The 72089-nt window shown below is 42.3% G+C and overlaps 1 protein-coding gene across 2 annotated transcripts; it reads left to right on the forward strand.

The window, feature by feature from the left end:
* The first annotated feature begins 5678 nt into the window (after positions 1 to 5678).
* Positions 5679 to 45268, forward strand: LOC125457048 (uncharacterized). 2 transcript variants are annotated; one of them, XM_059650287.1, is made up of 13 exons: positions 5679 to 5968; positions 8153 to 8529; positions 9315 to 9548; positions 14178 to 14249; positions 18580 to 18639; positions 23947 to 24213; positions 27485 to 27588; positions 33180 to 34161; positions 35830 to 36099; positions 38522 to 38899; positions 40980 to 41147; positions 43470 to 43717; positions 44754 to 45268. In XM_059650287.1, the coding sequence occupies exons 2-13, from the start codon at positions 8196 to 8198 to the stop codon at positions 44814 to 44816; spliced, it is 3180 nt and encodes a 1059-aa protein (XP_059506270.1). In that variant the 5' UTR covers positions 5679 to 5968; positions 8153 to 8195; the 3' UTR covers positions 44817 to 45268. The 2 variants fall into 2 exon arrangements, with proteins under 2 accessions (XP_059506270.1, XP_059506271.1); XM_059650288.1 differs by having other exon boundaries at positions 9318 to 9548.
* The last annotated feature ends 26821 nt before the right edge of the window (positions 45269 to 72089 follow it).

Here is a 72089-nt window from a genome sequence, read left to right on the forward strand (position 1 = left end):
GTTACATTCTAATTGCCTTGTTCTGTTTCCTCCCTTCACTGTCATTCAAATTCATCAGCTCCTTGGCCATAAAAGCACTATTCCAAAGCCATCACTTATTAACTCAGATGCTTGCTATGTCTGACGAACCAGGTGTCATATTGCCTGACATCTGCATTCAGATTTCCTCTCTGCAAAAGTTGCTACCATTTTTCAGATCACCTGACACTGAACTCAACAATTTTCAATCAGCACAGAGTACTCACTTCTTAATATTTGAAGTAACTACATCTGTCAGTAACGTTCTGTTCTTCGGTTCCTTTCTATAATTGAGCTTCTTCGAATAACAACAACTTACATTTGTATGACACCTTAAACAGATCAAAGGAAAACCAAGGCACGCCTCTGAAGCATTTTCAAGCAGACTTCTGACACTGAGACACTTATGGGGATATTAAATCAGATGACTACAAGCATGGTCGAAGGGGTAGGTTTGAAGGAGGATCTTAATGCTGGAGAAGCAAAGATTTAGGAAGGAAATTCCAGAATTTTGGGTGCAGAGATTTGAAGACACAGCTGCCTGTGGTAGAGTGACAAAGTGGGGCAAGAGGCCAGAATTTAAGGAGTTCAGACATCTCGGAGTGCTATTGGAATGTAGATGGGCATAGATGGCAGCAGGGCCTTGGAGGTATTTGAAAACAACAATTTTGTGGGCATGTGGAATGTGCTGCCGGCAGTGGTAGTGGAGTCAGATACATTAGAGACTCTTAAGCAACTCTTGGATAGGCACATGGAGGATAGTAAAACGTAGGGGATGCAGAGTATATTGACTTTAGTAGGATAATAGGTCGGCAAAACATCATGGGCTGAAGGGGCTGCACCGGGCTGTACTGTTCTATGTTCTATGTCTGTGAACAAGGCTTGGTTTGTGTTCTGATTTGAGCTAAAGCATTCTGGATGGGGGTCGGTAGGGCGGGGGTATTAAAGTTAAAAAATGTGGCTGAACTTCAGTTCCAGAGATTGGACACAAAACAAACTCCCCTCATTTGAGTCAAAACAACGAAAAGCCTGGACTGGCAAGGCTGGGAGAGATTTACAGAGTTTCATGTAAGATCCCAAGTCACAGACTGAGAACCAATGCAAACAAATCGGAAAGATGGTTTTGCAGCTCTAGGATTCCTTGTTGGTGAATTTCGTTTGGAAGTGTATGCGGGTATGAGGCCAACTTGTCATTTTTTAAGGAGAGTTACAGTTGGTCAGGTCGTCCCTGAAGGTAAGGTAGTAGAGCTGGAAAAGATATCATGAAAGTAATAACTGCCCGACATGGCAGCATGGTAATTGTCATAGATACATAGAAAGCTGAGAGGATGTGTGGAAGGACTAAAAGGACTTCAAATAAGAATTAAGGAGATCTCACTACCCCATTATTAATCATTGAAGAGATTCTGACTCAACATGGGAAAGCAAAAGTCTTTACTGCCTCAATACTAAGAAAGGATACTAGCAAGACTAGCTCAAAAATTTCTGACAGTATTACTGATAGGTGAGCATGCTAGAAGACATTTCTGCACTCAGGAAACGTGCCAATCCAGATAGCTAATGTTTTACCATGGGTGGAATTGATTGTGGATGATCTGCTAGTCAATGGATGCGGAGATGTGATAAAGCCATCACAAACCATAATCAGAGACCGGTGAACTTGACAAATGAGGCTGAAGATAGAAAAGAAAAGGCTGCAGCTGAGGATGACTGAAGTTCATAAGTCGGGTATGGACAGTGAGAGGACTTTGCCCTGATCCTGGTAAGGTGTGAGCTGTAGCAGACATGCAACAACCAACAGGCATGAAAGCAGCTCAATTTTTGTTGAACAATCTCGCCAAGTTCTTGCCCTATCTGTCGATGGAATGTGAATCTCTACTCAAGATCACTTGAAAGGATTTCAATGGAGTCGGGATACGGAACAAGAAGCAGCTTTCACTTGTATCATTGCACCTAATCAGGACAATATCAGTGTTGAGGGAATACCATGTCAACAATGAAGTAGCCCTGCCACATGAAGTGAGTGAAACAACACTTGAAGTAACTCCCAGGCACAATTGTTGGCATTGTAGGGGTGAGGAATGCAGTCACCACTTCTCAAACAGCTTGTTAAGGGATGTCTTCATTCAGCAGCTTGGTACTCAATGTTAAATGAAGAAATCCCAAATAGTCTTGTACACATCATTGCACAGCAGCTGGATTCAGCACTCGGCCCAAATTGTCTTCTTTGTAATTGATATTTCTTCAAATATCTAGGACCAACTAACCCAGCAAAATCAAAGTTGCTGGAAAAGCTCAGCAGGTCTGGCAGCATCCATGAAGGAGAAAACAGAGTTAACGTTTCGGGTCCGGTGACTGTTCCTCAGAACTGGTGGTGATTGGGAAAATGTCAGTTTATGTGCAGAAAATAGGGAGGTGGCTGGGGTAGGGAGTAGACAATAAGATAGAGCCCAAAGAGAGAGAAAGACAGTTGGACAGACAAAGGAGTTGCTAATGATCAGGCTGGGAGGTTGAATAGTTGTTAATGGGGACTGTTAGTGGCTAACAACAGGGGCTATGTAGTGGCAGGCTATGTGGTTTCAAGACCTGGGGTGTGGGGTGGGGGGGACTAGGACATGGGAGAGTTTAGGCCCTAAAATTATTGAACTCAATATTGAGTCCAGAGGGCTGTAGGGTCCCTAAGTGGAAAATGAGGTGTTGTTCCTCCAGCTTGCACCGGGCTTCACTGGAACACTGCAGCAAGCCAGAGACACAGATGTTGGCCAGAGAGCAGGCTGGAGTATTGAAATGGCAAGCAACAGGTAGTTCAGGGTCTTTTTTGCGAGTAGAACATAGATGTTCTGCAAAACGGTCACCAAGTCTACGTTTCATTTCCCCAGTGTAGAGGAGACCACATTGTGAGCAGCGAATGCAGTAGACCAGATTGTGGGAAGTACAGGTGAAGTGTTGCTTCACCTGGAAGGTATGTTTGTGCCCTTGGATACTGGGGAGGGAGGGGGTATTGTGGGCAGGTGTTGCACCTTCGCCGGTTACCAGGGAAGGTGCTGTAGAGTTTTTGGGGCATGTTGGGGGTGAAGGAAGTGTGGACCGTGTGTCCTAGAGGGAACGGTCCCTGCGGAAGACAGATAAGGGAGGGGAGGGGAATATGTGGCTGGTGGTGGCATCTTGCTGGAGGTGGCGAAAAAAGCATATGATGATCTTCGGGATGAAGATGCTGGTGGGATGGCAGGTGAGGATAAGGGTTGCGGGAGGGAAGAGAAAGGGTGAGGGCAGAAGTGCGGTAGATGGGTCGGAAACGATTGACGGCCCTGTTGACAATGGAGCTGGGAAAACCTTGGTTGAGGAAGAAGGTGGGCATTTCAGAAGCTCCCTTGTCGAAGATGGCATCATCTGAACATATGAGAGAATGGGACGGAATCTTTACAGGAAGTAGGGGGTTGTGAGGATGTATAACCTAGGGAGTCAGTGGGTTTGTAAAGGATATTAGTGGCCAGTCTATCTCCAGAAATGGAAACAGAAATGTCGAGGGAGGGAAGGGAGGAGTCAGAGATAGACCAGGTGAAAGTGAGGGCAGGGTGGAAATTGGAAGCAAAGTTGATGAAGTTTTCCAATTCAAGACGGGAGAGGGAAGCGGCACCAATATCATCGATGTGTTGGAGAAAGAGTTGTGTGTGTATGCTGGAACAGGACTGGACTCACACAGCTACCCAGACTATACATAGATAAGCTGCAGAGCTGGGCTGAGAGGTGGCAAATGGAGTTTAATGCAGACAAGTGTGAGGTGATGCACTTTGGTAGGAGTAACCAGAAGGCAAAGTACTGGGCTAATGGTAAGATTCTTAGTAGTGTAGATGAGCAGAGAGATCTCGGTGTCCATGTACACAGATCCTTGAAAGTTGCCACCCAGGTTGACAGGGCTGTTAAGAAGGCATACAGTGTTTTAGCTTTTATTAATAGAGGGATCGAGTTCCGGAACCAAGAGGTTATGGTGAAGTTGTACAAAACTCTGGTGCGGCTGCACTTGGAGTATTGCGTACAGTTCTGGTCACCGCATTATAAGAAGGATGTGGAAGCTTTGGAAAGGGTGCAGAGGAGACTTACTAGGATGTTGCCTGATATGGAGGGAAGGCCTTATGAGGAAAGGCTGAGGGACTTGAGGCTGTTTTCATTAGAGAGAAGGTTGAGAGGTGACTAAATTGAAACATATAAAATAATCAGAGGGTTAGATAGGGTGGATAGGGAGAGCCTTTTTCCTAGGACGGTGACGGCGAGCATGAGGGGGCATAGCTCTAAATTGAGGGGTGAAAGATATAGGACAGATGTCAGAGGTAGTTTCTTTACTCAGAGAGTAGTAAGGGAATGGAACGCTTTGCCTGTAGATTCGCCAACTTTAGGTACATTTAAGTCGTCATTGGATGACCATATGGACGTACATGGAATAGTGTAGGTTAGATGGGCTTCAGATTGGTATGACAGGTCAGCACAACATCAAGGGCCGAATGGCCTGTACTGTTTTGTAATGTTCGATGTTCTCTCCTCGGACCCACTTCCTGTAAAGACTCCATTCCATTCTCTTACTAAGTATGAGAAACAGTGCAGACAAAAAGATGGTAAAAAAAGAATTTTCGCATGGTATGTGGATGGATGGTACAGATTGAATATTTACATGAGATCCATGGAACTGAAACAAGGGGAGGTTCTCAAGAGAAAAAAAAATCGGGGCTGTGAAGTTTAAAGATGTGGCATCACCATTAAGATTAAAATTGAAGTCCTACTGAAGGCTTTGGTGAAGACTTGGGTCATTCTACAGATAAAGCCTTGGGACTGGGACAAGGAATAGGCTGAGGGAGGAAATTGGTCAATGAAGTGACTGTCAGAGTGGAAAAGAGACCGTGGTCTTCTTGCCTCAAACTCTGCCATTTTTGCAACAAAATTGCCGGACTATGGAGAGGATTGTGAAGGAAAATAAAGGAAGAAGTCCTATGTCTTCTTTTCCAAAAGAGGAAAATTTATTAATCTCCATATCTCTCGAGGTTTCCCTCCAAAAATGTACCTTTTTGAATTTCTTCCAGTCTATTCTTAAGCAAGAATTGGAACAGCATGCTGGAGCAGCCTGGCTCAGACTTCTCTACAAGGATGATCACTACTGGTCTAGACCATCACAACACCTTCGCCACTCAGCAGAATGCCCATAAGTACATCTGAACAAATATCACAGGCCGACAACCAGAATACTGGAAAGCATGAGAACCTGGGGGTGGAAGATGAGGTATATTTGAATTCCACTAGAGAGTGTTTCGATCACATCTATTGGGACTGGCTCTATTCCAGGAGGTCTAATCCCACGATTTGCTCCCAGAATTAGCGGCTAACACTCCCATCCCGGAGACACACAGCTCCCAGGGTGAAATGATTCCAAAATGGAATGGCGCTGGCCTGTCAGGTACTGCCCCTACAGCATTACCCTCCCTAGTTTCAGTACAGCTAGAACTGGTCAAAGAGATCGTGATAAAAAATCATCGACTCTTGTACACATCTTTGAGGCCCTTTTCCATGGCTGCACAGTGCAGTTGGTCCTGAAATGTGAGCTGCAGTTCCTGGATTTCCGGAATACAGAAGCACACCCTCAGGAAACAATGTTCTCAGGCGCTGAAAATTCCCAGATTGCGTCATATTCTGGATGACGGGTTTTCACAAATGACTTCAGAAGGCATTCCACGCCACCACCACCCCACCCCAACAAAAAAAACCTGAACCCTAACCATTAGCTGGATAAAAAAGAGAAACGAAAGTAAGGAAATGCAATACTTGTTTGAGGCTGGGACTGTATAAAATCGAGCAAGTTTTTCCTCTTTTTTGCCAGTAATCTCTGTGCAATACTCACTTCTCGGTTTGTGTGAGAAGCACCGTGGATTCTCGCTGAGTTGCAAGTTTCACTGTTGAATTCCCGGTAAGTGTCATTCACGATGGGAGTCTAAAGCGAAATGTTTTGCTCTGACCCGCGGTTCCTTCCACCGAAAGTCGGCAGTTTACAGCCGATTGTTCCTTTTGAAAAACTGAAACCTGTGTGTTACAGTGTAATTCGACACTAAGTTTAATGTGTGTGGGCCTCGAGGCATTGTACCGGGCAGAGTGAAAGGGTTAGACAACGGAATAAGGAAGGAACGGGGAACTGAAAACTTGAAATATATTCAAGTTGAATTGATCCACTGGAGATAGGATGGGAAAGTACATTGTTGGGGAACTACCGTTAACAGCGAACCGTTAGTGAAGAAAGTGAATCTTTAAACGTCCTGTAAGCGAAAAGGGGGACAGGATTTCAATAAATGATAACCAAAACAATTTAAAATTATGGTCAGAGGAGCGTGGAAACACAGGCCTTAGGAGCAGCAATTGACCTCGCGAACCGTGAAGCGTTTCTGCTATTTAAATATTCATGACAATTGCGTTCCCTATTCCCACTTTCTCCCCCGTACCCTTTGAACCTTTTATCCCTAAGTAATATATGCAACCCCTTCTTGAGAACGTTCAGTGTTTTAGCCTCAGGCACGTTCTGTGGCAGAGAATTCCAAGCTTTACTAGGTGAAGAAATTTCTTTTCATTTCAATCCTAAATAGCGTACCCTAATCCTGAGACTAGCCCTGTTTCTGGACTCCCTGGTCGTCAGGGACGTCCGACAGGCGCTCCCTGTGTCTGGTCGGATACTGCAGCAATCCTAACCGATTCTATCTGTTCTCATTACGTCAGTCCTCAATCCCAGGAAGCAGCCTGGTAAATCTTCGCTTCCTGTGTAGCCAAAACATCCTTCCTCTGATAAGGATTCCAAAAGTGCACACAGTACTCCAGATGTGGTCTCACTGGGGCCCTGTAAATTGCAGTAAGGCATCCCTGCTCCTTTACTCAAACCCTCTAACTATGAAAGCCAATATGCCATGTGCCTTGAGATAATGGGAACTGCAGATGCTGGAGAATCCAAGATAACAAAGTGTGTAGCTGGCTGAACACAGCAGACCAAGCAGCATCTCAGGAGCACAAAAGCTGACGTTTCGGGCCTAGACCCTTCATCAGAGAGGGTCTGATGAAGGGTCTAGGCCCGAAATGTCAGCTTTTGTGCTCCTGAGATGCTGCGAAGGGTCTAGGCCCGAAACGTCAGCTTTTGTGCTCCTGAGATGCTGCTTGGTCTGCTGTGTTCAGCCAGCTCCAAACTTTGATACCATGTGCCTTCTTCACCTGCCAGCTCAGATGAAATTTGTCGGGACTAGGGTCTATAGAATTTCCTTTGGGATAGTAGGAACTGCCGATGCTGGAGTCTAAGATAACAAGGTATGGAGCTGGATGGACACAGGAGGCCAGGCAGCATAACAGGAATAGGAAAGCTGACATTTCGGGTCTGGACCCTTCTTCAGAAATGGTGGAGGGAAAGGGGGCTCTGAAATAAATAGAGGGAGGCAGTGATAGAAGGTGGATTGTGGAGCAGATAGTTGGGAGAAAAGACAGACAGGTTAGGGAGGCAGGGGTGAAGCTAGTAAAAGTGAATAGGGTAGGAAGTTGGGATGGGGGTTGGTCAGTGGGGAGGGAGGAGTGGATAGGTGGGAGAGAAGACAGACGGGTCAAGCTTCTTTCCCTCCCTCTTTGACCTGTCCGTCTTCTCTCCCACCTACTTGCTCCTCCCTCCTCACTGACCAACCCCTATCCCAACTTCCTACCTACACTCACCTTTATTAGTTTCACCCCTGCATCCCTGACCTGTCCGTCTTGTCTTCCAACTATCTGCTCCACGATCCACCTTCTATCACGGCCCCTGCTATTTATTTCGGAGCCCCCTTTTCCTCCCCCATTTCTGAAGAAGGATCCAGACCCGAAATGTCAGCTTTCCTGCTCCTGTGATGCTGCCTTGCCTGCTGGGTTCATCCAGTTTCCCACCATAGAATTTCTTTTGGTGGGCCAACTTTCACTTAATGTTCACTTCTACATGCAGGAACTATCAAAAGTTCCATAATGTTTAGTTGGTTTGCTTACAACACTGAAAATCAATCACTATTGCTCACAGTTTACATGGAATTAATGATTTTCTTACCTTACGTATGTATATTTCTAATTTCCTTTCTGCTTATCCGCCCATTTAATAAAACAGAGATCATCTTGGTTTTGTGCTGTCACCAACTTCTTAAAACAAAATGGACAGATTTTTAAAACCTGCAGGGAAACAGTTGGAAAACTTGACGAAACAAAGCATGGAAAGGCTAATTCAAGATTTGCAGCATGCTGTACCATTGAAGAAATATGCATCAGAAAACAGCAAACTCAAAGTTGATGGTGATGACTTTCAATCAAAACCTCTAGGAAGGAAACTGGAAATAATTGGAAGAAAGCAACTGAAATTCTTGGCAAAACAATTTGTGGATGAATCAGATGTGACTGAACAGTTCAGTGGTGGGCATGGAAGTGATGATGACAGGTCAGACAATGCCATTGACAGTAGCTGCCAGGATGAACTTACTTCGACAGTTGGTAAGCATTTTGTATTCATGTCTCATTACACTTTAAAATTCCAATTCCAACATATAAAAATGCTGAGAGGGTCAGGAAAGAAACATTTTTGAAGTGCTTTCTAAAGTCGGTCCACTAGAGGAAGCGGTCTTTCAAGAAACTGAGAACACACAGATAAAAATTTCTCGAATTGAATCAATTTATTGAAGGTCCATGTGATAATTCAGGAGTCTAAGACAGGTCCTCTTGCAGCATTCCACAGGGCTTACTTTATTATTTACTTATTGAATGTTAGCATTGCTGACTGGACCAATATTTATTGTCCAACTCTAATTGTTGTTGAATGTGGTGCTGTGTATCTCTCAATATCTCATTCCACTGGTGAGCCATCCAATGTAAGGACTAAGGGAAACTCCTCTGCAGGCTACTGAAGTCTGCCGCAGACAACTATTTAGGGCTGACTGAGGTTCTCCCCAAAATATGGAAACGGCAGCACAGAATAAGACATTGACCAACTTTAGAAAACATTTCAAAAATGTTTCCATCCTAATGTACCTGGCCCAATTCATTACCCTTTATCTTTGCCTTGTTCCTCACAGTTATGTCAGAAATTTGTGGGTCAGTAAGCTCAAAATCTTTGACTTCTTCAAATATTTAAGCATAGTTCATATTGTGTACCATTGCCTCTTCAGGCCCAAATTGTAGCATTTGGTGAAACTTCCTGTTTTGCATATTAATTAGCGTTAACTTTATGAATAACTCATGTTTGTTGATTAATGAGTCTGATACATGTCTTTATCCCTTAGCAGATACTCAAAATGAAAATGTAACAGATGAACTCAAGAAAAAGCTCCAGAATGTATTTCAGCAAGGAAAAGTCCCATTTCATGTCAGAACATTGACTGTTTGTGGCTATAGGAGTGCTGGGAAAACAACTCTACTGCGTAAATTACTGAATGAATCCTTTCGGGAGGATGAGCCCATAACTGATGGAATACGGACTGGACAGATAGATATTAAAAACTGGGAGAAAAAGTTAGGTTAGTATTCAATTAGAGACTATGACAGGATTGAATTCCCTCAATAGTCAGACTGAACCAAAATGGAATGTAGGATATTGCAATGTAGTAATTTGATAAATAATCTCGTTATAGTGCTGTGCAGAAAAGGACTGGCTAGAAACTGATATGTTAAGAACAGTGTGTGAAATTTGCATGCTGTTTTCTTTTAGTGATGACTCAATGAAGTGTTATTCTCCATTTTGTGGTAACTCTTATGGACAAAATCTTCCTTTTGGGCAACAGTATCACTGTAAGCATAGGGAAACATGTCTTGCTCCAACTGTTTTTTTTTCCTTTATTCATTCACGGGATGAGGGTGTCACTGGCTAGGCAGAATTTATTGCCCATCCCTAATTGCCCGGAGGGCAGCTAAGAGTCAACCACATTGATGTGAGCACAAAGTCACATGTAAGCCAGACCATGTAAGGATGGCAGTTTCCTTCCCTAAAGGCTTGTTGTTCTGTTGACCAGGTGGTTCCTTGAGTCTGTTGTATCATTCAGTAAGATTGTAGCTGATCTGGCTGTGACCTCAACTCCACTTTCCCACTTGTTCCTCTGAACCATTGACTTCCCTATACTTTAATAATCTGTCTGATACAGTCTTCAAGATATTCAATGGTTCAACCTCCACTGCCCTTTGAGGGAATAAATTCCAAAGTCCTCGAAAGAAGAAATTCTTCCTCATCTCCACATTAACTTGGTGACTCCTTATCAAAAGCTATGGGCTAGATTTTACCAGCTGCTGAGGGACAGGCTGGAAGGAAGATGAGGTGTCTGTAAAATCACGAGGAGAGGTGGGAGGTAGAGTGCCTGTAGCATTCCCACTACCTCTAACATCTTATTAGCTATGGAAAGACCATCTGTGAACCCTGGTTTTATTTTCCACCAGAGTTGTTGACATGTCACCTCATCAAATGCTTTCTTGAAATCTAAGTACAGTACATCCACTGGTACCCCTTAATCCAGAGCACATGTTACTCCTTCAAAGAACTCTAATACATTGTTTAACCTTGATTTCCTTTTCACAAATCATGTTAATTGTGCCTGATTATTTTGAATGTTTTGAAGTGTTCTGCTATAACATCTTTAATCATAGCTTCTAATATTTTTTCCTGTGACCCATATAGTTTCCTGCTTTCCATCTCCTACTCATTTTGATTTAGTTTATTTGTAAGATTTATTTTATTTATTTGTTTTCATGTGCAGTGTTATAAAGCAGAGGTTGACCCCCCTCTGAGAACGAAAACCAAAATACCCAAAGAGGAGCACCTCGCCCTATAATCTATAAAAAGGACTGTGAAAAGTGGTGTAACCTCTAATAGGATGCAGTTCCAATAAAAAGAGGTCCCACTTATATAAAATAAAAATAAAATTTAGTCTTTTGAAATTACAGCCAAGTTACATGCCTGTTGGAATGCTGTGTGTCTTCTCTGTCAATTCCTTTGTCAGAAATGTTAACAAGTTGTGCCAGGGGTCCCATTGTTATTTAGATGATGCATTATCTAAGACACAGAGGAGTCAGCGAGAACCAGAGATATTGGGAACTACAGATGCTGGAGAATCCAAGATAACAAAGTGTGAAGCTGGATGAAGGGTCTAGGCCCGAAACATCAGCTTTTGTGCTCCTGAGATGCTGCTTGGCCTGCTGTGTTCATCCAGCTCCACACTTTGTTATCTTATAATAGTGTGAACCAGTGACTGTCTCTTGAGAACTGAGGGCTGCTAACTCTCGCAGTTGGCAGTTTGCTTTGTCTGATTTCCCCCTTCTTTTTATTCCATTGGTGACATATCAATGGGATTGGCCCTGTGTTGTCAAGATTTAAATTTAATTGGCTTTTGGTTTTTGATATCTAAGTACCTGGTTAAAATTGATTGGTGAAATTGAAAGCATGTTGTTTTGGTAAAAATTGTTACTTGGCCTGCCAACTGTATGGCCTTTCGATACAAATATTTCAATTCAGGCGCTGTCTGTGTACTTGCAAACTTTCATACTGCTACTCACAGACATCCATTTTAAGTTTCTAAGCATAAAAAAAATCATCTTTTAAAGGCGCCACGCAATGCTTTCCCGCAGCATTTTAAAAACACCAAATTCTAACTTCCTGCCTCCCAATCAATAAGTACTCTCCCTAATTTTGCAACACTGCCTTGCTCTGAAATAGAGAGAAGATTGTTGTGTCATGTCACCACTCTTCTGCACCATCTGAATCACGGAAAAATAAACCAAAACACAGAATATGAAGGCAGAAAAATGAAGAAATAAAGCAAGTGTCCAATTTTACAGTCCCTCTTGTAAAGTGTTCCATCGACGAGTCCTCTTCGATGCACTGTCGCCAGAAAGAAAGTCCCCACTCTTTGGCACCACCTCACCTCTACTGATGCCCTTTTGAGTAAGAGAGCTTTATTCACTTAATCATAGAATCTCTACAGTGTGGAAGTAGCCCTTTCGGCCCACTGAGTCCACACCGACCCTCCAAACAGCATCCTACCCAAACCTAGCCTGCACATCCCTGGATACTATGAACAATTTCATCATAGCCAATCCACCTAACCTGCACATATTTGGTTTATGCAAGGAAACCTGTACAGACATGGGGAGAACATGCAATCTCCACACAGTCACCCAGTGGTGGAATCAAACCAGGTCTGTAGCGCTGTGAGGCAGCAGTGCTAATCACTGAGCCACTTTGCTGTCCTACTTATATTTTGTATTTAATGTAACCTTCCCCAAACTTAAAGAATTCTGGAAAATTGGAAGTTACACATCAACTGTCTCACTAGCCACTTTTGTTGAGGCCCTCGGATGAAGTCCACCAAAATCCTTTTGACTTTTTTTAATAACCCTAGCTTTATCTGTTGATATTCTCTTAGATTTGTACTCTCTATCCCTTCCTGTCACAGTGGGTTTTTCATTACCTGTTTTAACACCTGTCTCTCTTGCATCGTCTCTACTTTTTGATTTACCACATCTGCTCAACTTTGATCACCTGCCTCAACTATTTGGTTTTCTACTTCCATAGTTATAAGACTCACTAGAACTGTGGCCCCAGCACAGTTTAGGTGTAGACCATCCCAATGGTACAGTCCCAACTTTCCCCTGTAATGGTGTCAGAACCCCACAGACTAGAAGCCACCCCTCCCACACCAGCCTTTGAGTCATTTCATTCATTTCTCTAATCTTATTTGCTCGGTGCCAATTTTCACATGGCTCATGTAATAATCCAAAAGTTATATTTGAGCTTCTGCTTTCTAGCTCCTCAGAGTGACTATGCACTCTTTCCTTCTTCTACCTATGTCATTGGTGCCAATATGGATTATAATGACTGGATCCTCTCCCGCTCTATCAGGGTTGTTCTTCAGGCCTGAGCATACATGATATGGCATGGAGCAAACAATGCACCTTCTGTATTTTCACTTTTTGTGAGAATAAAAGGCGCCAATTCCTTTCACCGTACCGTTCCCTACAACTGCTATGTTGCGTTTACTCTCTCTATCTTGCCACGGGTTAGTTAGCTAATCCATCCTGCAGCATCTACTCTCATTCAAATAAGCTGAAAGAACCTCAAACCTGTAGGTTCGTTGTAAGGATTGAGGCTCCCGCCCATTGGGTAGCCTTACCCGTCTCAGCTGCAGCTTCTCTACTCTGTCTGTGACCATGGATCAAATCAGAAGATCCCATCCTAAGGCTTGACAGCCTGCTGGTGCAAAATATCCAGGAAACTTTCCCCTTTCCTGATGTGTCGCAGCGTCCACAACTCAGGCTCCACCTTATAAAATCTAAGCCAAAATTACTGCATCCACAGATTGTTCTTACAGGTGTGTTTTCCCTGGATTACACCAGCATTCACAAGCTCCTACATCTCGCAGCCACTAAACATCATTCTCTGTAACCTCCTGCAATTTCCTATCCTCCCTCAAAGCAATGGGCAGCCTCTTACTCTCCACAGACACATCATGCAGTCTCCTCTCACCACAGCTCTCCTGCAGCTTGCTGACTTCACCCTACCCCACAGATACACCTGATCCTGGCCTCAGCTAAATGCAGCCCTTTGTGACCCTTCACTTTTTTTGTGTCCTCTACTAACTGACCACTACTCCTCCACTTACAGATTCTTGTCTCCTTCTTGTGAGCTTATGAGCAGCTAGTGTGGCGGAGAACTGACCACCAATCATCCATGTTTGACTAATAAGTCTACAAACTTTGAAGTAAAAAGGCAGATAATGCTGGAAAGCTGTCTTGTAAGGGCACCAAGGATGTTAATATTGGTGTGTAACCCCAGAAGGCTTTATATTTGAAACATAAGCACATGTTTTTTTCCTTCCTGATGTGATTGACCTGTTGAGCATTTTCTAACATATTCTGTTCCAAATTTAGATATCCAGCCTTTTCATTTTTTTTTCTCCTTTATTATGAATAGTTCTAATTTCTCGCAACTTTGTATGATCTCAGGCAATGTTTCTTCTTCTGTTGCTTCAGTCAGATGTAAATAATGCAGCCAATGTCTGAACCTACGGGTTATTTGAATGTGTATTCACTGAGCAAACTGATGTGATACTCTAAACATGTCATTAATCATTTTCAAAATATGTCTTTTCTTGCACATAAAGATAATCCAAGTGATGATCTAACGACTGCAATTGCATCCTGTGTTTTAAATTCTGACAAAAAAAACCCTGAAAGTAAGTAAACTTGTATAGATCGTCTTTTATTAAAACTGTAAAAAAAAATGTATTTAATGGGAAATAAATACATTCTAAAGTTTGAGAAGATTTGTAGCTTGGGTTGTGGATGAGCTTATACAAATGCTCGCCGAGCCAGTGAGTTTGGTTGCAAATGTTTCGTCATCCTGCTAGCTAACATCATCATTGTGCGTCCAGTAAAGCATTGCTGTTCTGTCCTGCTTGTTATTTATGTGCTTCAGTTTATTGGGGTGTTTGGTATCACTTCCAGTTCTGTTTCTCAGTGGTTTGTACACAGGGTCTAATTCAGTGCATTTGTTGGTGGAGTTCCAGTTGGAATACCAGGCCTCCAGGAATTCCCTGGTATGTCTCTGTTTGGCTTGTGCAATTATGCATGTGCTGTCTTATTCCAATTCGTGTCCCTCTTTGTCCATGTGTAGTGAGACAAGTGAGAATGGGTTGTTTCTCTTGGTGGCTAGTTGGTGTTCATGTATCTGTATTGTAAGTTTTCATGCAGTTTGGTTGATGGTGTGTTTCTCATGGTATTTTGTATATTACACTGGTTTTTCTGGTTTTGGGTATGGGATCATTGACATTTGTCAGTAGCTGTTGTAGGGTGGTTGTCGGTTTGTAGGCTACCCTGATACCTAGAGGTCTGAGTAGTCTTGTGGTCATCTCTGAAATGTCCTTGATGTACGGTAGGTTGATATGTGATTCTGGTCATGTTGTGGTCTGTCTTGGCAGTAACGGTAGTTAGTGCCTTTCTGGTATCTATTCATTTTGAAGACTCCATATCGGTGCTGCTGTTTGCTTTGTATAGTTCCAAGTTGCTGCAATGTGTTGTGGCTCATTTAAATAGTGTCCTGAAGCAGCTCCATTTGTGGACATTGGGGTGGTTGCTAGTCTAATTGAGTATCTGGTTTTTATGTGTGGTCTTTCTATATATGCCAACCTGGTGTTTCCCGTTGTTTTTACGTTCTGCCATTATGTCCAGGAAGGGTAATTGGCTGTTGTTGTTCTCTTCTTCTTTTGTGACATTTATCCCAGTGAGGATGTTGTTTATGTGTCGGTGGGTTTCTTCTAGTTCTGTGCATTTGATAATCATGAAGGGGTCATCTACATATTTAACCTAGAGTTTGGGTTGTACAGTGGGGAGCAGTGTCTGTTCTAACCTTTGCAGTACTGCTTCTGCAATCAGTCCTGATATTGGGAATCCCACTGGTGTTCCATTGATTTGTTTGTACATGCCATTGTTGAAGGTGAAGTGGGTTGTGAAGCACAGATCTAGTTGTTTCATCGTGGTGTCCATACTGATGCTGTTGGTGCCCTGGGTGCCTGCCTACGAAATTCATACAGTGGTGTGGCAATTGTCTCTTTGGCTGGATCGATGTTCATGGATGTAAATAGTGCTGTTACATCGAAGGATATCATCACCCCGTCCTCTTCTATCCTGGTGTCTTTGTTGGTGTTGAGGAATTCTTGGAAGGACTGAATGGAGTGGGTAGTGTTGTCAACTAAGTATTTCAATTTCTGTTGTCGTTCTTTGGCAAGGCTATATGTAGGTGTTTCTGAAGAAGGGTCTAGACCCGAAACGTCAGCTTTTCTGCTCTCCTGATGCTGCCTGGCTGCTGTGTTCATCCAATGCTACACCTTGTTATCTCAGATTCTCCAGCGTCGGCAGTTCCTACTATCTCCATGTATGTGTGTGTGCCTGGTCGTGAGACAATGGTTCTGAGGGGAACCCCAAGTTTGTTCACCTTGGGGAGCACATAAAAGCACTTCTGTGGACTCCCCAAGCTACACAAACTAGGGGTCCCCGTCTGACCCACTGTCTCACTACCAGCACACCTACATATAGACTTGCTAAAGAACTACAACAGAAATTGAAATACTTAGTTGACAACACTACCTTCTTCATCCAGTCCTCCCAAGAATTCCTCAAGATTATCAAGGACACCAGGATAGAAGAGGATGAGACAATGATATCCTTCGATGTAACAGCACTATTTACATGCATAAACATCGACCCAACCAAAAAAACAATCGTATATACAAACAAATCAATGGAGCACCAGTGAGATTCCCAATATCAGGACTGATTGCAGAAGCATTAATGCAAAGGTTAGAACAGACAGCGCTCCCCACTATACAACCCAAACTTCGGGTCTGATACGTAGATGACACCTTTGTGATTATCAAATGCACACAACCAGAAGGAACCCACCGATGCATGAACAACATCCTCACTGGGATAAAATCCACAAAAGAAGAAGAGAACACCAACCGAATACTCTTCCTGGATATAATGGCAGAACGCAAAAACAACGGGGAACTCCAGGCTGGCACATACAGAAAGACCACACATAAAGACCAGAAACTTTACACTGGCAACCACCCCAGCACCCGCAAATGGAGCTGTATCAGGATACTATTTAAATGAGCCACAACACATCACAGCAATCCAGAACTACGCAAATCAGAACAGGAGCACCTATACGGAGTCTTCAAAAAGGAATGGATACCCGAAAAGCACAATACACCGTTACCTTCGAGACAGACAATAACAGTAAGACACAACACGATCAGACTCACTAATCACACTACCATACATCAAGGATATTTCAGAGATGACCACAAGACCACTCAGACCTCTGGGTATCAGAGTAGCCCACAAACCAACAACCACCCTACGACAGCTACTGATGAAATTAAAGGATCCCATATCCAAAACCAGCAAAGCTAGTGTAATACACAAAATACTATGCAAGGACCGTGAGAAATACTACATAGGACAAACTGGATGAAAACTGACAATACAGATACACAAACACCAACCAACCACCAAGAGACATGACCAGTTCTCACTTGTCTCACTACACACAGACAAGGGGGGACGCGAACTCGACTGGGACAGCACATCCATAATCACACAAGACATGCCAGAGAATTCCTGGAGGCCTGGTATTCTAAGCAGAATCCCATTAACAAATACATTGAATTAGACCCTGTGAATGAACTATTGAGGAACAAAACCAGAAGTAATGCCAACCAGCTCAGCAAACCGAGGCACATAAATAACAAGAGAACACCGACGCTTCACCAGAAGCACACTGACGATGTTACCTAGCAGATTGGTGAAACTTTTGCAACCAAACCCACCAGCATGGCGAACATGTTTACAACCTCATAGCTACAATCTGTTACTGTTTATGTTGTTCAGGTTGTTCACTAAAGCAATTTGGGTCTGAAAAAGAAACGTGAGAAGAGAAGTTGTGTTCTACAGTTTTGTTATTGCACAAATTACACTGCTTAACGGTATAATGTGCATTGCACCTTCAGCACAAAATGCTCATACAGCAGAGAATTGACATTGGTCCATTGTCAGAGAAAAGACCCTCACCAGGATTTGCATGAGATTTGCTCTTTTGTCCATATGTCCTCATGTGTACAAAAGCCAGTATTTGTTCCTTAGAAGTGAACATCACCAGCAAGGCCAGCATTTATTGTTCATCTCGAATTGCCTTTGTGAAAGTGATGAACATAGAACATAGAACATAGAACATTACAGCACAGTACAGGCCCTTCAGCCTTTGATGTTGTGCCGACCTGTCATACCAATCTCAAGCCCATCTAACCTACACTATTCCATGTACGTCCATATGCTTATCCAATGACGACTTAAATGTACCTAAAGTTGGCGAATCTACTACCGTTGCAGGCAAAGCATTCCATTCCCTTACTACTCTCTGAGTAAAGAAACTACCTCTGACATCTGTCCTATATCTTTCACCCCTCAATTTAAAGCTATAACCACTGCAGTCTATTTTGTGTGGGCCCACCCACCGTGCCACAGGGAGTGAGCCCCAGGATTTTGACCCAGGGACAATAAAGGCACAGTGATAAATTTCTAGGTTAGGATGGTGAGTATCTTGAAGAGGAACTTGCAGGTGATGGTAAGACTGTATATCTGCTGGCCTTATCCTCATGGATGGTAATTGTCCAGGGTTTGGAAGATCCTGTCTAAGGAATCTTGATGAATTTTCCACAGCATTTTGTGGACTGCACATACTGCTACACTGCCACAGTGCAGTGATGTTAGGAAGGGAGTTTGAGCATTTGAATGCAGCACCATTGTAGGAACAATTATATCGATCCAACTCAGAATTGGGTGGTGGGGGATGGGTAACTTGGTGGGAAATTTGCAAGGGGTGATGTTCCTTTGAGTCTGCTGCCCTAGTTGTCTTTCCAGGTGAAAATGTTTCGGGTTATGTCATATGGAAACAAAAAGGTGGAATATGCTTTGAGTCACAAGCTATTTCTTCACCTCTAGGAACACAAACAGAGCACAGTGGCACTTGTACAGAAGAAGAACAACAATGTGTCATTGAAGGTATGTTTATGAGCATGATTCTGTAAATTACAAGAGTAAATTGCAAACCTTAAGTTGGAATACCTGAAATACACTTCTGAAATGCTTTACCCATCAAAAATAAAGGTGACATATCCTCAAAATTAGTTACACCACTTTATTTTAAATATTTGTGCACGCTGTGGTTTTCCTGCATCTGCATATTTCCCTATTCATACGTGTAAAATACACACATGTGGGTGTAGGCATATGCATCCTGTAACAAATACAATTCAGCCTGCACTCTTCACCAATAGACTGAGGACAAATATGTAAGGAAACAATCATGTTTGGTGCTCTCATCTCACTCTCTAATAACTTCACTGCATATTATTGCAATGCTTTTCATGATAAATTCACATTTAAACTCAGACACCAGTTGACATGGCAATAAGTGAGACTGAGAAAAGTGAGAGGGACAAGTCTCAGAACTCCCTGTTTTAGGCCACTAAGCCAGCCTGAAAGAAATCAAAAATGGATTGGACGTTTTCGTGGTGCTAAGTGCCACCAAGCTGTATAGAAATGTATATTCATAGTCTCCAGAGGATTCTTAAAATATGCTAGGACTGTTTGGAATCACAGCCATGGTAACCATGGAGGGGTGTGGTGTTGGAGGCAGAAGCATTGGTACACGATGGTATGCTTTGTCACCCATAAGCTGTGCATAAGTCTGGTCTGCTTCCCTAAAGAAGTTAGGAAGGGCTGAACATTGGAGGATGGATGCATCATGGTAGCTTTATACATCTCAGGTATTGATGTGCAAAGTGCTCAAATTGTTGGCAAGCCCTAACTGGGCATTGTGAGGATAGAATCCTGTCTTCCTGATGTTACTGTAAGCCAATGTACTGTCAGCCCTCAAAGCAATGACAGCTCCATGGATATTGGGGAAACCAGTAATCCCAAACACTTTGATCCAATCTCTTTGCTGGTTTCTGTGTTGGCAAAGGTGATGTTTCAACAATGCCCTGACCTCCTGGAATGACTCTTTGGCCTGGAAATTGAGGGCAGCTATGTTACTTCTGTAATCTTAAGTGGGGACGGGAAGAAGTGGTGCCACCTGGTGAGTGCATCCTCCTTGTAAGATACTTTACTTTTTACAAGCAACACGTTTCTTTCTCCCTGTTCACGCAATTCTCTTCAATTTCAAATCTGTTGTCATGAGCAATTTCCTCAAAAAAAAACAGCTCTTGACCTCCGTGGTCCTTGCAAATTGCATCCCATCTCAAAAGCTCTTCAACATGTTGCAGGTTTCCTAATGTCCTTTAGGGAGGGAAATCTACCATCCCAACTTGGCCTGGCCTACATGTGTTTGCAGACCCACAGCAAAGTGGCTGACTCTGAACTTGCCTAGAGCTCCAATCGTAATTACGGATGGGCAACAAATGCTGACCTTGTTTATAAATTTATATTGTGCATTTAAATATGATTACATTGAACCATAATAAGAAACAGAATTAAATTTTCTCTCAGGCAGTCCATCATCTAACTGAAACAGACACTTGACAAGCCTTTCCCCAGGATCAAGAATGTTAGTTGCAAAGGTCCTCACCACTGACAATCAGAAATCAGGCCTCTTTCTATACTCAGCAGCGCCAGTAAGCTAGCAGTGGCTGCAGCTGGTATGGCACCCACCCATGGCCTTGGAATTAGGGAGGGACCCTGGCTCAAATGGATGTGGTAGAACGGGGTCTGAAATAACTCCACAGAGACCAGTATCTCATCACCAAGTCACCCTATCTAACCCTCTGATTATTTTATATGTTTCAATTAAGTCACCTCTCAACCTTCTTCTCTCTAATGAAAACAGCCTCAAGTCCCTCAGCCTTTCCTCGTAAGACCCTCCCTCCATACCAGGCAACATCCTAGTAAATCTACTCTGCACCCTTTCCAAAGCTTCCACATCCTTCTTATAATGCGGTGACCAGAACTGTACGCAATACTCCAAGTGCGGCCGCACCAGAGTTTTGTACAGCTTCACCATAATCACTTGGTTCCGGAACTCGATCCCTCTATTAATAAAAGCTAAAACACTGTATGCCTTCTTAACAGCCCTGTCAACCTGGGTGCAACTTTCAAGGATCTGTGTACATGGACACTGAGATCTCTCTGCTCATCTACACTGCTAAGAATATTACCATTAGCCCAGTACTTTGCCTTCCGGTTACTCCTACCAAAGTGCATCACCTCACACTTGTCTGCATTAAACTCCATTTGCCATCTCTCAGCTCAGCTCTGCAGCTTATCTATGTCTCTCTGCAACCTACAGCATCCTTCGTCACTATCCACAACTCCACTGACCTTAGTGCCGTCTGCAAATTTACTAACCCATCCTTCTATGCCCTCATCCAGGTCACTTATAAAAATGACAAACAGCAGTGGACCCAACACCGACCCTTGTGGTACACCACTAGTAACTGCTCTCCAGGATGAACATTTCCCATCAGCTACCACCTTCTGTCTTCTTTCAGCAAGCCAATTTCCGATCCAAACTGCTCTATCTCCCACAATTCCATTCCTCCGCATTTTGTACAATAGCCTACTGTGGGGAACCTTATCGAACGCCTTGCTGAAATCCATATACACCACATCAACCGGTTTACTCTCATCTACCTGTCTGGTCTCCTTCTCAAAGAACTCAATAAGGTTTGTGAGGCACGACCTACCCTTCACAAAACCGTGCTGACTATCCCTAATCAATTTATTCTTTTCTAGATGATTATAAATCCTATCCCTTATAACCTTTTCCAACACTTTATCAACAACTGAGGTAAGACTCACTGGTCTATAATTACCGGAGTTGTCTCTACTCCCCTTCTTGAACAGGGGAACCACATTTGTTATCCTCCGGTTGTCTGGCACTATTCCTGTAGACAATGACAAGTTAAAGATCAATGCCAAAGGCTCGGCAATCTCCACCCTGGCTTCCCAGAGGATCCTAGGATAAATCCCATCCGACCCGGGGACTTATCTATCTTCACCCTCTGTAGGATTTCTAATACCTCTTCCTTGTGAACCTCAATCCCACCTAGTCTGGTAGCCTGTATCTCAGTATTCTCCTCGACAACATTGTCGTTTTCTAGAATGAATACTGTTGAAAAATATTCGTTTAGTTCTTCCCCTATCTCCTCTGACTCCACACACAGCTTACCACTACTATCCTTGATTGGCCCTAATCTTACTTTCGTCATTCTTTTATTCCTTAAATACCTATAGAAAGCCTTAGGGTAGCCTTAGGGTGGCATCTGAGATAATGGGAACTGCAGATGCTGGAGAATCCAAGACAACAAAATGTGAGGCTGGATGAACACAGCAGGCCAAGCAGCATCTCAGGAGCACAAAAGCTGACGTTTCGGGCCTAGACCCTTCATCAGAGAGGGGGATGGGGTGAGGGTTCTGGAATAAATAGGGAGAGAGGGGGAGGTGGACCGAAGATGGAGAGAAAAGAAGATAGGTGGAGAGAGTATAGGTGGGGAGGTAGGGAGGGGATAGGTCAGTCCAGGGAAGACGGACAGGTCAAGGAGGTGGGATGAGGTTAGTAGGTAGATGGGGGTGCGGCTTGGGGTGGGAGGAAGGGATGGGTGAGAGGAAGAACAGGTTAGGGGGGCGGAGACAGGTTGGACTGGTTTTAGGATGCAGTGGGTGGAGTGGAGGAGCTGGGCTGGTTGTGTGGTGCAGTGGGGGGAGGGGACGAACTGGGCTGGTTTAGGGATGCGGTTGGGGAAGGGGAGATTTTGAAACTGGTGAAGTCCACATTGATACCATTAGGCTGCAGGGTTCCCAGGCGGAATATGAGTTGCTGTTCCTGCAACCTTCGGGTGGCATCATTGTGGCACTGCAGGAGGCCCATGATGGACATGTCATCTAAAGAATGGGAGGGGGAGTGGAAATGGTTTGCGACTGGGAGGTGCAGTAGTTTGTTGCGAACTGAGCGGAGGTGTTCTGCAAAGCGGTCTCCAAGCCTCCGCTTGGTTTCCCCAATGTAGAGGAAGCCACACCGGGTACAGTGGATGCAGTATACCACATTGGCAGATGTGCAGGTGAACCTCTGCTTAATGTGGAATGTCATCTTGGGGCCTGGGATAGGGGTGAGGGGGGAGGTGTGGGGGCAAGTGTAGCATTTCCTGCGGTTGCAGGGGAAGGTGCCGGGTGTGGTGGGGTTGGAGGGCAGTGTGGAGCGAACAAGGGAGTCACGGAGAGAGTGGTCTCTCCGGAAAGCAGACAGGGGTGGGGATGGAAAAATGTCTTGGGTGGTGGGGTCGGATTGTAGATGGCGGAAGTGTCGGAGGATGATGCATTGTATCCGGAGGTTGGTGGGGTGGTGTGTGAGAACGAGGGGGATCCTCTTTGGGCGGTTGTGGCGTGGGCAGGGTGTGAGAGACGTGTTGCGGGAAATACGGGAGACGCGGTCGAGGGCGTTCTCGATCACTGTGGGGGGAATGTTGCGGTCCTTGAAGAATTTGGACATCTGGGATGTGCGGGAGTGGAATGTCTTGTCGTGGGAGCAGATGCGCTGGAGGCGGAGGAATTGGGAATAGGGGATGTAATTTTTGCAGGAGGGTGGGTGGGAGGAGGTGTATTCTAGGTAGCTGTGGGAGTCAGTCTGACTGCAGCATCTGCAGTTCTTACTATCTCACAAGATGCAGTGGGCCTTTTAGAAAAGGAACAACACAGTGCATGCAAGATGGTTCTAAGACATGTGGCCGTGACCCCTGTTATTTTCACAAGATACTGTTAAATGCCCACAGAGACTGCCTGCGTGCTGAATATTTGCAGCATCTTCTGGTTTTTTTTTATTTGGGTTTCCAGCATCTGCTGTATTTTGGTTTCTGACAGATTTTTATGCCTTATTTTGTTTTCAGTACAGCTGATTTTCAACATTTGGATGAGTTATTGTCTCCTTAAAATTTTCCTTTATTTCGAAGATTTTCAAGGGTCCAGTTTTTAATCTCAAAATTAACTCATTGATACGGACAGATGATTCAGCAAAGTTTTCAACCATAAGCAGACAGGAAATTTGGCTTATACAACCTGAATAAAGCCTAAGTTTTAACTGTAACAAAACTGCGCTATTACCCTTTAATAAAAACATGATATGCAGATATGTGAACAGTTGTCTGACTTGGTGAGTGTTTTCCAGTAGTTTATATTTAAGATTTGATTTGCAGCGTCTGCAGCATTTTGCCCACCAGCCCCCGCCCCACCCCCCGGCCCTGCAAAATAAATTCAGTGTCCAAGATCTCCAGCAGTCAAGACTGTAGAAAATAACCACAGATTCTTTTTTTGTGGTAGATGCTGTTGTGAATGAAAGCTTTGCTAAGGAGATACTGATGAAAGTGAAAGAATCCACACAAGCACCTGAAGAGTTCTCAATATTTAGATACTATGACTTTGGAGGACATGTGGAGTATCAGCAGATGCACATGCCCTTTTTACCTAACAATGCCATCTACCTGTTAGTTGTCAACCTAACTCTGGGATTAAATGACACACTACCAATGAAGGAAAGGCTGCTCAGAGGACAGAAAATAATTGATTCCTGTGGATTCACTGTGCAAGGTATGTTAAAGTGACATACGCCCTGTAATTGTTTTGAATGTCTGGTCTTAACCTGAATCGTAGTGAATGACAATGCATAATAGAACATAGAACATAGAACAGTACAGCACAAAACAGGCCCTTCAGCCCACAATGTTGTGCCGACCATTGATCCTCATGTATGCACCCTCAAATTTCTGTGACCATATGCATGTCCAGCAGTCTCTTAAATGACCCCAATGACCTTGCTTCCACAACTGCTGCTGGCAACGCATTCCAAGCTCTCACAACTCTCTGTGTTAAGAACCCGCCTCTGACATTCCCTCTATACTTTCCACCAACCAGCTTAAAACTATGACCCCTCGTGCTAGCCATTTCTGCCCTGGGAAATAGTCTCTGGCTATCAACTCTATCTATGCCTCTCATTATCTTGTATACCTCAATTAGGTCCCCTCTCCTCCTTCTTTTCTCCAATGAAAAAAGTCCGAGCTCAGTCAAGCTCTCTTCATAAGATAAGCCCTCCAGTCCAGGCAGCATCCTGGTAAACCTCCTCTGAACCCTCTCCAAAGCATCCACATCTTTCCTATAATACGGCGACCAGAACTGGACGCAGTATTCCAAGTGCGGTCTAACCAAAGTTTTATAGAGCTGCAACAAGATCTCACGACTCTTAAACTCAATCCCCCTGTTAATGAAAGCCAAAACACCATATGCTTTCTTAACAACCCTGTCCACTTGGGTGGCCATTTTAAGGGATCTATGTATCTGCACACCAAGATCCCTCTGTTCCTCCACGCTGCCAAGAATCCTATCCTTAATCCTGTACTCAGCTTTCAAATTCGACCTTCCAAAATGCATCACCTCGCATTTATCCAGGTTGAACTCCATCTGCCACCTCTCAGCCCATCTCTGCATCCTGTCAATGTCCCGCTGCAGCCTACAACAGCCGTCTATACTGTCAACGACACCTCCGACCTTTGTGTCGTCTGCAAACTTGCTGACCCATCCTTCAATCCCCTCATCCAAGTTCAACTTTTTGAATTCCACATTTTACAAAAATGCTATTGTGCTGAAGAACAGAAATTAACTATCTCTCGTCTTTGAATAATCTGTCATTTGCTTGTAAACATTGAGAGTTGAGTTTTTCCGGGAGTTGATTTATTCGGAATGAGAAATAGATTCTCATGGTTATAAAGCATTTCTGATTGAGGCAATCCTCCATTCCATTTGTAAATGGGGTTGACACCAAGCTGTCAGCAAAGTTAAAGTAGTGGATCAGGAGAAGCTCATGAGGAAAACCCTGGCCTGGGTGCTCTGTTAGGTGAATAATTGTCTCTATGTTGCAGAATCAAATCAGGTGAAAGCACAAGCAACACAATTTTCTCTCAGTCTGTGACTAAATGTCGACAATGAAAATTTTCATGTCCTTAATCCATTACAGTAAGTGAATAACTGCACAATAGTGAAGGCAATGTTTTCTCAGTTTCTCTAGAGGTGGTGCTACCATTTTACTTCAGCTCATTGCAAGAAACACAATTGAAAGATATAATACTTCCCACGTCTAACTGTTAGCAAGATCAGAGGGCTAACTTACATATAATTAATAACATTTGGTTTTATTTTGTTATGAATTTTAGGGGACGCAATGGCCCCATGTTAATATCGCTAAGCTATTAATCCAGAAACTCAGCTATGTTCTGGCGACCTGAGTTCGAATCTCGCCATAGCAGATGGAATTTGAGCTCAATAGTAATCTGGAATTACAAATCTACCATTGACCAAGAAACCATTGTTAATTATCGGAAAAACCCATCCGGTTCACTAATATTCTTCAAGGAAGGAAAATGCCATCCTCACCTGGTCTGGCCTACCTGTGTCTCCAGACCCACAGCAATATGGCTGACTCTCAACTGCTCTCTGAAATGGCCAAGCAAGCCACTTAGTTCAAAGGCACGTAGCCATCCAGCAATGCCAACACCTCACGAGTGAATTAAAAAAACAGAATTTAAACAAAGTAATAATACAACTCAGAGTTTCTGGGGCCTGAATCCTCAACGTGGTAGACATAATCTCATGCCTCAACAATTGGCTGAATTTTACATTCAAACATTTTTATAAGTTTGGAAGCCATGCAATTTTGCATTTATGTACATATCTAAATACAAATCTAGAAAAAAGCATCAACACCATTACAATTAACTTAGCACCTCACAGTTTGTCTCAAGTCTATCACTTGAATTTTTAAAAAATTCAGTCATGGGACAAGAGCATCGCTGGATAGGCCAGCAATTATTGCCCATCCCTAATTGCCTAGAGAGCAGTTAAGAGTCAAACATATTGCTGTGGGTCTGGAGTCACATGGCAGACAGACCAGGTAAGGATCAAAAACAAAGTTGCTGGAAAAGCTCAGCAGGTCTGGCAGCATCTCTGGAGGAGAAAACAGCGTTAACATTTCGGGCCCGGTGACAAAGGGTCACCGGAGCCGAAACGTTAACTCTGTTTTCTCCTCCAGAGATGCTGCCAGGCCTGCTGAGCTTTTCCAGCAACTTTGTTTTTGATCCTGATTTGCAGCATCCGCAGTTCATTTGGTGTTTAGACCAGGTAAGGATGGCAGTTTCATTTCATTGAGGACATTAGTGATCCAGATGGGTTTTTCCAACAATCGTGGTCATCATTAGACTGTGGATTCCAAATTTTTATTGAATTCAAATTCCACTGTCTGTCGTGGCAGGATTCGAACCCTGGGTCCCCAGAACACGTAACCAGTACCTATCCAACTTTCTTTTCAGTTTCCTGAGACAATGGTTCCTACTGCTGCCTTTGGCAGTTTACTCCAAATATTCAGTCTGGACAAAACATTTAAATCTAAACTGGCATTTTTCATCTATTCTCAGAGTTGAATGCGTGGTTTACTGAATTGATATGAAAATCCTTCACTATTTTATGAGGAAATTTAATGAAAAACATATGTTCCTTTTGTAAAACTAGCAAGAAAAGTATTTAATATCAGAATATTAATCCTTTCATTATTAATATAACATGGTGTGATTATAACCTAATCGTTCAAATCCAAAATTTTTCGTTAAGAAGAATAAATTTAAACCACATAACGGGTGTATTTGAAGGTAATATTAAAACTGAAAAAAGATTGTCAGATTTCAAGTACCAACTTATATCATCATCAGAAATTATGGGATGGCTTTTTAAAATTATTTACTCGCACATGTATAGATTCTTATTGCACTGAAAACGTTCTTTTATTAATTGAACTGCACAATACTTCCAATTTTAGAATACCTCGACTACTGGATCGGGTGTATTTCCTCTCTCTGCAGAGATAGTAAGGCTGCCCACCCTGTCATTCTAGTTGGGACGTTTGCCAATGCCTGCAAGAATGTAAGTGTTCATTTTTCTATTCCACGTTGAATTGAATCCCTCAGGCCTTACACTCACATTCTCCTGGATCTGCTGTGGCCACAGGAGTTTTGTCCATCAGATGGATCAGATGTTTTTCTCCAGGTGGCCCAACATCACCCAATTCCAATCACCTCTTTGCCTGAGCACTGTTGGGCCTCTCATCCAACTCTGTCCCTGGCAGGACAGAAATCCCACCCACAAAAGCTGCCAGTCAATTAGAATACAACACTGGTATCACCACCAGTTGCAGTGACCACTGACAGTATTGCAGTAGGGCCTTCACCAGGAATCACGTGTCAATCTCTGGAGAGAGTCGAGTGTAGGTGGGTGGCAGGTGAAAGCTCGGGCGTCGGAAGTGAGGGGATGGACAGCTTCTTATGAGTCACCCCTTCCCAACGTCAGATCAGTTGATTGGGCACTGAGTACACATGAACAAGGACTCCCTGCAACAATCCCTTCTAACAGGGCACTAGCAAACTCACCAGGGTTTTCTGGGCTACATCTCTGGGTGGTGAGCTGGTTGAATACCAGCAGCGGTGGCATGAGGTCCTTGAGTAATTACATCAGAATCTCAATTTCCCTTTGGAAAGGAAGGCTGCCCACAAGCCCTCCTGCCACATACTTAATAGGTGGGAGGCCAGGTATCCATTCCACAACTTTGTGCCCCTTCACACAGTTCCCAGCTCTAGATTGGCCTTGACAGTGCTGATGGAATGGTTGATGCAGCATTGGATTCTGCTCATAGTCTGTGCAAGGAATGAGCTTAAATACCCCTGCTTGTTGCATGCTTTTTTCTTTTGATATCAGTTCATGAGATTAAGGGGAAATTTGTGGATTGTGGAAGGAGAGACAGTGGGCAGTATTTAATACCCTAAGTCTGGTTGATTTGATGGCAAAGAAATTTAATTCAATGGTAGGTTGATAGACTGGGACCCAGGACCTTCTTACCTTGCCCCAGGCCCAACTAAATCCTTCCCACTAATGAATGCTCTTAAGTGAGCAACTTAAATAGCAAGCCTTCCCAAAATAAGGTAATTCTGTCTTCAATAGACTCTAGGCCCGTAGACTTGAATGTTCTTCTTTATTAACCTATTTTTCTGATCACCTTGTTCAGAGATACTAATACAACCTCTGGTGCAGGTGTGACTTGAACCTGGCTATTTCAGTCCAGGGACACGACCACTCCGCCATAAGAGGGCCTCCTTCCCTATTTACCATTTTTATTCCTGACTCTACTTTTTCTTGCAGCCTCCCTTTTATGTGTCCTCAGTCACCTGTGGTTTTTGTACTTAGTTTTTGTCTTTTTTGATATTTTTAAATGTAGTGAGACTGAAAAAGACACAGTTGTGAATAAACGTTGTATTTATCTGTTTTCCACCATTTGGAAATCATTTGTCTAATTGTGTATTAACAAGCAAAACCTCTTAAGGGCAATGCTGACATCAGTAAAGTGAGGGAGGAGGGTATGGAGAGAAGGAGCAGACTAAATCTAAATGGAGTTGGAGGTGGAAATAAAATGTCCATCCACTGTGGTGCCCAGCACTCTCTAAAGACTGCGAGAGCATTGGCAGACACCTTGTGCTCCCTCTTCAAGGACACCCAGGCTTGAGCAGAACCGTGGAAGAGGGCCAGGCAGTCAGCAGAGATGAAGCCCCTTTGCACCCTGCTGCCTGGACCTGTTCACAGCTATACTGGCCAAAACGCTGCATCGTAGAGTTATACAGCATGGAAACAGACCCTTTGGTCCAACTCATCCATACTGATCAGATGTCCTAAACTGATCTACTCCCTTTTGCCAGCATTTGGCCTATATCTCTCTAAACCATTTTGAGTCATGTACCCATCCAGATGTCTTGAAAATGTTGTGGTACCACCTCTTCTGGCAGTTCTATACACCCACCACCCTCTGTGGGAAAAGTTGCCCCTCATTGTCCCTTTTCAACCTTTCTCCTCTCACCTTAAACCTGTGCCCACTAGTTTTAGACTCCTCCACCCTAGAAAGACCTCAGCTATTCACCCTATCGATGCCCCTTATGATTTTATAAACCTCTATAGGGCCACCCCTGAGCCTCCAACACTCCAGGGAAAATAGCCCCAGCCTATTTGGCCAGTCCTTGTAGTTCAAATACTCCAATCCTCGCAGCATCCTCGTAAGTCCTTTCATCTCTGAACATCTGCACTTGTGAAATGAGGAAAGCTTCAGGCATTTTGTCCAGAAACGTTTTGACAGACTTCTGGAACAGGAGGGATTTGAATGCAGGTCTCCTGGTGCAGAGGCAGGGACATGATCATGACATCACAACAGCCTAGTGTTGAATGTTATGTTTTTAAGTGAAGTGGCTACAAAAGTGTCGATGCATTGGCTGTACAGTTTCAAAATTCCGGAAAGATTCCAGATTTTTAGAAAGCTGAGACTAAAAATGCAACACTTCTATTGAAGAACAAAGGGAGATAAAACAGGAACCTATAAGTCATTCGGCCTGAAATCTATCCTAGGGAAAATACTTCAATCCATAATTACAGAGGTTATGGTAGGATATTTAGAAAGTCTTAAACAAATTGTTTCCATCAGATTTCATTATATGAAAGGAAAATTGTACTTGTGCCTTTGATACAGGGTGGATGAAGGAGCACCTGTAAATGTGATATATTTGGATTTGCAAAAGTTGTTCATCAAATGGCTCGTGAAGTATTAATACACAAGAATAAAGCTGGTGACATTGGGATTGACATGCTAGCAAGGATAATGCTTTTGTTAGCTAACAGAATGCAGAGTTGGACTAATGAGTCATTTTTGGATTGCTAATATGTAACCAATTGAGTGCCACAGGGTGTAGTGCTCTATGCTCAACTGTTTGCAATCTACTGCAATGAGTTTGATGAAGGGCCAAATGTATTGTTACTAACTTTGCTCAAGACACAGAGATGGGTAGGAAAGTAAATCATGAAGAGGTCAGAAAGGCAAAAGCTTTGGCAGTTGGATTAGAATGTGGGAGAACCTGAACTTGTTCACGTTGGCAGAAAGATTGGAAACACAAGATATTACGAAATGGAGAAAAATTACTGAAGTCTGTGATACAAAGTGATCATGATATCCTATTACTTGAAACCTATTACTTAATATCCTATTACTGTAGGTACAGCAAGTGATAGGGGAGGGAAATGAAATGTTGGACTTTATTGAAAGAGAAGCAGAATGTAAAAATAGGGAAGCTTCAACATAGCTGTTCAGAGCTACTAAAATTATAATTGGAGTACTGTGTCCAATTTAAGTACCAATATACAAGCAGTTATGGCATGTTTCATAGATATCTGGGATGAAGTTGTTGTCTTATTAGTAAAGGTGAAGCACCTTTGCAGTTTGGAAGAATGAGGGAAAAAATATATAACGTTTTGATGGGACTTGACAGAATGCTGAGAGGATCTTTCCCCCTGTGAGGGAATCTAGAACTACTTTTAAAATATGGAGCCCCCCATTTAATTTGGAGGACTTCTGTCTCTGGGAATAATTAATATTTGGAGTTCTCTCCCCAGAATGTGGTGAAGGCATGGTTACTGAATGTCTTCAAGGCTGAATTCAACAGATTTTTGGTCAATAAAGGAGTTGAGTCTCAGAGGAAAGAAAGTAGAGTGAAACCACAATCAGATCAGCTATGGTACTATTGAACAGCAGAGCTGGTTGGAGGTGCTTATTGGTCTTCTTCTGCTCCTGTTTCCTATGATAGTAATTACAACCGAAGTCTAAAAGTTTATTTGGGGTAGCTGTTCGTTCGAACATTTTACTTGAATATAGCTTTGATAAAGGCTTGGTCATTCATAGAACCATGTAAAATACAGACTTGATTTGTACTAGCAATGTTAATTGCTTTTGCACAGATATAAAATTCTAACAGTTAACATCTGAAATATTGCTGGAAAAGGAACAATTGTAACACAAGGCAAATCAGATCTTTTAGTCTTTAAATATTCTAGCACTAATGGCAGAGCGTGTCCTGTGCCTATTCCACTCAGTTATGCAAGACATAGAGCAGTTGAACCAATATTCATTAAAGTAAGTGGTTCTTGTTTGATCAGAAACCTTTGTAGTCATTCCAAAAAAAATCCCCTTCTCAAATAAACCTAAAATCAACTTAAGCCAATGATTGTTAGATTCTGAACTGTTTCTGAGGCTCAATTACTGTACTAATTTGAAACGGGTATGTAAACCTCTATCGGCACATTGAATTGTTTTGTGAATTACCATATCACCCAAGTGCAACATTTGTTCTCTTTTCAGTTTCTGTTGTACCTCACTGTGGATTCCCCAATCTCAGATACCCAACTCTTTGTATCTGAGTACTTTGTGTACATTTTTAGACTCATTGTTAACTGAGGGAATGAAACCATTTTGCTGCTTCTTTTCCTGGGTAAGCAAGCTGTGTATTTCAACTGCAGTGGAGAGATGATTTATTCTTGGAGTTTCCATACTCCAAAATGCATTTTTTATTCTTCGTCACATGGGATGTGAGTATCATTGGCAAGAGCAGTTAAGAGTGAGTTACATGCTGCTGGTCTGGGTCACATGTAGGTCTGTTTACGTAATTTCTTTCCTAAAGACCATAGGAGAACTACACGGGTTTTCGGGCAATTGTTTCTCAGTCTTAGTTAATTACTGAGACAAATTTCAAATTCCAGATTGAATTTAAATTTGACCAGGTGCCATGATGAAACTAGACCCTGTGTACCCTTGTGCTGTAGCCTGGGCCTCAGGATTACTAAACCAATAACATTGTAATGTAATGGTAATTTTCATTTTTGATGTGCATTGTCTGCTGTCTAATTCCTCCAAAAGTATCTATACATTTACACTTTGGTGGAATCCAGTGTTCTTCAATATTTTCACTTGCCTTTGTGTTTTGAACTTTATTGGCAGAAAATGAGTTGAGAATGTAAAGGGTGGTATTATTGATCCATATTTCATTTCTTTGTCCCGGCAGTAATTTATTGTAAACAACCATTTGATTTGGATGGTTCTGGGTATCATGAGAAGTAGATGAGGCAAATAGAAGGGCTGGCTTTAAGGCCGTGCTCACCAAACCTTTTACCTTTGTGACCCAGTTTTGAGACTTATAAGTGAATGAGACTCCTCAAAGAGAACTGAGAATTGGAGGGTTAGTTAAATCAAGAACAGAACTGCCATAACAGGGTGGCTATTGGTGCATTATAGCTCACAACCCAAAATTTCAGTTTGCAGCCCCACTTGGTGTCACAACGACCAAACTCCCCCTACCCACCCCCATCTATGGGAAGCTCAGCTTTCAGGGGAAGCTAAATAAGCACATGGGGGAGAAAGAAAGAATATACTGATACATTAAATAAGTTAGGATGAGACACAAATGAAGAACTAAGACTGGCATTGAGTAAATTGGGCACATGGCCTGTTTGTGTGCTGCAAAGTTAAGCAAATCTAGTCCATTCTGATAAGATGGAATCTGACTGTAATTATGATTACATTGTTCTTCAGTCTTATGTTGTTTTTCATTTTATTTCACATAATTTAAATGTTCTTATTTCCTCACTTTTATCTTTAGGCTGAAGAGGCTATGAATACCATTTATAGTTACCTTCACAAACATTTCCCAGCTGGTGTACTTTATGATCAGAAATTTATTGTTGACAACTCTGTTGACCATGAGCAGGGAGAGGGATACACTAAGCTACGTTCAACCATAGACACACTTTCGAGACAAGTAGCATTTGAAGACAACATTGTTTTACATCATGCAAAATTGTACTACCATATTCTCCACTCTACTGAGAAATACCTGCTGTGTTCAGATCTGTATTTACCATGGTACAAGATAATGGGCTATCCCCAAGGAATCGAAGTGAACAATGCTGAGAAAATGCATCAAGTACAGGCAGCACTACAAGTCTTGAACAGCATGAAATTTGCTTACTATTCGGATCCGATCTTGGTCTTGGATCCTCAATGGCTTATTGATCTCATGGCAGCTATGATTCCAATCAACTGTCTGTCACCACCAACTATACAAACTGCACCACTCCAAATTCACCGTGAGTGGATGAAACTAGTCAACACTGGGAAATTTTCAGAAGATCTCCTGCAATATATTTGGCCGAAAGAAACACTTAAGCTTAAGGATGAGTTAATTGACATTATGAAATGCCTAAAACTGGTTGTACAGGCCAATCCAGAATCCAAGTGTTACCATCTTTGGTTTAAACGTAAGCAGAGAGAGATATTCCTGTGTTTTTATGAGAACCAAATAATGACATACTTCCGGAAAGATGTTTTTAATGAATTGATACCCATGTTTCAAAAGGAGTGGCCGTACATTGAATCCCTTGATGCTAATTTTGTTCAACTTGAAAAGAAAAAGCATGCAGAATACAAAATATATCTGGAACTGAAAAGTGACAGAGTATTACTGGTGAACAAGAATGAATTTGAACATGATGACTTTCTGTATAAAGCCGGCGCTATCGTGGAACATATGCAAAGGTCGTACCCTACACTGTGTCTGTTTGTGGATGGTAAACCGTACAAAGGTGAGAAGAGTCAATAAATGAACGCAATCTCTATCACATAATACATCTGTAATGATGACAGGGAAAATGTGAATTAAGTAATAGTCAAGTGCAATGGGTTGGTTCATAAGTTGTAGGCTCAAAATCAAACGCATTTGTCATTCTAATAAGTAAATTATATATACTTATTTTTATGTATCAAGATAGAGTCATAGAGTGAGTCACAGAATAATACAGCTTGGAAACAGGCCCTTTGGCCCAAACTGGTCCATGCTGACCATGGTGCCCACTCAGCCAGTTCCAATTGCCCACATTTGGTCCATCATTTACCTATCCAAATGTTTCTTAAGTGTAGCTATTGTACCTGCCTCAACCACTTTCTCTATCAACCTAATACATACATGCACCAATCTCTGCGTGAAGAAGTTGCTCCTCAGGCCCTTCTTAAATCTATCCCCCTCTCACCTTAAACCTATGCCCTCTAGTTTTCAAATTCCTGTCCCTGGACAAATGACTATATGCATTCATCCACTAAATGAGGGAAGATGAAGGAAGCCACTAGTGAAGAATAGAATCAGCTTTTTACTTTGGTATAATCCTCCACACACATCATGCAGCTAGAGACAGTTTTCACAGAATGATTGCACCCACTCTTCTACTTTTCAGAGACATCAGCCCTAGCTTACTCTCAGTTTCTTTGTCACACTACAGAGCAGTGTCTTCCCATTGTTTGCAATCTTACGCAGTGATGTCTCTGATAATTCCCGATGATTCGGCTTCAAACCATAGTTAATTGTGCTTTGGCTTTCTCTACTAATTAGCAGACTTCCAGCAATTCCCTGCCTTGTCTTTGTCACGTATCTGATGTACTCATGCTGACACATTCTCTGATAGTAGAATGAGATGAAGCTTTGAATGAGATGAGTCCCGAGGAAGGGTCACCAGACCCGAAACATTAACTCTGTTCTTTCCTTCACAGATGCTGCCAGACCTGCTGAGTTTTTCCAGCAACTTTGTTTTTGTTCCTGAGGCTTTTTGTTGTTTCAACATAATCTGATATGATACTGAAGCAGCAATATTTGATTTCGGATTTGTAGTGAGAAATCATCTCTGGCATGAAGATATGAGGCAGCACTGATTGGATAGAGAGAAGAAAAAGTAACCAAGCTTCCCTCATCTGATATAGTAAAACAAAGAACTACAGATGCTGACAATCTGAGATAAGAACAGAAATTGCTGGAGAAACTCAGTGGGTCTGGCAGCATCTGTTGAGAGTTATCGTTTCTCCAGCAATTTCTGTCATTCCCCTATGTGATCCTGTGCATTGACCCAGATCAAAACAGATTTTGACAGAAATGTAAAAATGAGGAAGGATGTAAATCAGACTGTTCAAACACCATCTACCTATTGTATAAGGGTGTGATCTACCCACCGCCCCTCCACACCACCATGTCCGAATGTTGGGTATGACAGAAAAGGCACAATTAGTTTTTAATTCTTACTGTCCAGCTTGGAGGTGTTTAGGAGAACAAGGCAGTTTAGAAATGTTGTTATTGTCAAATTTTAAAAATCTCTTTAATGAAATGAAACAGGATGAGGAAAACAAAAACAAAAGCCTACAAAATAAATTGCATGCTGCATGTGTATTTGTCTTATGATTGATTTTTATTTCTTTATTTCCATCTGCAGCAATTGAACTCTTTCTTCAGGTTAGGCACAGGATAAAAGAAAACGTGGAAGTGGTGAATGTCGTGAAGAGCTTCATGGAGGATCAACCAGGAAACCAAAAAGACATCTTTTTTAGAGAGCAGTTAATCGACATCAGATTTGATACAACACCAGAAGATATGGTGGATAGTATTGAAGAAAGAATGCTGATAAAATCTTTGGCAGAACTCAATCGACTCCATGCTGCTGACACAGAGGAAATATGCAGACAGAAGCTCAACCATGTACCAAGTAAATAGTTGGTATTTTGACGTGAAGATATTGCATTTTCCAATTATCCACCTTAGTAAAGAATCATCATCATTGGCACTGGAGAGAGGGGAGGGATTAAAACCTGGTTGTCTAATCGACTGATTCTATGTTCAGTAAGACGGAGATTCAAATCCCAATAGTCCATACTTGGGCTGGGTTTTTGACACCTACTGTCACTGATCATATATTCAGTTTGTGGGAAGGGGTTGTGTAAAGTATAGCAGGTGGCTCATCTATTGGCTTCCTACCCACCCCCTGACCATTCCTTATAAAACTGTAAGAAGGCTGGGGCTGACATAAGCTCCACCTTTTAAAAAAAATTAATCGAGCTTGTTAATGTAGTGGGGTGTGACGAGAGCAAACAGCCACCATAAAATTTAGCCTCCTTCCTCATTCTCCTTTCAATTGACACTTGTATTCTATCACTACAGAAAGCTCACAGGACTGTTACAGCACAGAAGAAGGTCATCCAGCCCATCGTGTCTGCCTGAAATAAGCAATTAACTTTGTCGCCCTGCCCTTACCTTGTAACCGTACGCATTCTTCCTTTCAAATAACAGTTTAATTTCCTATTGAATGCTTTGATTGAACCTACTTTCACCACACTGTCAGGAGACATGTTTCAAAATATGATCATTTGCTGTATAAAAATGTTTTTTTCCTCTTCTACTCCTTTTGCATCTTTTGGCATTTACTTTAAATCTGTGCTCTCTCCTCTCCCACAAGTGTCTACTCTGTGCTGATTCCACATAGTTTTAAAAGCTTCTACCAAAACTTTGAACACTCTAAAATTTAGTTAATCCAGAGTATTACATTAACTGTGGGACTAAAACAAGGGGACATGTGTTCAAACTGTCAGGATCTTAGGGCTGATAGCTGGTAATTCTTCCACATTTAGAGTACTGTCCATTTTTGGAATGAATTTCCAGGCAGAGAGGTGGAGCTATAAACCCAGGAATTACTTAAGGAACAATTACATGAACAACACAGTGCAACAAAAATGAGTGTAGGTATGTTTCAGATGCAAGTTTTAAAATAGGTTCAATTGTTGAAGAAACAGAATATATGGTAGTTGAATTTGCTGATACCATAAGACCATAAGACATAGGAGTGGAAGTGAGGCCATTCAGCCCATTGAGTCCACTCTGCCATTTAATCATGGCTGATGGGCATTTCAACTCCACTTCCCTGCACTCTCCCCGTAGCCCTTGATTCCTTGTGAGATCAAGAATTTATCAATCTCTGCCTTGAAGACATTTAGTGTCCCAGCCTCCACTGCGCTCCGTGGCAATGAATTCCACAAGCCCGCCACTCTCTGGCTGAAGACATGTCTCCTCATTTCCGTTTTAAATTTACCCCGTCTAATTCGAAGGCTGTGCCCGCGGGTCCTAGTCTCCCCGCCTAACAGAAACAACTTCCCAGTGTCCACCCTTTCTAAGCCATACCAAGCTAGCTAGGACAGTAGGTTGTTAAGAGGCAGTAGAGAGTCTACACAGAGATATACATAGGCTAAATGAGTGGCACAAGTTTGGCAGATGAAGTGTAATTTGGGAAAATGTTGGCAGGGAGAATAGAAGGCCATTGTGGTAATTGCATAGATCAAGACTGCAGAACTTGGTGGTACAATAGGATCTGGGTGTCCTAGTACATGAATCACTAAATGTTGGTGTACAAGTACACCAAGTGGCTGAGAAGACAAATGGCTTGTTCATATCCATGCAAAGGGAATGGAAGATAAAAGCAGAAAACTTCAGCCTTAACAATGAAGGCAGTTAGTGAGTAAGATCTCCTTATTTACAAATGGAAGTAATTGGATTACATGCAATTCCAAGAAGATTCCTCATTGTATTCCAAGAATAGAAAACATACAAAAAAAGGTTGTGCAGCTTGTGCCATACCCATTAATGTTTAGAAGAATGAGAGGTGATCTTATTAAAACATAAAAGACCCTGTGTCCTCGGTAGATTTTGTGGAAGAAACTAGAACAGTGGGACACAAGTTGAAAATAATGCATCTCCCTTTTAAGATAAAGATTTCTTTCTCTAAGAGGATTGTTATTCTGTGGAACTTTCTTCCAGAGAAAGTAAACAACACTGGATCATTCAGTTTATTTGAAGCAGGTTAGAATTTTGGCAGACATGGAAGTCAGGGGCGGTCAGACTGAGAATGGACCACAATCAGATCAGCTATGATTCTATTGATTGATAGGCTAGAAGTGAATGGCTACATGGCCAACTCTTTCTCCTGAGTCCTATGTTCCTTTGTAAGTACCCTTCCTGATCCATCATTAACTTAAAAAAAAAGACTGATCATTGTAATGAACTACCATTGAAAATAGGTTTGAAATAATTGGGTAGCCTGTCTCGGCAGCTGACTATATTTGTATTCTGTCCTATTATAGCGTCTCACTTCTTTTCCAAAGGAAGAGAGTTGGTAACCAACTTGTGTGACTTGCTGAGAAAATTACACAGTTCCACGGAGAGTAGAAGGTATATCCTTGATAACGTAGGGCATATCTTTCAGTGCTGTGTTATCCAGTGCATGCTGGACTCAGAAAATCAACCCATGGATTATAATGAAATCGCAAAGCTGGATGCTTGTGAAATGTTTGAAAAAACTCAATATGGAATTCCAGAAAGTGCTGTAAGAGATATCCAGCATCTTCCAGATTTGGCTACAGTGGATGACACCACCACGCCTGAGGATTTTACAGAGAAGCTCACAATAAGCATGCATCATCTGTTTTGGATTGTGAAACTGATCTTTGTGAAATGCATGGGTAGGTCTTTTATGTATGTGACTCACCATGATTTATGAAATGTGAAAGATACAGTTTCAGGGAGATTTTTTCTAATGTGTTAATGACAATAGAATATATCAACTTGTTACACCTTACGTTGACAATTGCACAATTAACTAAAAGTATGTGTCAGCTGGAGACAATAGCAGAAAGGAATGCAATGGAAAAACATTATAAGCATCAGTTGGAAGAGGTGCTGAATAATATGGGAATCAACTTGATTACTTTCATTTATTCATGCACGAGCAGTGGGTGCCACTGGCTAGGCCAGCACTTATTGCCCATCCTGGCGAAGGTGCTGGTGTGCTGACGTTTGAAGTGCTGCAGTCCTTGGGGTGTTAAGGAGGGAGCTGAGGACTTTCACCCAGCAAAAGTGAAGGAATGTTAGGTTGAAGTCAGGATGGTGAGTGGCTTACAGTGGAACTTGCGGGTTGTTATATTCCCATATATCTGCTGCCCTGGTCCTTCTAACTATAAGAGGTTGCAAGTTTGCAGTGCTGCAATGCATCTTGTACATGGTACACTCTGCTGATACTGTGCTTTGGTGGTGGAGGGAGTGAATGTTTTAAGTTGGTGGATGAGGTGACACAGAGATAGGCTGCTTTGTCCTGGATGATTTTAAGCTGTTTGATGGATGGAACCTACCCAGGCATGTGGAGAGCAAACCACCACATTCCTGACTTGTGCCTTGTAGACAGCAGACAGGATTTGAAGAGCCATTGAATGTAAAGGAGCAATGTTTAGATTCTGTCTTCTTGGAGATTTACTTCAGTATGCATAGGGGAATCCATCAGTGACAGGAAGGGTACTGCTAAAGTCTGTTCAGTGGAGAAGGAGACACCAATAAAGATATTGGACCCAACTGCAACTTGAACAGGGTCTGTGACCTGCCTGTTGCCTGCTGAGCAGAAAGAGGAGCCAAAATGGATTGGTCTTTCTCATGTTCCTTTTTACTTTTCTTTTGCGACAGCAAGAAGAGTGCTCCACCATTCGCCCATCTCTGTCCTCCAATTAGGTCCTGCCATATTTCATCTTTGAGTACCAACATTGTGCTTCCACTTACTGGGCAGGAAATAGGCATGAGACTGACCATTACCCATAATGCTTGGGGGAAATATTCCTGGGCTTTATTTGCTGATGCCAGCAAGGTTTTTCTTGAACCCACTGTAATTTTGTCCTGGGTAAAATCCAGGTTTAACAATCAATGAACTCATGAAATACTTGGCCAGGAAAACATAAAGAAAGGAGAAATCTTCAGGTGAGACCACCGAGAGGTAACCTCTGGCAGAGGAACTGAGGACGAGGCTCCAGGCAGTGAATTGGTGCTGCATGCAGGCTCCGTGTAAGTACGGCTTGGTTGGGTTCAGGTGCAGGTGTTGGGAAACCCCGTGGAAGACAAAATAGAAGCACAAGGAGCCAGCAAGTTTTCAAGCACTCTGACATGAAGTGACAATGGAGGGAGTTTAGAAGTAGAGTCTTTGAGAGTGAAAAGTTCCCTTTAGAGGAAGTTCCAAGACTCTAGTGACTCATGGTAACTACAGATCCCCTGGTGAATTGCTATCGTTGGTCATATTTATCATTTAATGTGTAGGGTTTAGTGCTTACCACAGTTAGCTGGCGAATTTGAGTTTGTCTCATGTCGATCTGAAATATTAAGGTATGAGATTAATATTATCATGCTATGTTACTTTGCATGACTTGGTTAGGTATAGTTTATGATTGAGTCTGGAGGCTTTATTCTATTAGGAAGAAGTAGGAACTTCCAAACTACATCTACTTAAAAAAAAGTCACTGTATCCCAGCCTGACCATAATCATACTGGGTACTCTGCTCTGGGATCATAAAAGATATGAAAGCAGCAAATTTCAATTGTTATTTTTCAGTGTACCCCATGAATGCAATACCTGATACCCAGGATTAGCATTACTATAATGTCAAGTTGTAATCCCCTGCCATATTCCATCAACCTTGCATAATGTTTTCAAACCATTTCCATTTCATACTAATAACACCTTTTTAAGAGTTTGTTCCAAATTCAGCTGGTATTTTTGTTTCACAGATTGTAAAAGTTCAAAAGAGCTAAGTTTGGAGGAATCCATTAGCACGCTTTACTTTAAAAACTACCAACACTACATGGACTATGAAAAGGAACTTGACATATTAAGAAGTGAACAACATAAATTAGTCGAAGAAAAAGTTTCACATCAAAAAAGCCAAGACTGCAGAGGTAAGAAAGACCTGTTTCCTGATTTAAGTTTGATCTGATGATTTGACTTTGATTGCCCATCCATGAGCCTTCCTGCCTCAGACTTAATCTTGGTAGTAATAGGAAGTCAACAGGACTTCAGTCAGGTAAAGTCAATCTGCCTTCAGATCAGAATCCGAACAACTCTCTGAGTAAAGAAGTTTGTCCTCATCTCACTCCTGGCTCTTTTGCTGACAGTATTGGAATTGTGACCCCTAGTCATTGACTTACCAACTTTTAGAAACAGAATATCGCCCTTTACCCTATCAAAATTGTTCGTAATTTTGAATACCTCTTATCCACTCTGCTCTAAGGAGAATAAGTCCAATCTCTCTCATCCTTTCTTGTATCCTAAATTCCTGGTATCATTCTAGTAAATCTCCTCTGAGGTATATCCAAGCTGTAACATACTTCCTTAAATAAGCTGCCCAGAACTGAGCACAATATTCCCAATGTGTTCTGACCAATGATTGGTCGAGGTGTAGCATCACTTCCTTTTGTTTATACTCTATTCCTCTATTTATAAACTCAAGAATCCTATAAGCCATCTTAAAAAATGTTTTAACTTGCTTAGCCATTTCAAAGAATCGTGCATGTGAACCTAAGGATCCTTTGCTCTCGTATTCCCCTCAAAGTTGTAAATTATAAAATGTTGATGCAGGAACATGCAAAAATGTGATAAAAGAAGAAAAGCTTCTTTGGACAGGATCTGTTGTGTAGAGCTAAAACTGTTCAATGATATATGGGGAAATGTTGCACATTTTTTAAAAAATGAAGCAGTATCTTTGTGGAGCAATTTGGGACGGCACAGTGGCTCAGTGGTTAGCACTACAGCCTCACAGCACCAGGGACCCAGGTTCAATTCCACCCTCAGGCATCTGTATGGAGTTTGCACATTCTCCCTGTGTCTGCGTAGGTTTCCTCCATGTGCTCTGGTTTCGTCCCACAGTCCAAAGATGTGCAGGCTAGGTGGATTGGCCATGCTAAATCACGCAAACTGTTCAGGGATGTGTAGCTTAGGTGGATTATAAGGGGATGAATCTCGATGGGATGCTTCAAAGGTTGATTTGGGCTGAAGGGCCTGTTCCCACACTGTAGGTATTCTAAGTAGAGTATTTCAGTTTTGTTAAGAAAGGGGACTAGTTGCAGCATGAATACTTTTCCTTGCATTGACTTCTTAATTTAAAGCTTTCCCTGCATTTTTGGACAAAGCCTTTGTGATAAATCTTCACAGATTGGAACTTATTCCATTCATTCTTTACACCAAACTAACAGCAGTAAATCCAGCTCATTTACAAACAACATTTCAAGTGTTCACAGAAAAATCAAATGACAGCCTATTTTACTGGAAATCTAAGTATCATTTTGGTGAGTTTGCTAGGGGAAGGGGGATGGTTCTCTCTATGAGCGTGAGCAGGTTTTCTCATGTTAACTTTCCATATTCACTTCATTACCCATGCACCATGTCTCTATTTTGCCTCCCCATCCCAGCTCAGTGTATTGTCTGGATGCTGCCAGGAGTGGAAGTACTTTTCCCAGGACCTTCTAGAATTCATGGCACTGGCAGCATCTTTGAAGTCTGACCACAGTTACCTTGCACAGTTCCTGTTCATTATTTTGATCATGTCAGGCAGAGAGAAATTTGCAACCTGTTTTGCCGACAGTGACCTGGAGTCTTGTTGGCTGGTGGAGTGTGTGCAGTTGCTGCCCAGGAAGCATAACCTGTGATGCTGGTGATTGATGGAGAGTCTGGAGGAGCAAGTGGTGAGCTGAAGTCACCAGTCTACCACTCTGACTTTCACGTCTGGAATTGTCATTATCTAATTTCTATCCGGAGGGCTGGAGATTGGGAAACTGCATATCGATGAGGAGATTAACATATGTTAATATTTGCAAATAGGCCTCTCACTAGTGAGAATGGGACTCTGCTCTCGACACTGGGGATTTTCTTGTCGTTCATCTCACCTGATTTGCCCCCTTTGCCCATGTAGTTCTGGGGCTGGGAAGATTCTACTCTAAATTCCATGTTGCTTTGAGTGTTTTTTTCTTGAAACAGACATGCAGCAAAATTTATCAGTTACACACTCTCTTTAGCTGCTTACACCAACTAAATGGATGTTATATTGAGTGGCATATTTATCATGTTGAAAGTAAACCTAAATGTTGATCTAACCAATGTCTTCTTCTAAAGGATCAGAGACCAAAGAGCTGAGCATAGAGCTCAGCAATCTCCACATAAGCCTTCTTGTTTTCAGTTTGAATTGGATAGTCTTTTGTCATATATTCTCATTTGTTTCTTATCAGAATGGATACATAAGAACTTCAGCAAATTTGTACAGAAAATGGGAGAAGGTGTTCACAAACCTGTGGTAGATGAGCTCTTTGAGAAGTGTCTAAATAAAGAGGAAGTAGATAACATTTCATCAAAAATAACTTACCAAGAAAGAAACAGGGAATTGCTGAGAATACTCCTTAACAAAGGTGAAGTCACCTGCAGAATGTTCCTTACCATTTTCTGCAACAAAGATCCTTCCAATGAAATGACTAGAAAGGTAAGTCAAGTAATAGAAGTTAACTTTATTGAGCAGTTTTCTAACTGTGGTTATTTACTGCAATGCTGTCTCAAATCCTTTCAAAGACGAGTACTGGGTATTGTATTGACCCATGGCAAGTGTATAATGCGGAATTGGGATTTCAGTGAGTCACGTCCAAAGCAGATAAATTTTTAGATAGTCAACACCTTGTTTAAGAAAAGTACAGATCAACAAATCAGGTGCAGCAGTACATTGACTTAAGTTAATACGAATTTTCTATATCAATTTCTATTTCCATTTCTTTATATTGCTGCTTCAAAGCAGAGCCAGGCAGTATGGAGTGATGCTTCATAACAGTGGCCACAATTATTTAATCTCTGCGGATAACAAATCTCAGTATAGACATTTTGCATTTGAGAAGTCTTAGAATTTGCTGTTCTGCTCTAGCGGTAATATAATGTTGACATGAATCTTTTACTTAAACTCAGTTTGTGTGCTAAGTTTAAATTGGCTGCTCAGTTACTAAAGATTTCCTCGCTATTACATAAAATCACAATCTAAAGCTGAAGTGACAATTCTCACAGAATATATTCTCTTCACACAACTAACAGTGAAAAAAATAATTATTTCATGATCAGGAACATTATTGTGCGCATGCGCAACGGATCAGATTCAGTTACATGAACATCATAAGTTGCACTTGAAACCTCTTGTTGTCACATCTGTCACAAGTAATTATAGTAAAAAAATAATGCATTGTTTAATTGAGCTAAGAGAAGGCTAAGTGTAATTAACTGAAATGTTCTAAGAACAAAAGTAACCAATGAGATTTGGTTAGAGTAATCCGATAGTGCTGATAAAACCTTGCAGTTGATTGTGTTCTAACTGATAGTGATTTTACCTTAAAGTCTTTCAGTAGAAATGTACAGCTAAATGATCAAATTCAGTGTCTGTGTTCTGTTGTTAAAACCATTGATGCCCTTGCATCTCATCATAGAACACAGACACTCGTCCACACAGCAGGTTATCAAATAATGTTTTCTCTCTATCGCAGACTCAAGCTGAATTAAATCTCACAATTCCCACAGAAGAAATGGATTCTCCTTCAAGATCGTAGCCCCCTGGATTTTCTGTTGATTTGTGTATCATAAGTTCAATTGTTGTGCTACAAACTAAGCAGCATTTTGAATATATTGCACTCATTTATACGTTAAATCTTTTTATAAACAAATGGGAAAGTAATAATTTTGCTCCCAACTGAATTATTCTGGTGGCCTTAAACATTGTTTTTATGAAATATATTTCCATAATGATGTACAAGACTGTGAAAAAAGCAGGAAGATGCACAGATTTAACATTGTAAATGTGCACCTATTAAGTGGAGATTTTGTTCTTCTGCTAAAATGATCTCAGGCAAGCAGCCATATTGTGAACTCCAGTAATACCAACACTTTATGTATTTCATGATATTCCTGTATCCTTTCATGCTTTTTAACTTAATTTTGTGATTATTTTGACAATTCTTTTCATGTCTTAATTTTTATATTTACAATGAAGGCTAATAATCAATGGTATGCTTCATTATTGTTTGATGTATTACTTATGTTCAGCATGCAAAATTGATTGACAGGAAATAAGCTTATCCGAACTAAATAATTAACAAATACTGATATTCAACCAAGCCTGTCAGCTAGTGCAACATGACATATAGCAATCATTTTAAATATTTTATGATTGTTATAAGATTTATTATGATGGATTCATGCTACAGTAAGCTAACATACTGCAGCAATTATTAATTTTGACAAAATTGGGAACTGAGAGCAGTAGCTTGCCTGCCTGTTATATACCCTGCAATTGTTGAGCATTATTCCTGTTGGGGAACGTGAATAAAAAGATGTGCAATGCAGAGATGAAGGGTTACATCATTGCCAGAACAGACCTCAGAGGAATCACCATGACATCTTCTGAGCAACTCTTCTCTTGCTCAGATACAATCACTTGTGCACATGGATTGGTTGGCATTGAGTGCTGAGCACCTCATGGGTGTGCAGGGGCATGTGCACAGGCAGTTGTGAGAGATTCCCTTTCACACTAGGGAGGACAGATACTACCCTTCTCAACTGGGCACAGATATAATCTCAGGAGTCACAAATCAAGGCAGCTCTATGCAGATTGGCAGCAATGGATGTGCTCCCACGTGTCTGGATCCCTTGAGCTTTCGTGAACTGAGCACAGAGGAATTTAGACAATCCATGTACACTGCCATGACTCAGGGTGTTGAGGACATCTCTTCCATAAAAACCCACCTGTAGCAGTATTGGGCCGAGAATTGGGCCCTGATAGGAAGAGGATAAATACCAGCATGAACCAGTCAGTGCTACTGATGGAGGTGGGGCGGGGCACTGTTGTGACCCAGCTGATGCCCATCTCCAGTCAGTCAAACTAACAGCCAAAAACGGAGGTAAGCATTGAGGAGGATAGGGTTGTTAATGCTTATCAGATGCCCGATAATGATGATAATAACCTTAACATCCCTTTTCATCTACTGCAGTCTTCTCGTTTCCCTTCTCTCTCCTTTTTCCTCTTGTTTTGACTGATGGAATATCCAGACAGCCCAGACCAGTAATAAGAACAGCCTCTACAATGAACCCAGGCCGACAGCCTCTTCGGCAGCTCCACAAAAAGCAAGAGGAGACAAGCGAGGAGATGGACTCTACCTTATCCAAGACCACAAGGAGAGAATGATGTAGAAGCGATTGACAGTACCAGGGAACTGTGTTAGGCAAAACTGAGGTCACTGAACTCTATCTCACTTGGAAACTTGCTCTTATGTTTTTTTTTAACACTATATGAATTTAGACACATAAAAGTGAATGTGTACCCTTTATTAATTACAGGACAGGAAATGAGGGGTGAAGTTGTGAAGGGAAGTAGGTTTCCGTTCATGTGTTGGTGAAACCTCTAGGAAGATATTCAGTTTGGCAGTTACAGTGGATCAATTCCCAATCATGTCTTCAATGGAAATCTTCTCCCAGCAGCTTAAGGTGGTTACCAAGCGTGAAGCTGGATGAACACAGCAAGCCAAGCAGCATCTCAGGGGCACAAAAGCTGACGTTTTGGGCCTAGACCCTTCATCAGAGAGCCTCTCTGATGAAGGGTCTAGGCCCGAAACGTCAGCTTTTGTGCTCCTGAGATGCTGCTTGGCCTGCTGTGTTCATCCAGCTTCACACTTGGTTATCTTGGATTCTCCAGCATCTGCAGTTCCCATTATATCTGAGCATAGGGTGATTGCTGATTTGCCATCGTCCAGTGTTAGAAAGACTCACAAAAAGTGTCCTGACCAGGTGGTTTCTAATATTAAAAGCAACCTGCCAAAACCATCAAGTCCCTCAGTGATAATGGGAACTGCAGATGCTGGAGAATTCCAAGATAATAAAATGTGAGGCTGGATGAACACAGCAGGCCAAGCAGCATCTCAGGAGCACAGAGTCAAGTCCCTCAGTGACCCTGGTTAGCTCCCTCTCCAACCAGGTCACCTCAATGTTCTGTATCTTCCTCCTCCTCTCCTTATATCTTGTGTTGTCAGTTCCTCTCTTTTAGATTGTTCCAGAATCTCTCACTCTTCAAGGTTCTCACCTCAAAGGAGGATAATGTGTATGGAAAGTGCAACAGACAGCCATAGTGAATATGACCTTGTAGGGATGCACTGCAGGGCATCACCCAACCAGTTCAGGTACTGGGGTCACATTCTCAGGAGCCTGATCATCTAATAGATTACAAGGTGATCCTTGGAAGCTTTTGTTGCACTACCTCTGTGACCTTCTCTTGTGATCTTGTAGAAGGATAAGTTGCCATCTCTTCAAAGACATCACTTTTTCCCTGGAATACAAACACCAAGTCTGGGATTAGAGGAGGGAGAAGGAAGAGCACAGTAACTTGGACTAGTGGAGAATGAAGAAGTTGATGTGACAATGAAGATGTGGCAATGATGAAAGTGCATGGAGGAAGTTCCTGAAGGAAGTTCCTGACATGATCACAAACCAACTGAATATTGAAGGAGTAGAAAGCCTCCCAGGTGATGACTGGTACTGGCTGGTTAGGACGCCTTCATGATAGGTGGATATGGTAGGTACCCAGTATGTTGGGGACATCAAATGATGGAGGTGAATCCCTGATACCCTTTTGCCCGAGAGTTTCCATTTGTCTGGAATGTACTATTCAGTTCTCATAAATAGGACATCAGTAAGCTGTAACACGCAGTTAAGTGAGATATTTCTGAAGTGTCACCAAGGCTCCCAGATGATTCTAGACCCAAAGGCAGAGAACTTTAAGGCTGCTGTGACATTCAAAGTTATTGGCAGGACGTGGCAAGGAGCCCTGCGAGATGTGATGTCTTCACTGATAAGGATACACATCTCCGTGACAATCTCCTTTGGTGCTGGTTCTGAATCCTCTCAGGACAGATCCTTCTTCAATGGTCAATTCTGTGGCATTCTAAGACCTCTGTAGCCTTGCTGTTCCCTCTCTCTTACTATTCCATTCCTCATGACCAGTGTTCTCCCATTCCTATGAAGAATATTATTCCTCACTGCCCCGTGGGGTGATGGTGTAGGGGAAAGGGCTTACGTTCAACTCCAGAATTAGGCTGGTGTCTCAGTGAATGGGTGTAGGCATTTTCGCTTGGCTGCTTTCAGTAGCAAGCCTCTCTCCAGCAGGCCCAATCTCCCAGATATGAAAACAGCCACAGGCAGGCAGCACAAGTCTGGGAGTAGAATTGCCAATGTTGAGAAATTTCAGGAGACCCTGTCTCCCAGATGGAAGTCCCTGCTGCAGTTTTTTCTGGGTTTTTTTTCTGTATACAATTGGACATAGTTTTCAGAGCAATAGAAAAAGAATCTGTGGTGTGGGATTACACACTCCTAACTTGTGTGTTGTAGATAGCGGACAGGCTTTGAGGAGTCAGGAGGTAAGTTACTCACCACAGTATTCCCAGCTTCTGGCCTGCTCTTGTAGCCTCTGTGTTAATGTGGTGAGTCCAGTTCAGTTTCTGGTCAATGGTAACCCCCAGGATGTTGATATTGGGGGATTCAGAGATGGTAACACCATTGAAAGTCAAGGGGCAGTGGTTAGATTGTCCCTTTTTGGTGATAGTCATGGTGTGACATTTGTGTGGCGTGAATGTCACCTGCCACTTGTCTGCCCAAGCCTGGATGTTGTCCAGATCTTGTTGTATTTCAACATGGACTGCTTCAGTATCTGAAGAGTCAAAAATAGTGCTGAACATTGTGCAACCATCGGCAAACATCCCCACTTCTGACCTTGTGATGGAGGGAAGGTCATTGATGAAGCAGCTGAAGATGGTTGGGCCTAGGACACTACCCAGATGAACTCATGCAGAATGAGATGATTGACCTTCAACAACCACGACCATCTTCCTATGCGCCACCGGCGAGTTTGCCCCCTGATACCCATTGATTCCAGTTTTGCTAGGGCTCCGTGATGCCACACTCGGTCGAATACAGCCTTGATGTCAAGGGCTGTCACTCTCAGCTCACTTCTGGAATTCAGCTCTTTTGTCCATGTTTGAACCAAAGCTGTAATGATGTCAGGAGCTGTGTGGCCCTGGTGGGACCCAAACTGGGTGTCACTAAGCAGGTTATTTCAGAGCAGGTGCTGCTTGATAGCACTGTTAATGACACCTTCCACCACTTTACTGATGATTGGGAATAGGCTGATGGGGCAGCATTTGACCAGGTTGGATTTGTCCTGCTGTTTATGTACAGGACACACTTGGGCAATTTTCCATATTGTTAGGTAGATACCAATTTTGTCACTGTAATGGAACAGCTCAGCTAGGGGAGCAGCAAGTTCTGGAGTGCAAGTCTTCAGTACTCTTGCCGGAAGGTTATCAAGGCCCATAGCCTTTGCACTGTCCAGTGTCTTCAACCATTTCTTGATATCACATGGAGTGAATCACTTTGGCTGAAGACTGCGAACTGTAATGCTGGGGACCACTGGAGGAGGCCGAGATGGATTATCTACTCGGCACTTCTGGCTGAAGATTGCTGCGAGAGCTTCGGCCTTATCTCTTGCACTGATGCGCTGGGCTCTTACATCATTGAGAATGGGGATATTTGTGGAACCTCGTCCTCTAGTGAGTTGCTTAATCGGCCACCGCCATTCACAACTGGATGTGGCAGGACTGCAGAGCTTAAATCTGATCCGTTGGTTGTGGGATCACTTAGCTCTGTGTATCATTTGCTGCTTTGGCTGTTTGGCAGCTTCACCAGGTTGATGCCTCATCTTCAGGTATACCTGGTGCTGCTCCTGGCATGCCATCCCGCACTCTTCATTGAACCAGGGTTGATCCCCTGGCTTGATGGTAATGGTTGAGTGGGGGATATGCCGAGCCATGAGGTTACAGATTGTGCTGGAGTACTATTCTGCTGTTGTTGAAGGCCCACAGCGCCTCATGGATGCCCAGTCTGGAGCTGCTAGATCTGTGCGAAGTCTGTCCCATTTAACATGGTGATAGTGCCACACAAAACGATGGAGGTTGTCCTCAATGTGGAAGTGGGACTTCGTCTCCACAAGGACCATGCGAAGGTCACCCTTACCCATACTGCCATGGGCAGATGCAACTGCAGCTGGTGGATTAGTAAGGATGAGGTCAAGTATGTTTTTCCCTCTTGTTGGTTCCCTCACCACCTATCGCAGACCCAGTCTAACAGCTATATCCTGTAGGACTCGACCAGCTCGATCAGTACTACTGTTGCTGAGCCACTCTAGGTGGTGGACATTGAAATCCCCCACCCAGAGTACATTTTGTGGCCTTGCCATCCTCAGTGCTTCCTCTAAGTGTTGTTTAACATTGAGGAATACTGACTCATCAGCTGAGGGAGGATCGTATGTGGTAATCACCAGGAGGTGTCCTTGCCCATGTTTAACCCGAAGCCATGAGACTTCATGGGGTCTGGAGTCAATGTTGAGGACCTCTATGGCAACATCCTCTTGACTGTATACCACAGTGCCATCCCCTCTGCTGATGGGACAGGGCATATCCAAGGGTGTTGATGGTGGTGTCTGGGACATTGTCTGTAAGGTATGATTCTATGAGTATGACTATGTCAGGCTGTTGCTTAACTAGCCTGTGAAACAGCTCTCCTAGTTTTGACACTAACCCCCAGATATTAGTGAGGATGACTTTGCATAGTTGACAGCCTAGGTCGATGCCAGGTGATCTGTCCAGTTTCATTTCTATGAGACTTTGTAGCGATTGGTACAACTGAATGGCATTTCAGAGGGCAACTGAAAGTCAACCACATTGCTGTGGGTCTGGAGTCACATGCAGGCCAGACTGGGTGAGGATGGCAGATTTCCTTCCCTGAAGGACATTAGTGAACCAAATGGGCTTTTCTGATAATGAACAAGTCTGGTGATAATACCACTAGGCCTTCGCCTGCCCCTGACCTGGGTGGTATCAAACTTCTAGACTGTTGTTGGAGCTGCACCCATCCAGACAGGTGGGGAGAATTCCGTCACACTCCTGACTTGTACCTTGTAGACGGTGGACAGACTCTGAAGTTAGAAGCTAAATTATTTCCTGCAGAATTCCTGGCCTCTGTCCTGCTCTTGTAGCTACTTTATTTATATGGCATATTAAGCTGGGCTTTTGCTCAATGGTAGCCCCCTCAATGTTGAAAATGGGGAATTCAGTGATGGTAACACCATTAATTGTCAAGGGATGGTGCTTATATGTTCTCTTATAGATGGTTATTGCCTGGCATTTGTGTGCCATGAATGTTTCCTGCCACTTTTCATTCCAAGCCTAGATATTGTCCAGATCATAATATGCTTGAACATGGACTGCTTCAGTATTTCAGGAGTTGCAAATGGTACTGAGGAATCATCGGTGAATATCCCCGCTTCTGACCTCATGATGGAGAAAAGGTCAGTGATGAAGCAGCTGTAGATGATTGAGCCTAGGATACTACCTTGAGGAACTCCTGAAGAGATGTCCTGGAACTGAGTTCACTGACCTCCAGCAACCACAACTATCTTCCCATGCGTTTGGTATGACACAAACCAGCGGAGAGCTTGCCTCCTGATTTTCCACTCATTTTGTTTTTTCTCGGGCTTCTTGGCGCCAGACTCAGTCAAGTGGGACCATGATGTCAAGCGCTGTCACTGTCACCTCACCTCTGGAATTTAGCTCTTTGGCCAATGCTGAAACTAATGAGGTCAGGAGCTGCATGGCTCTGGAGGAACCCAAACTGAGCATCACTGAGCAGGTTATTGCTGAACACGTGCTGCTTGATAGTGCTGTTGATGACACCTTCCATCATATTGCTGATGGCCGAGTGCAGAGTGATGGGCCGGTAAGTGGCCAAGTTGCTTTTTATGTGCAGCACTTATTTAGGCAGTTTTTCACATGGGCTAGAATCCATCGACTCCCTCCAGTACAGAAACAGGCCATTCGGCCCACACAGACTCTCTGAACAGCGTCCCACTCAGATTCATCTTCTACCCCATCACTGTAACCACACATTCCCCACGGCTAATCCCCCTATCCTACTTATCCCTTGACACTACGGGCAATTTATCTTTGCTCAATCCACCTAACCTGCACATCTTTGGACTGTGGGAGGAAACCGGAACACCTGGAAGAAACCCACGCAGACACAGGGAAAATGTGCAACCTCCACAACAGACAGTCGCCCAAAGCTGGAATTGAACCCAGGTCCCTGGTGCTCTGAGGCAGCAGTGCTAACCACTCAGCTAGACGCCAATGTTGCTGGAACTGGACTGTACTGGAACAACTTGGCTAGGGAAGCAGCAAGTTCTGGAGCACAAGTCTTCAGTGCTATTGCTGGAATGTCGTCATGACCCATAGCCTTTGCAGTATCCAGTGTCTCCAACCGTTTCTTGACATCACGTGAAAGTGAGTCAAATTGGCTGAAGACTAGTATCTATGATACTGGAGACAACTGGAGGAGGCCGAGATGGATCATCCATTTGGCACTTCTGGCTGAAGATTGCTGCAAATGCTTCAGCCTTATCTTTTGTACTGATATTTTGGGCTCTTCCATCATTGAGAATGGGGATATTTGTGCAGTGTCTTCCTGCAGTTAGTTGTTAAATGTCAACCACTATTCACGAGTGGATGTGACAGGACCACAGAAGTGACACCTAATACATTGGTAGTGACATTCTCAGTTCTGCCTATCACTTGCTGCTTATATTGCTTTGCATGGACCTAATCCTGTTTGGTAGCTTTACCAGGTTGATACCTCATGTTTGGGTATGCCTGGCGCTGCTCCGGACATGGCCTCCTGCACTTTCCATTGAACAGGGATTGATCCTCCGGCTTGAAGATAATGTTTGAGTGAGGGATATACCAGGCTACAAGTTTGCAGATTGTGCTGGAGTACAATTCTGCTATTGATGGGCCACAGTCTTACATTGCTAGATCTGTTTGAAGTCTGTCCCATTTAGCATGGCGAAAGTGCCACACAACACAATGGAAGATATTCTCAATGTAAAAGTGGGACTTTGGGTGCACACTTTGCGTGCCAGTCGCTCTTACGAATGCTGCCTTGGACAGATGCACCTGCAGCCAGCAATTCGTAAAGATGAGGTTAAGTATGAATTTCCACTACAGACCTGTTCCAGCAGTTGTGTCCTTTAGGACCTGACCAGCTTGATCAATTCTGCTGCTGCCAAGCCACTTTCACCAGTGGACACTGAAATCCTCCATCCAGAGTACATTTTGCACCTTTGCCACCATCAGAGCTTGTTCCAAGTATCGTTCAACAAGGAGCAGCACTGATTCATCTGCCGAGGGAGGACAATATGTGGCAATCAACAACAGCTTTCCTTGCCTGTGTTTAACCTGAAGCCATGAGAATTCTTGAGGTCCAGAGTCAATGTTGACTCTGACAGCAACTCCCTGCTGCCTGTACATCACTGTGCTGCCACCTCTGCAGTGTTTGTCCTGTTGATGGTATAGGTCATATCCAGGTGATGGTGGTGTGCCTGGGACGCTGCCTGTAAGGAATGATTACATGAGTATGACTATGTCAGACTGTTGTCTGACTAGTCTATGAGTCAGCTCTCCCAATTTTAGCACTGGTCCCTGTATGTTAGTAAGGAGGACTTTGCAGGGTTGACAGGGCTGTTTCTGCTGTTGTCTGTTCCTGGTGGATTGATAGCAATTGATACAAGTGAATAGCTTGCTAGGCCATTTTTCAGGGCAGTTCAGAGTCAACCACATTGCTGTGGATTTGGAGTGATATGTACACAGTCTGCATTAAAATGGCAGTTTTTTTGTTTCCATGAAGGACATTAGCAAACTAGGTAGGTTTTTCTGACAATGGTTACATGGTTATTAGTAGGTTTGTACTTCCATTTTTGTCCATTGGTGAGATTTGAACCATCATCCTCAGAACATTGGCTCAATTTTTGCATTAATAGGTCTAGCGATAATACCACTAGGCCATCACTTCCCCATCTGTGTTAGATGTATTGGCGAGGACAAATGCAAATGGGATTTCCTTTGTGCTGATTCTCTGACAAGATGTTGGAGGCTCAGTCTGCCAGATTTATCCTTCATGATCAGAGAGTTCCATCAGTCATTCTGCTACTGAACCACATTTAGTGATGGACATTGAAGTTCCTACCAAAAGTAGATTCTGTGTCCCTGTCGTCTTCAATGATTCTTCCAAGTGATATCCTATATGGAAAATTATTGATTCATCAGCTCAGGGAGGGTGGTAAGTGGCAAGAACAAGATGTTTCCTTACTCAAATTTGAAACAATGTCCTGAGGCTTCCTGGGGTCTGGCACCGATGTTGCAAACACTCAGGGCCAACACCTCCAATTGACTGGTCCTGCTGGTGGAACAGAACATACTCAGGAATGGTGATGGAGGTGTCTGAAGCATTGTCTGTACGGTATAATTTTGTAATGGTGCTGCTTGGCTTGTCTTTGAGATTGCTCCTCCAATTTTGGCACAAGTGCTCAGATATTAGTGAGGTGGATTTTGCAGATTCATCTGAGCAGAGTATGCTCTTGTCATTTCTGGTGCCTGTGTGAGTGCTGGATGGCCTGCCCAGTTTTATCGTGGCTCAACTTTTCTATAGCTGTTCAATAAAACTGAAAGGCCTGCAAGCCATTTCAGCGGGCATTAAGAGGCAGTAACATAACCTCAGATTTAGAATCACATGTAGGATATTCTGAAAGACTGATTTTATGAAGAGTCATACCAAAATAGTAACTCTGTTTCTTTCTCCACAGCTGCTGCCGAGTTTCTCCTCTGTTTTCTGTTTTTGTTTCAATCACTCACACCTTGCTTTTTCATAAGCTCAAAATTTCCTTCCCTATTGACCAACAAAGAACCAAATAAAACTCCAGCAGTTTTAAGCTTGACAAGGACTTATTGTAATATTTACCCCTTAGTTTTATGTATGATAATTCAATTAATTTTAATTCCCCAATGCTCTGTTGGAATTTAAACTGACAGTTGTGTAAGCATTAAATCAATTTTCTGGATTTAGACCAGTAACATAAACAGTAAGCTGCTTGCAGTCAGTAGGTGACAATGTTGAAGATTCTCCCTGAACTGAAGAGAACATGTTTGTCTGAACAGTGCAAAAATTAGAATCATTGCCTCAGCAATGGTCTGGGGTATGGATGATGTCATGTATATCCCAGAACCTATGTTCTGCTGTAAGGGGTATTGAACTGAAATCATCAGCTGTGGTTCCACAAAAGCTGGCTGTTCATTCTCTTGTGACTGCAAATTAATGCAGGCACGAGCAACTAATTTGACATTCTCCCTGTGTCTGCGTGGGTTTCCTCTGGCTGCTCCAAATTCCTTCCACAGTCCAAAGACGTGCAGGTTAGGTGGATTGGCCATGCTAAATTGCTCCAGGTTGTTAAGGGATGTGCAGGCTCGGTGTGTTAGCCATGGGAAATGAGGAGTTAGAGATAGATGGTGGGATGCTCTTTGGAGTGTAGGTGTGGACTTGATGGGCCAAAGTGCCTGCATCCACGCTGTAGGGATTTTGTGATTCCATGTATGTTAGCTTGAGGATAGATACAAATAAGGCTGATGGGCTGCAGCCACAAGCTGCCCCGTGGGGTGATGATGTGGGGGAAAGGGTTCAACTCCAGAATTAGGCCGATGTCTCAGTGAATGGGCATTTTTGCTTGGTTGCTTTCAGTAGCAATCCTGTCTCCAGCAGGCCAAGTCTCCCAGATATGAAAACAGCACAGGCAGGCAGTACACGTCTGGAGGTGGAATTGCCAATGTTGAGAAATTTCAGGTGTCCCTGCCTCCCAGATGGAAATCCCTGCTCCTGTTTTTTTTTTCTGTATGCAATTGGACATAGTTTTCAGAGCAATGGAAAAAGAATCTGTGGTGTGGGATTACATTCGAAAGTTCCTCTAAAATGTGCTGGGTCAGATGCTATCTGACTGCTCTGAAGTATAGCTTTAATAGGGCTCTTCAAATCCTCTCTCCTGGCCAGCAGCACTGCCGATGGTACTTTCATGGCAGGAAGTCAATGGGAGTCCGGTCCACCACAGTGAAAGACACTGTTCTACTTCCTGAAGCATATTTGACAAACTGCTCACCCAGTACCCACTGTATATAGAATTCATGTCCTGATTAATTACTAGAGAAGCTCTTTGAGAAGCTCACATATCTGTGAAAATAAGGGACAATCTAACACCTTGCCCCTTGACATTCAATGGTGTTAACATCTCTGGATCCCCCACTATCAACATCCTGGGAGTTACCATTGACCAGAAACTCAACTGGACTGACCACATTAACAAAGGGACTACAAGAGCAGGCCAGAAGCTGGGAATACTGTGGCGAGTAATTCACCTCCTAACTCCTCAAAGCCTGTCCACCAGCTACAACACACAAGTCAGGAGTGTGATGGTATACTCCCCACTTGCCTGCATGAGTGCAGCTCCACCAATATTCAAGAAGCTTGACACCATCCAAGACAAAGCAGTTTGCTTGATTGGCACTACATCCACACGCATCCACTCCCTCCACCACTGATGCTCAGTAGCAGCAATGTGTAACGTCCACAAACTGCACAAGATGCAGAAATTCACCAAAGATCCACAGACAGTACCTTTCAAATCCACAACCACTTCCATCTAGAAGGACAAGGGCAGAAGTCACATGGGAACACCATCACCTCCAAGTTCCTCTCCAAGCCACTCATCATCCTGACTTGGAAATATCACAGTTCCTTCACTGTCACTGGCTCAAAATCCTGGAATTCCCTCCCTAATAGCACTGTGGGTCAACCTACAGCAGGTAGACTCCAGTGGTTCAAGAAGAGAGCTCACCACCACCTTCTTAAGGACAACTAGGGATGGGCAAGAAATGCTGGCCAACCAGCGATACCCACATCCCACAAATGAATAAAAAAAGAAACAAAGCAGCCCACTTAATTGGCGCCACATCCACAAACATCCACTTCCTCCACCAATGATGCTCAGCCGCAGTAGTGTGCACTATCTACAAAACACACTGCTGAAATTCACCAAAAAAATCCTTAGATAGCACGTTCTAAACCACTGACCTCTTCTACCTAAAAGGACAAGAGCAACAACTACATGGCAACACCACCATCTGCAAGTTCCCCTCTAAGCCACTCGTCATCCTGACTCGGATAATTTCACTGTCGCTGAGTCAAAAGCTGGTTCAAGAAGGCAGCTCACCACCGCCTTCTCAAGGGCAACTAGAGAAGGGCAATAAATGCTGGCCAGTCAGCGATTCGCATATTCTACGAGTGAATAAAAAGAGAGATGGATCTGTCCCTGTTGGTAACAGCAATCAACATACTGCTCTTTGTGGAGAAGACAACACTGATGATATCCTCTAACATACTGTGTGGCAGTAACATGTAGGACAAATAGGACAGATTCACAAAGGATCTAACTGCGCTAGATTAGATTTACATGAGATTGTAGGAACTGCAGATGCTGGAGAATCTGAGATAACAAGGTGTAGAGCTGGATGAACACAGCAGGCCAAGCAGCATCAGAGAAGGCCTGGACCCTTCTTCAGAAATGGGAGAGGGGAAGGGGGTTCTGAAATAAATAGGAAGAGAGGGGGAGAAGATCGGTGGAGAGGAAACAGACCAGTCAAGAGGCGGGGATGGAGCCAGTAAAGGTGGCACAATCCCTCCTCCGCACCTACCCTGGCCCTAAACCCCACCTCTTCCTCCGTTACATTGATGATTGTATCGGCGCCGCCTCGTGCATCCACGAGGAGCTCGAACAGCTCATCCACTTCACCAACACCTTCCACCCCAACCTTAAGTTCACCTGGACCATCTTTGATACCTCTCTCTCCTTCCTGGACCTCTCTGTCTCCATCTCAGGCAACCACCTAGAAACCGATATCAATTTCAAGCCCACCGACTCCCACAGTTACCAAGAATACACATCCTCTCACCCACCTTCCTACAAAACTGCCATTCCCTATTCCCAATTCCTTCACCTCCACCACATCTGCTCCCAGGATGAGGCATTCCACTCCCATACATCTCAAATGTCCTTGTTTTTCAAGGACCGCAACATCCCCCCCTCAGTGGCCGAGAATGCCCTCGACCCTGTCTCCCGCATTTCCCGCACCTCATCCCTCACACCCCGTCTCCTCAATAACAAACAAAAGAAAATACCCCTCGCACTCACACACCACCCCACCAACCTCCGGATCCAACGCATCACCCTCTGACACTCCCACCATCTGCAATCCAACCCCACCACCAAAGACATTTTTCCCTCCCCACCCTTACCTGATTTCCAGAGGGACCACTCTCTCTGTGACTCCCTTGTCTGCTCCACATCCCCTCCAACCCCACCACACCCGGCACTTTCCCCTGCAACCGCAGGAAGTGCTCCACCTGCCCCCACACCTCGTCCCCCACCGCCATCCCAGGCCCCAAGAAGACTTTCCACGTCAAGCAGATGTTCACTGCACATCTGCTAATGTGGTATATTGCATTCACTGTTCATTCACTGTGGCCTCTTCTACATCGGGGACACCAAGCGGAGGCTTGGGGACCACGTTGCAGAACACCTACGCTCGGTTCTCACTAAACAACTGCACCTTCCAGTCGCAAACCATTTCAACTCCCTCTCCCATTCCGCAGATGACATGTCCATCTTGGGCCTCCTGCAGTGCCACAACGATGCTACCCAAATGTTGCAGGAACAGCAACTCATATTCCACTTGGGAACCCTGCAGCCCAATGGTATCAATGTGGACTTCACAAGCTTCAAAATCTCCCTTCCCCCTACCACATCCCAAAACCAGCCCAGCTCGTCCCCGCCTTCCTAACCTGTTCTTCCTCTCATCTATCCCCTCCTCTCACCACAAGACCCATCCCCATCTCCTACCTACCAACCTCATCCCACTCCCTTGACCTGTCCACCCTCCCTGGACTGACCTATCTCCTCTCTAACTCCCCACCTACAATCACCTTTACTGGCTCCCTCCCCACCTCTTTGAACGATCCGTCTCCTCTCCACCTATCTTCTCCTTTATCCCTCTTCTATCTGCCTCCCCCTCTCTCCCTATTTATTTCAGGACCCCCTTCCCCTCCCCCATTTCTGAAGAAGGGTCTAGGCCTGAAAAGTCAGCTTTCCTGCTCCTCTGATGCTGCTTGGCCTGCTGTGTTCAGCCAGCTCCACACCGTGTTATCTTAGACTTACATGCAGTTCAGTTGGCCAAAAGCAACAGCAGAACTGTTTTCAACCACAGTGTGTAACTTCATAGCTTGGTATTCCCCATATTAAACTCATCAAACATTACATATAAAATAAAACAAAGAACTGTGAATGCTGGAGATCCGAAACAAAAACGAAACTTGCTGGGGAAACTCAGCAAGTCTGGCTGCAACTGTGGGGAGAAAACAGAGTTAGTGCTTCAAGTCCAGTTACTCTTCATAAGAACAGCACTGCTTCATCAGAATAATAAATAAAAGTTTGCAGCAGAAATAGGTGGTTTGGCCACTCATGCCTGCTTCATCAATCAGTAAGATTGTGGCTGCTTTGTAATCCCTTCAAGGTCAACCTATCCTTCCTAAGATGTGGTGCCCAGATCTCCTTACAGTACTCCAAGTGGTGTCAAGCCAGGGTTTTGTATAACTGCAGCATACCTTCTGCATCCTTGTACTACAGTCCTTTAGAGATAAAGGCCAAGATTCCATTAGCTTTCTTGCTTACTTTCTGTACATGTTTGTGACATTTTGCTTGGCAGCAGTCAGGAGAAGAAGTCAGGGTATAGTTGGTCAGCTTAAAAGAGTGTTTGCATGGTTGTCAGGTCAGATTGGGACTGGTCAAGTGTTAGTTGAGTTGAGTGTGCAGTAGTCAGGGGAGTGGCATGGGGGAGGGTTATTTGAAGAGTTACACAGATGTCAGACCAGGTTTTATTTATTTTCTGGGTAACTATCCATGGATGTACTGTGCTCCAGAACTGGCCAAAGTATTGGCCCTAGCTCAGATTCTGAGGCGTTCATAGAGGGTCTTGGGGAGCAGGAAAATTGCAGGGAAAAGATGAAATTTTCCAGGCAATTCCACATAGATCCGCATGTCAGCAAATCATCTGAAAAATAGCCCAATTCAACTTTGGGTCAGACTTATTTTGGGAATAGGATAACCATCTCTGGCTAGTGGTATAGCCAAAGAAGGCAGACAAATCGTACCTGCCGAATCAATTGATTTTTTTTAAGCATTTCGGAAGGAAGTCTTTGTAGACGCCATAAACAACTGTCTTATCAGATTACAGAAGTACTTTTTAGCCCTTCCAAAGTACATTGCTTCATATTTTTCAGGACTGAATTTCAGCTGCTAATTCACCAGCTCATTTATATCATTGCGCAGTGCAAAGCTTTTTACCTTAACAAACCACCAGTTTTTGTTTCATCTGTGAAATTAAATTTGTTAAACATGATCTGCCACTGATGAATACATGTTGAGTATTCTTGATTAATCCTGGTCTCTCCAAGTGGAGATAAACTCTGCCTCTCAGAAGTTTTTTCCAAATGTTTTGCTGCCACCAATGTTAAATTCACAAGTCTATAGTACCTTGGTTTGTCACTACCACCTTTATTGAAGGACAGCACCACATTAGCTGCCTTCTAATCCTTTGGCACCACTCCTGTGTGCAGAGAGGATTTAAATATTAATGTCAAGGTGCTTACAGTGTCAGGGCTTCCATAGGGTCATTCTTTTCTCATCTTTTTTGTTCTTTACTTTTAATTTTTTGACTTTTTTTGTTCTGCTTCCTTTAAGGTTGTTTGTATTTTGGTCAACAAGGAGATCTTGCAATTGAATATTAGTGTCTTATTCCCATTCTTCCAGTAAATGGCACCATCCCACTACGTAAGTAGAACAGTGAGTAAAAGGCAACATTTAAATTAGTTGCAGTAAATGACAATATGGGGTAATTTCAGCTTTTATCACTAGGTGGAAAATAGGTTATAGTGAACAGATTGTTCGATTTCAAAATTGCTTGATTGCCTTCTCCAGAAATAATCTTTAGGGACTGACCTCAGGTCTTGCACAAACAGACAATGTTCCACAAATATTTTCACACAAGTACAAATGATTTCTCAACCCTAAGGCTCTGTTTGGAAGCATTGTCCTTGGCTTCTGCTGAAAAGAAGTCATATTCTATATCACTTCCCATTCCTCTAATTCAATTAAATGTGCTCAATGTACAGAATGCATACTCAGCTCCATTTACTGTAAGTATTTTGCAAGATTCACTCAGTCATTTCCTCCCTTCACAGTTCCTTTATTTTGTATTGCAAAACCACTTCAGCAAATGAACATGTGACTTACTCAGTACTACATTCCATCAACTGAGTATGAAAATAATCTTGTACCAAACTGAATACATAAACCCATCTGAAGATTGAACTTCCTGTACCATAGACAAAAATTCTAAACATTGACTCAATCTCAAGTAGGACATTATACCAATAAATTCACCTCTGCATGCTCTATAATTAACAATGTAAAGAACAGTCGATCAAAGTATCCAAACAGTAATCTTTAACATTTTTCACAATATGTTGTGCAAAGCTTGTGCAACTGTTTAGATTTCAGCTGAAATATACTGTTTTATTTATGTAATTTTCAGATTCCAGTATTATACTTTGATATTCTCAGATCTCTGTGCCCCAACCGCTGGAAACAAGAATAGGAGAAAAGACAGACTGACTAAACCCTAAATGACAGTCCTACTAGTTCATGTTAATGTTAATGAATTCAGTAGTTTGAAAAGAGCCATAGGGTGATGGACTATAACAGCCCATAGAGAGGCATTTTGACCCATCAAATCCATGCCAGTCACCAAGCACCTATCTACTATAATGCAATTTCCAAGCACATAGCCCGCAGCTTTGTATGTTATTGCAGTTCATGTGTTCATCTAAATATACCTTAGGTGTTGTGATGGTTTCCACCTCTATCAACCTTTTAGACAATCAGTTTCAGATACCCACAGCCCTCTGGATGAAAGAAGTTCTTTTTAAATCCTCTCTAAACCTCCTAGTTCTTACCTTAGTATTATGCCCCCTGGTAATTTGGAAAAGGTTTTTTGTAATGACTGAATCTATGCTACTCGTAATTTTGTACTCCTCAGTCAGGTCCTTCCTCAGCTTTCTGTGCTCTAAGGAAAATGATCATAACCTATGTAGTCTCTCTTTGTAGCCCAGGTAACACTGCCACTCCCGTGACTGTGCATCTGTAGGCCCAAGGCTCCAGCTCAGATGCAGCAGTCATGGGAGTGGAGACAGCAGAGGCCCAAAACGAGACCTCAGAACCCATTAAAGAGGTCCCAGCTGATTTCAAGCAGTGTCTGCAGGAGCAATGGAAGAGCAACAAGAAGAGAGAAAGATGAATTTGACTGCAGTAAAATCTTGCATTATATTCAGCATTTCAAGATGGCACCAGAGTGTGGTAACATTTTGCATATATCATGCAAAAAAAGCACATTTCATTGTACTTAATACATATATATATATGACAATAAGTCTAAAAGGCAACACCTTGGTGAATCTCCTCTGCACCATCTCCAGTGCACTCGCATCACTCCTATAGTGTGGTGACCAGAAGTGAACATAGAACTCTAGCTGTGGCCTAACTAATGTTGTATACAGCATCATCATAACCTCCTAGCTCTTGTATACTATGCTTTGGCTAAGAAAGGGAGCTTTCCAATATGCCTTTTTAACGACTCTATCCACTTATGCTGTTTCCTTCAAAAATCTATGTAAAAATACACTAATATCCTGCTGTTCCTCAGTATTTCTCAGGGCCCAACCATTCATCAGTACTCTCTTGCATTTTAGCCCTTCCAAAGTACATTGCTTCATATTTTTCAGGACTGAATTTCAGCTGCTAATTCACCAGCTCATTTATATCATTGCGCAGTGCAAAGCTTTTTACCTTAACAAACCACCAGTTTTTGTTTCATCTGTGAAATTAAATTTGTTAAACATGATCTGCCACTGATAAATACATGTTGAGTATTCTTGATTAATCCTGGTCTCTCCAAGTGAAGATAAATTCTGCCTCTCAGAAGTTTTTTCCAAATGCTTTGCTACCGTCAATGTTAAATTCACAAGTCTATAGTACCTTGGTTTGTCACTACCACCTTTATTGAAGGACAGCACCACATTAGATGCCTTCTAATCCTCGGCACCACTCCTGTGTCCAGAGAGGATTTAAATATTAATGTCAAGGTGCTTACAAATCTCCTCTCTGGCCTCTCACAACAGCCTGAGACACATCACATCAGGGCCTTGGGATTGTTAGCATTTCAACCCCCTCTAAAACTGCTAATACCACTTCTTTCTCAATGCTATTTTGTTCAAGTATATTAGACCTCTCCCTTAGTTTGTTACGCTCTTGACTGAGAATATAGATACAAAGTAATAGCGAGTTTTGAGAAGATTTGTAGCTCAGGTTGAGGTTCTGGATGTAATTTTGCTCACTGAGCTGGAAGGTTCATTTTCAGACGTTTCATCACCATTCTAGGTAACAGCGCTTCACCGGAGGCTCACTGAAGATGTTACCTAGAATGGTGACGAAACACCTGAAAACAAACCTTGCAGCTCAGCAAGCAAACTTACATCCAGATACAAAGTAATCATTTAGAACTTCACCTACATCTTCCATCTCCACAGAAAGCTTACCACATTGATCCTTAACGGGTTCTCCTCTAACCCTTGCTATCCTCTTGCTGTAATGCACTTATAAAATACTGTTGGATTATCCCATATTGTACATGCCAGTGTTTCTTTGCAATCTTATTTACCCCCTCTTCACTCTCTTAATTTATTTTGAAACATAACCTTTGCAGTTTCTATATGCCAATAGGGCTTCTGCTGCTTGAACTGTCTATATCTACCATAAGCTGACTTTTTCTGCTTTCTCTCATCCTGTATATTTTTGATTGCTTAATTTTTTCATTTCCCTTGAGTCTTGTTTAAGTTAGTGAGACCTGCAAAGTAAAAAAATCTGAAATAGAAAGTTCAGTTTGGCTTGGTTTCAGGCCTGAAATGGATGCTGTGCCATGAATCATGCACCACAACCAAGTGGCCTGAGACCTGCCCAGTGTCATTGATTGTAAAAGGTATATAGTACATGAAAGGGTTGCCTGATGTTACGACATAAACTCTGCTATTTAAGATATAATGGCCTGTTCCTTAGAAAATCTAACAAATGTTGTGTTTATGCTCAAGTGCTCAGATTGTTGTTCAGATATCTGCTGTGTACTGGAATATCTCAGGAACAGTAATGCATACTTACCCTTAAGTCTGGCCTGAGCCCTACCAAAGAGTCTCAGGTATCTCAGTTACAGGTGAAAAGTAACTAATTTTTCATGGGCCACATAGTAATGCTATTTTTTTTTACCAAGACTAAGCCAATCTTCTTCTAACCGAATAGATATCCTTCCCTATTTTGTATCAGTAACTTAAGAATCTACCCAAGGCATCCCAGATGGAGCTGATGGATGACAAAAGTGGATATTATGCTGGCAGAGCTGGTGTCTGAAAATATAGTCAGCTGACAGTTGTGAGGATCTCATATCATCTTTGGCTGTCACACTAGAACAAGCAAGTGGATCAATTCATATGACACAGAACAGCCCAAAAGCACGACTCAAGAGTGAGGAGTGAGTAGGCAATAGGAGAGAGCGGAAGTTGTCATAGGAGAAATTGCGGAGTCAGAGAATCAGTCCTGTATTTCCTGCATAGTCAGGAACAAGTGTTGAAGTTTTGCTGATTGTCACTGATTTAGTCATTGCTGTTTCTTAAGAATCCTGAAGGGTCCAGACCCGAAATGTCAGTTTTTCTGTTCCTCTGATGCTGCTTGACCTGCTGTGTTCATCCAGCTCTACACCTTGTTATCTCAGACACTAAAGTACTTAGTTTGACACATGGTACCATTGTTTTTTCTGTCACTCATGGGACATGGACATTTTTGACTGGACCAGCATTTGTTAATTACATGTTAAATAGTTGCAAGTGACTTGTCAGCGAAACATGTGAAAAATAGCCCAAGTCAACTTTGGATCAGACAACAGTCAGGCTTATTTTGGGAATAGGATAACCATCTCTGGCCAGTGGTATACCCAGAGAAGGCAAACAAATCGTGCCTGCTGAATCAATTGATATTTTTTACAAGCATTTCAGAAGAAAGTCTTTGTAGACGTCATAAACCACTGCCTTATCAGATAACAGACAGTGCTATTAATTGCTGCATTTGGTAGACACACTGTTAGTTGTCACACCATTTGTTGCATGTCTTTAATCTTGGAATGAAAAAGATTAAGAAACAGTTATTGGTTTTTGCCCTGGAATTTTTTTTATTTTCAGATGTACCTGCAGGCATCATTGGTAAGTAGTTTTATGGTTTAAATTATTAAGTATAAAATGAAGTAATTAACAATAATTTTGCCAAATCTATCCATTGCTTTGTAAATATGTTCAAGGTGTCTATAATCTCACAATTGGACCATTTTTCTGCAAATAAGAGCTAAAGTGTTGCACTGAGTCAAATAATATTTCTTAGTCCAAAAGATTCTTGTGGAAATATTTAATTGGTTCTATGATCTCTATATAGTGAAGCTTTAATGTTTCCTTTAAAACACAATGTGAAGAGGTAATGTCTCTCTATAAAGGTTATTAATTAGACTTTGCTCAAAATAGTGTGTTCAATTTTGGAATACTTCCTTAAGGAAACGTTTTAGGACACAGAGAAGAGCCTCACAGAGGTGATCTGAAAGGGCTACTAAAAGTGTGATCTGAGCCATGAACAATGATTCGAAAGTGGGACTCACTTAATTCAAGCAAAAGAAGCTTAAATTAGTCCTAAAAAGGGGTGTTCAAAATCATAAAAAGATTTTAATCAAATGACTTGTTGAAAATTATTTGGACTAGTCAACAAGTAACAAAATGGTATTAATCTATGATCCTCAATGAAAGGTCAAAGAGTAGTGGCTATGATGGCATGGATTTTTTAAGTTGATGATTGCAAATAAATGGCAAAAAATAGCAGAAAGCAGAATTCAAACAAACATATGAACATTAAATCCTGAGCAGTAGTCACATTCAGAGCTTTACACCTTATCCTCCCTTTTAAGATAATGACTGATCTTGTACCTCATACCCATCTCCGTTTCTCTTCCTTTGGCACTCGAAAATCCGCTGACCTCTGGGACTTAAATAATTTCAAAGATTGAGCATCCACTTCTTCTCTCAGCTAACAATGTTTAAAAAAGAACCAGATAAATATTTTAAAAAGGGAAGCTGAAAATTCTGGGTGAAAGGTGCCGAGCAATCCATCTACAGGATTAGCAGTTTCTGAGACCTGAAAGATGCAAGAGTTGAATGTTTTTGTGATTGTGTTGCAATATTCAAATGATTCTATTCTGTCATTTTGGCTTTTCGGTGGGTTGTGTCATTTGTACCTTCAGCTATAATGTTGTGCAATGAGCAAATGAGCATCACTTGCAATTACACTCCTAATTGGCACACTTGCAAAGCTTCTAGCCAACAAATTGGAAAATAACTCATGTATGTTGTAGACTATGTTAAGTTTGGATTTTTGATTTGAACTTGTGACCTTTTTTCTTTAAATCTGGTGGAATTAATAATTATCTTATGAGTGTTTCTGTAGTCATGGTGATTTTTTTCTTAACAACAGTTTGTTGAGGGCTAGTTTTTAGAACTAATGGGTTTGTATTTTCCTTTGGAGTTTATGACTGGACAAGATAAACAGCTGTGCATCTGGGTTGCTGTTAGAATTTTCAGGATTTTTATTTGTTTATAGTTAGAGACATATTCAAGTTTGTTTTCAGTTTCAGGCAGTTCTGTAGAAGTCTTTTTCATGTGGAAAGTTGCTCAAGAGAAAAGGGAGAAGTTAGTTAGATTTCATGACATTTTATTACCCTGGAGTAAGGAATTATTGACCGTCTCAGAGCAGAAATGTTGGCAGTAAACCCAAAAGGGTTTATTTGAATCGGAGTACATTTAAGGTCATGTGTATAATATTTCAGGAAGCAGCTATCAGATTTTCCAGACTGGGAGTTGAAGTCAAATTAAACCAATTGAGGTGTTAGAGAAAGGGATTTTCTGGTGTGAGTACTGTACAAAAGGCCTTTTGGGTATCGTAGAAGGGTCAATTTGGGGTTTGTAAAGGGATGATTTTAAGATTAATGATACTATATTCCATGACAGGTTTTAAAATTTTAGATTTGTCGTATAAATAGTTAAGTTTAATATATTTTGTCTTCACTTCTTTTACTGAATTAACATATATTTTATTAAAATCAAATCTGCAAAATTGAGAGTTTGTATTCCAGTGAGAGACAACCTCATTAAACCAGAACAAAACAAAACATGATCTCTCAAACCAGATTTCAAAGTGGGATGTGATTTGTCCAACTATAACATCAAATGGATTGTAACATATGGAGGCTGCTTGGGACTTCAGGATTTTTGAATTCACTGGATTCAACAGTGAACAATAGTGAATAATTTAAAATCTATGACAGAAGTTCAACTGAAAGAGTTAGCAGATACTCTGAAGTAAAAGGTCTGATCTCAAAGAGCTGAGATGTTTAAGTGAGACAATAGCGGAATGGTATTATCACCTGAGTATTAATTCAGAGACCCAGGTAGTATTCTGGGGACCCAGATTTGAATCCCACCCAGGCAGATGGTGCAATTTTAATTTAAAAGAAAATGAAATTAAGAGTCTGAAGATGACTGCGAAACTGTTGTGGGTTGCCAGGAAAAGCCCATCTGATTCACTAATATCCTTCAGGGAAAGAAGTCTGCCACTTGGAGACTGTAAGGACTGCAGAGGCTGGAAGCCAGAATCAATTGATGTGAAGCTGGAAAAGCACATCAGGTCAGACAACATCTGAGAAGCAAGAAAGTCAACATTTTAGGCTGAAACTCTTTATCAAGACGGGGGAGGGAGAGAGGAGCCCAGAAGTAAATAAACAGAGCGGGGTGGGGCTGGGGAAGGGAAGATGGAATGGTGATAGGTAGATGCAGGTAGGAGGTTATTGCTCTCGATGTGGTCTCCTCTATACTGGGGAGACCAAACGCAGACTTGGGTACTTTTTCATGGAGCATCTGTGCTCTGCACACATCAAGCAGCCCAACCTTCTGATTGCCATCCATTTTCATGCTCCTCCCATTTCCCTGGCAACATGTCTATCCTTGGCCTCCTCCACTGTCAGAGTGAGGCCAAACATAAAGTGGAGGAACAACACCTGATATTTAACCCAAGGAGCTTACAGCCCAATGGCCTAAATATTGACTTCACCAGCTTCAAAATTCCTTCAGTCCCAGCCTTATCCCACATCCAGCCCTCCTCACCACCCCCTGATCTGTCCTAACCTTCCTACTCACATATCTGCTCCACCCTTCCTATTGACCAGTCACAATGACATGCCACCTGCATCCACCTATCATCATTTCTCCAATCCTTCCCCAGCCTCACCCCATCCCTCCATTTGTTTCTGAGCTCCCCTCCCCCTCCCCAGTCCTGACGAATGTTTTCAGCCCGAAACGTTGACTCTCCTGCTCCTCGGATGCTGTCTGATCTGTTGTGCTTTTCTAGCTTCACATCTGAAGAAACCTGCCATCCTTATCTGATCAGGCCTGCATGTTACTCCAGTAAATGGGTGATCCTTCAGTGCTCTCTGGGCAGTTCGGGTGGGCAATAAATGCTTGGCTAGCCAGCGTCAACCACATCCCATGAATGAATTTTAAAAAGTGATTATCCAATATTTAAAACTGGAAGAAAGGAAAATTGAAATTGGGTGCCACTTCTGGGATTACATAAGATGCAGTTAGAATGAAAAGAAAACTAGACTAGAGAGTGAGTTGGAAATGAAAAGATATGAATTGGAGGAGGTAGAAAAGCAAAAGAAAATACAGTTAAGAAAACTTTGAATTTAGGAAAATGAAAAATAGAGGTTAATGGAAAGGGAACAAAAACAAAAAGCAGAATGAGATGGAATTAAGAATAAGACTTGAATTGCAAATAAATAAGGGCATGAGAGCACATGAGATGGCCATAAGACAGCTTCAAGGAGAACAGAATATGTCAGAATGGAAGAGGTGCTGATTTTAGAGAACAAACAGAAGTTAATAAAAGAGAAAGGCTAGAATCAAATAAGGAAATTAACATGCTTCTATTGTAGCAAGATTAGACATACCAAAGACAATTACTGAATATTAAATGGTAGACCAATTTCTGTAGTAAGGATGTATAAGGAGTCTTCAGAAAATGGAGTATATGCTAAAACTGTAGCAGCGATACAAAGAGAACATGTTTCTTGAAATGTACGAAAAAGGGAGAGATGATTCAGGACAGTCATGAAAATTCTTCAGTTATCAACGAGAAAAATCTGACAGCTGTAGGCTCTGATACATACCATCTCAAAAGGGAAGCTATTTCCTTTTGCTTTGAATCATGTAACTAAGTCAATAGAGATATTGAGAGATATTGGAGAAAGCCAGTCACTGATGCTGACTTATGATGCCATTTGCCTTTCAAAGAGGTTAATGTCGAAAACATATTAATTGAAGTATGCAAATCAGTTATATATACAAATGAGGTTATAAATCAGTCTGATTACAGAATTGGATTGAAAAGTGACACGGTAAATAGAAAACTTTTAGTCTGAGTAGTGAAATAAATTCCTGTAGGAGGAATTGACTTTATTTTATAAAATTACCTGACACATTCAGGACTATTGGCTTCACCAGGATCATAGAACAACCAGTGGAGGTAAAAGAATCTGAAATGTTTTGAACAAAAATCAGCTTTTTCCCTGGTTATGTTGTGACTAGATCTCAAGCTCACATAAGTAGACAAGACTGAAAGGAGACTATGATGCAGGGAGATGATTTGAAAATTTTCCTATTAGATACAATTTTTTAAAAATTTAACTGAAAATGATGAAGGTGAAATAAATTGAGGCTGACACATTTAGCTCATCTTTAACAGAAATACAAGAAATGTATTAGGAATTATAGGAGTTATACAAAGCAGCTAACTCATAAAGTGCATTTGAAACAATATCTGAGTGTTCTTACTGAAAAGCAATCTTAGTGAAGAAATGGAAGCCACCTTGAGGAACGGACAGCGATCCATCATGATCTGTCACGATAATTCCACCCTCTGGTGTTACGGGAAAGGTGCTGGCATGGATAGAGGATTGACTTACAGGCAGAAGGCACAGTGTGGAGATAAAGTGATCTTTTTCAGGATAGCAGCCAGTTACAAATGAATATCTGCAGGGATCTGTGTCGGGACCAAAACTATTTGCATTGTACATGAACAATCTGGTTAAGGAACTGAGGCATTATTGTGAGGTTGCAGAAAATACAAAGATAGTTGGACAGACAGGTAGTGCTAAGAAAGCAGGGAAACTGCAAAATGTCAGGCTTGGAGGGCAAGCAAAGAAATGACATATGGAATACAATGTGCAAAAATGTGAATTATACACTTTAGTAGGAAGAGTAAAGGCATATTCTATTTTCTAAACAGGGAAAGGCTTTGGAAATTTGAAGTTCAGGGGAACTTGAGAGTCCTAGTTCAGGATTCTCTTAAGATTAACGTTCAGCTTCACTTGGCAGTGAGGAAAGCAAATGCAATGTAGCATTCATTTCAAGAGGGCTAGAATACAAGAGCAGGAATGAAGGTTTGGGTCAGACCACATTTGGAATATTGTGAGCAGTTTTGGGCTCTGTATCTAAGGAAGGATGTGCTAGTGTTGGAGGAAGTCAAGAGGAAGTTTACAAGAATGATCCTGGGGATAAATGGCTTGTCATACGAGGATTGTTGGGGACTCTGGGTCTGTACTCATAGGAGTTTAGATAGATGAAGGGAACCTTATTGAAACTTTTAAAACACTGAGAATCCTGGACAGAGTGGACATGGAGAATATTTTTCCACTAGTAGGGGAGACTAGGACATGAGGGCAGAGATTCAGAGTGAAATGATGACCTTTTAGAACAGGCTGATTATAAATATCCTTTAAAAAAAAGGAAGTTATGCTTCTGTTCTGCTGGGCAGTTGTGAGACCATATCCATAATACAATGTACAGTAATGATCTTATTTAAGGAAGGAATGACATCTCTTTGAATCAATTCAGAGATGGTTTACTAGAGTGTGTGAGTTATCTTATGCAAAATGTTGATTAGAAAGCAAGAGGCAAGTTGCTTGAAACCTAAGATCCTTATGGCTAGTTGAGGCCATGGTGGATATTAATTTCCTTTGAAGTGACTCCCAACAATTCCTGCCACCACAATATCCCTCACTTTAAAGAGACATGTAGCACTAGCCATTTGGGGTACTGCTTTCCCCATTCCTGAGAAGAAAGTTAATGCTAAGCATGGGTATGAGCTGGATGCAGCAATCATAACAATAAGGTCAATGCAGAATTCCTGTGTCAGGAGAGGAAAGGCACCCAGTGAAGTAAAATGTTTCTTCCAGCAGGTATTTCAAAACATTAAGAGAGATGATAAAGTACTTCAGCATCAGAATACAGGTTGTTTTGTTAGAGAATTTTTAGAATGTAAGTCCAATTTTAAGCTGATATGAATTTATTTTATAAAACTGTTTAATGTTAGATGATTATATTCCAAAACAAATGATTGTGAAATGGGATTTAAAAGTCTCACGGTATTTGACAGATACTGTACTTTGAAATGTCCTAAGTAAATGAGAATGAAATGAAATGTATTTTTATCTGACAAGTCTGTTTCACATAAAACCATCGCCCTCCACTTCTCCACCCACCCTAAGTTA

This window comes from Stegostoma tigrinum, chromosome 12 (assembly GCF_030684315.1).
Source record: "Stegostoma tigrinum isolate sSteTig4 chromosome 12, sSteTig4.hap1, whole genome shotgun sequence".
Lineage (NCBI taxonomy): Eukaryota > Metazoa > Chordata > Chondrichthyes > Orectolobiformes > Stegostomatidae > Stegostoma > Stegostoma tigrinum.

What these genes read in the sequence shown, in the direction of transcription:
- LOC125457048 (XM_059650287.1), top strand. Translation starts at nt 8,196, where the DNA reads ATGGACAGATTTTTAAAACCTGCAGGGAAACAGTTGGAAAACTTGACG. An exon ending in TGACAAAAAAAACCCTGAAA is followed by an intron (nt 14,250 to 18,579) that starts GTAAGTAAACTT and finishes CTTCACCTCTAG; the next exon opens with GAACACAAACAGAGCACAGT. An exon ending in GATCTTTGTGAAATGCATGG is followed by an intron (nt 38,900 to 40,979) that starts GTAGGTCTTTTA and finishes TTTGTTTCACAG; the next exon opens with ATTGTAAAAGTTCAAAAGAG.